Raw genomic sequence first — 72,089 nt, forward strand, 5'->3', positions numbered from 1 at the left:
ACAGCTTAGTTACACTGTAATTACAAAGCTGCTTCACTGCACTTCTATTTATATATCGTAGAATTACTATCTTCTCTGTCTGAAAGCTGAAATCATGATATTATTGTCCGTCATGTTTCATACTGGAATGTACTACACAATACTGTATTTTGAAGGATATCTGTAACAGGAAAGTCAGAGGACAAATACCTAGGGGTAAATTAATTCAATATATTTCTAGCCACTGCACTCATGATCTTTTTTGGTTTTGTTTTGTTTTTTTTTTTTTTAAAAAAAGAGTTTGGCAATGGTTTGCTAACAAAAAGGAAAAGAGAAAAAGATAAACCCAAACATTGAGGCTGTTTTCCAAAACGTTGAGCTTAGTAAGAAGAACACCAGCCTTCTGGATATTTGGGATTTTCTAAGCCAATCCACTGATGGAGGTCTCCAAATGGAGGCTTAGCTTTGGAGAGGTGATGGTTCCTCATTGTAGACCTGTGTTTAAATATCATAATACAGATGACATGTTTGCACTCCATGCAGGAGAAGCCCCATGTGGCTGTAGCCCACCCTTTGAGCAGCAGGGTGGTTTTGCTTCTGGTCTTAATTAATCAGCACAGTCATCTTTATTAACCTCTTGGATGAGACATGAGGACTCATTCATCTTCCCCATATCAACTCACTAGCACTGTTGTCCAACAGACTCTTGGCGGACTTTCTGGAGAACAACATCTCATGAAGGAGCACGTGTGCTCAAAAATCTTTCCACATAAATACCCACAATCTCAGTGTTAAATTGACTTTTGGGAGTAATGCTAATAGATTTCAGAAAAATAAGTCCAAAGGAACAAGAAATATGAATCATCATACATCATGTCCCAGGTCATGACCTGGGAACAAACTTTATTACGTGGATTGTCCTGGTTGGAAGAGCAGAAAGGAGAGTCCAGCTATGGAGAGCCAGTTGTGCTGCCTCCTCACTCCCCAGCTGTGGCCTGGGGTTGGGAGTCAGTGCTGGAAGGAGCTCCCCTCTCGCTTCATGTTGCGACTGGCACCTGGCTAGGACCCACCTGGCACCATCAAAGATGCTTTCAGGATCCCTCTGGCGACCAGATTTGAATGACTCACAGTCTTTTAACACATCAATCCTTACATCACCAGCGAATGCAGCCCCTGCATGCAAGGCTTTAGCTTGTGGATTTTCCCTCCGATCTGTTGGAGCAAGGCTGGGGTGTGGGTGCATGCATGTGCATGCAAGGTAGGGACTATCTCAGAAGTCTGAAGCACATCAGCGAGATTTCCTTCCCCACCCTGCCTCTGCAGGAACAGCCCTGCTGTGGTTTCCATTACACTTGTAGAAGTGCCAAAAAAACCCCGTAGTCTGCTGGGAAAAAATTAGACTGGGCAAGTTTGCTCAACAAGCACTTATTATACATAGTATTAATGGGTGATAGGTAGAGTCTGTGGTTTTTTCACTTAATAATGCATGGATCCTACTGGATATCCTAAAGATCTCTCTCTGGAATTGTGTTTTGTGATCAGACGGCATAACTAATGGCTGGGGCTGATTACATACTGATTAAAAACTACTTAAGAATCTCATCTGTCCAGGAAGGGAATGCCAAGCCCTGCCATACAAGGGAAGTGCTTGTCCCTATTTCATTTCAGTTGTACCAGTTCATCTGTCGCTAGCAGCAGGCACTGAACAACTCTGCTTTGTACATCAAAGGGAATCCAGGATACACAAGGAATCCAATGTGTCTGAGTTTAGTCAGAATTAGACCTTGAAGCTGACGTCTTTGGTGAATGGATATCTTCCCCTCCTCAGCGGCCAATGGATTTGACCAGGAAAGCGTAGAAGCACATTCTTGTTTGGTGCCTACCCGAAACAGCAGTGTTGCCACAGAAGGTGGGAATTTCTTGATGCGACACATTTTGGTAGGACACCTTTGCGCTGAGCAGAGAGAAGTCTAAAAAACTCTGGAGAGCCTATGGGAAGCCTGTGTTTCTCTGTGTTTCTCTTCCCATGTATTTTATCTAATGTGAAAAATGACAAATTCATGGGCTGGGGAGTTGGTAGTGAAAAATGCACCATTCAGAGACGATCATGGTGTGATAATGGGCAGTACCAGATGAGGTGTTTGCACCATTAGGACTAGTTAGTTTGAAGTAGATCCAGACTTCAGCTCCTACAGGCAAAGTACAGGTCTCTGTGCTGTGTGTGCATTGAGGGACACCCCCATCCTTTCCAGCATAAGATACTTCTTAGCTGCCTTTGTAGCAATAGACATGCTTCCTTCTTAGCCCTCCTAAAATCTGCTGGGCACCTATGCCTTAATAGGTGAGACACAAAACAGAGCTGCATTCACCGAAAGGCTTTAAACTATATGCTGGCCTGCTGGGACTGCCTCTAGCCTTTCCCACAGCATTGGCTGGGAAACACTAATTCAGCTAACTGCAAGCTTCTGGTGTGATTTTTTAATAAGCCTTTGCAGAGAAGCAGTTTTTGCAGAGCTGGACATGCAGTCTCTGAAGAGAGGGTTCTTTGCAGTGTTCAGTTTACAAAAGATAGCTGACCGGGACAGCCTTGGACACTTATGGCCAAATATCTGTCACGGAGTTACCTGTGAATTCAGAGAAATCAAAATGTAAATGCATGTTTTGAACACTGGGAGGGACTGTTATATTTAGAGCGTACAACCCTCAGTGCCTGCGCTAGACTCGCCATGAATTGCCCAGTCTCTGCTGCAAGAGGCATGGTGTTGCTCCTCTGAAGCTTTCCCTGTCTGGCTCGTACAGTAACAGGTTTCTTAGGCTGTCCAGCAAAATTGCATCTTGAATTTCTGACTAAAATATGCTCTACAGCTTTTAAATGACTTTGTAGTGTTTAAAAAATGTTGGAATAGGGGAAAACATGCTTTTAAAAAGTACGGAAACAGCACGCTATGACAGCCAAGTTCAGTGTAAAGTTACTGTGTCTGAATAAAGTCGTTTAAAAAGAGAAAAGAAAGGGAAGTCATTAGAGGAAGCATTTTCAGTTCAAATTCATCAGTAATACTAAAGTTGAAGAGATGTAGAGGATATTTCAGAAAGTAGTAACATATAAACAAAACTAAACAAAAATACTAAGAAGAGAAAGATTATTTTTAACTACTGTCCAAATTTATGCCTTTTTGGAGGGAGGGAACATATAATTTTTCCCTTGCATAAATACCCTCTCTAACTGTTTGATGGATGGGCTAAGGGCTTGGGTATCTCTAAGCCATGTAGGAGTGCGTTTGTCAGCCTCTAAACACCTGCGCTGTCAAACGTGGAGATTCACCCTCTGCAGACACACCGAAGTTGCAGGCACAAATGGCATAGCAGGGTCACACCTTGACAGGTGCTTGGCTCTGCAGGACAATGGGTTGTATATTTATTAAAAGGGAATTACATGATGCTGTTACCTGTGATAGCAGGGTCTTGGCCATGGTGACACAGAAGATCCCATTTACCTATATTTGTTCATTTTTTTAGTGTCAGAATGTAAATGAGCCTCTCTTCAAATACAAACAAAAGCATAGCAACACTTTAGTGAGTGCCAAAGCAGATGGCAAACCAAGTCTTCGTTTCTGAGCTGCACTGCCATTATGGGAAGCTTTGCTGACAGTTATGAATGTCACTCATCAAAACACCCTCACACGGTTCTGATAAGTCTAAATAGTACTAGTGTATAGTCAATGTCACTGTCGCTGCAGAGGGCACAGAAGTCGTCTTTTAACTTCATTCTTCAATGTAATCTGAATGCACCTGTATTGTCTACTAGGCGTTTTCCGAACGCAGCCAAATAAATTTGGTGTCAGCTGCCACAGGAACTGTCCCTCTGAATAATCTCTTGTGTTGTCTAAAATGATTACATATTTCAAACATAGAGGCTGGCACTTCATTTTTTTGTTTGTTTGCTTGCTTGCTTGTTTTTAACACAGTTACTACCGAGTTACCTCTACTCATTCGTGGTTCCAGACTTCTCTGGTCTCCTCATGTGTTTTGCACTTTCTGGACATGGTTCATTCTTTTTATTAAAACGAGGCCAATTATATTTTGTTCTATTGCTGCACATATTGCCAGTGAACATCCTTCCCCTTCGCAGCCATGAGCTCCTCTGTGTGCTGACTGCGGAGGACAGCCCAGAGCAGCATAAATACACACTGGTGATGGTTGCAAGACTGAAAACTGCAGCCTCCTGCACTGACTTAACAAGACTGGTTTTACACTCTGTTCCTTAAGTGCTGGGTACTGACATCCTCTTGGCTATCAACTCACTGAAGAAGGTTTTCATTAACAGTATAAAATAAAAAGCGCTAAAGCTCTTCTTTTTGATGAGCTCAAATCTACAGCTGACCTTGCAGAGCTGTGTCCCCTCCCCTTGCTCGTAGCCCTGCTCTCCAGTGGCCCGTGTTGCTCCTTTCCCCGGCCAAGACAATGCTACGTGTGGCAAAGGAGCATCTGGCACAATGTGTGATGGCAGAAAATGTCCCCTTCTACTAGTGTGGCACTCCACCATGTGGCACAGTCACTGCTTTATCATTCTGTTAAAAAGGGAGATTTTTGCCACTTCAGAGTAAGTGTTGAAATATTTGAATTCCTCCTCCATGCCTTTAAATTTGGAAAGCTAGATATAGGGAGGGAAAAAGTGAGGGGAACTATAAATAAGAAATGAGTATGTGGGATAAATCTAAATCCAATCCATGGTACTTGTCACACCACCCCATCAAACTCCACTTGTGCCTCACCAGCAGGATGTGGCTGCAGGGAGTGCTGTGTTGCTGCCTGGACTGTTGGCTTCTTTTGTGGTTGTTGGGAATGATGGTTCAGCATCAAAATCAGGCTCTTGTAGAAGTTCAAGCAACACTGGAAACAATGGGCAATTGCTTCTAATAAGGTCACAAGCTAATGAAATATAAAAGACGTCTAATAATTGCACTCCAATGAAAGTGCTAGCAATCATCCTTGCACATCTGATATCCCAAACATGCCCCATGGGCTTAGTACATACTTTTATGGTACAACACTCACACCTCTTGACTTTCCTACACAGGTGCTTTCCAGACTTAAGCATGCATGTAAATATGAATATTGTGTTCAATTTGCCACACAAATCACTAAATTAGATGCACAGGCAGCTCCTACTCCTTCACAAGAGCTTTTTCTAATGGATATTTCATATTGCAGCAGTCTTTTTTAATAACTGAAAATGTTCTTAGGAAAGTTTTAGCATTTTCCAAGCCTGGATTACAGCTTGAGCCTGCAGTCTTGCATTCAGAGGATTTGATTCAGCAAAGCATTTCTAGGGCTATTCACATGCTTAAAAGTACAGAGTTATTTGGCATGGCTTTGCTCCATTGATTAGTGAGATGTTGTGGTTTGAACTCACAGTGGGGACAGGAGGCTGGGTCATAGGGAAGAGGCAGGCCACCCACCACTGACAACCAGCCATAATCGCCAAAATTGTATTAAAATAGTCTGGCTTCCTACGTGCTAGAAATAGTCCATAATGTTAAAGTATCTGTTTCTATGACAGGAGGCTTGAGTAGGTTAAATGAAGAGCTGCTTAATGTTAGAAGACTTCTGAAGCCATAAAGAACTACTTAGCCAATGTAGCATTTTTTGCCCTTGGGGACAGGTTAACTAAGGTGTAGCCTTTCCAGAGGATTTTCATAGATAGCTGAACAAAAAGCCTTTTTATTGAAAATGTTATCTGTATTAACAAAGTTTTATGATCTAAAAAGCTTGCTTTAGGTTTCTGCTAGACAAAGAGCCTTAGCATCAGCTCCTGCAGTAAGGACAGCTGAGGATCTGGGTCATTGTTCCTAGAATTAATTGATATGACCTGGTGGGAAGGTATGAAAATCATCTTGTCAGATCCTTGCCAGGTCATTCTCAGCTGCTTTCAGACTCATTATGGGCCCACGCAACAGGAGGTGTGAGTCAGGCTGGCCCAGATCATTGAAAATGTCAAAGAAACTGTGTGGCAAGGAGCTCCTGGTGGTGGTCCCGGAATAAGAGGCTACGACCAAGAGTTGTACTACCATGTGCATGGAGCCAGGACTAGAAACCCTATGAGGATAAATTCCTTACTGAATACAAAGGAAGCATTACCCTACAGATCATAACAGGCAAATGTAAACTCATTTCATTTTTTTTAAAAGACTTTTACTAAGTATATTAAAGCTTTCAGAAGGCATATTGGGAAATATTCACGACCTTCTATCAATGCCTTTTTTACTGAAATACCATAGTTACATTTGACAGAAATAAAGAATATTAAAAACACAGCCACGAAAGCCTAAGTATATTGTATAGATTTTGTTTTTCAGAGAAAATGCAAGATACTACATACGGACAAAATTTAAGTCCTGCTGAAGTCAATGGCCAAAGACCATTATTCTTTATTGGAACAAAAGATTTCACAGAAAAGGTTTTGTACAAGAACATATGAGTGATCTAGATTTAAGAGTATAGTGTATTTATGGAAATATTTTTACAAGCCATTCTTCATAGTATGTATACAAGTGATAATTAAATACAGTTCTTCAGTGACAGTGTCATGAAAAAATTTTTATCTGATCACATAAGGGTACCACTGAAGCAAAGAAAGAGGAGACCTAGCCTATGGACTGGTGTTAGCTTTGGATTTGGGTGATCTGCCTCAAAAGTCCTTTTTTTTATCGTCACTTGGAGCTAAATTCACAAAAGGCTGATAATTCAACTACATGATGCCATGGTCAGCATCCACGGCTCTTGGGCAACAGCTGCTTCTTATAAAATACATCAGTGCTTGGTGTCAGAGTCCAGATCTTCCCAGCTCAAAATTATCACCACTGGATGAGAGCCTCCTATGTGGCCTCAGCTCCAGCTCCGCATCAGGCCACCAGGTATTGCAGTGCCAGCAACAGGGAGGTGCCTAACGCAGCCCAACCAAGGCGGGGGGCAGCTGTGTTTGGATTCCCTCCAGGATGGATGCAACTTAACCAGGTTAAAAAAATATGGCACAAGGTCACAGCTCTAAGACAGTGTTTAAAATCATTAATCCTGAGTAGTATGAAGCACAAAGTAAGCAGCCTATACTGCAGAGAGGGCTGTGGTTTAATGCACGACTATCCATGGTATTTCCTATTTTCTAGCAGGGGGATAGCTGTGCTCAGCAGGGCTTTCAGGCACCTAACTCAGGGCAGTGGCTCCCATTTCAGCTATGGCATGTCTAAGCCATGGCATGTCTAAGCTTTATTCACTGAAGCAATGATGCCCATAGCACCCCTGTGCTTCAGTTATTCATTTATACAATTAATAGTAACAACACTTACTGCCTCACCAGGGTGTTGTAAAGAAAAAGCATGCTAAAAACGGTAAGGCACTCAGATATTGTATAACAAGGACTATGTAACCTCCTAGGGAAAATTTTAAAGAATTTGCACTGTTCGAATGTAGATCAAAGTTTAAGCCCTTTAAGACTAAGTTTCTGCCCCGCACAGACAAAGGACCTGGAATAAAGACTCCTGCAGCATGTCGGCCTTGTGCTGCATAACGCCACCTTTCTCAAGGCATTTTGCTAAATGCAGAGGTCCCTGAGAAAGTCCCTGGTCAAGCCATGAGGAGCCACCCCAAGTTAGTTCCTTCCTAGCATGCTCTGGCCGCAAGGACAAGCTGCCTTGCTGCCACTTCACACACAGGCATGTACTGCCCTCATTCTGTTCAAGCAGCTCTCTCGTGTTGTATTTAAGATGAGTGTAAGGTCTATTTTACATTTCCATGAGACAGAGGTGCAAGTCAGTGCAGCTGCCAGTGGAAGGCAGCACCAAATCCCTGGGATAATTCTGACACTGCAGTCAAAGAGAGTCAGAGTTTTGACTACATGGGGAGAAGATCCAGCCACCACAGTACTCAATGCAAAGCCCCTTCAGGCTGCTAGAAGGGCTCTGCGTTGACTCTGATGGCCATTGACCTTTTCACTGAGTAGAGCTGTAGTACACGGAACAAAAGTGGGGTGTCAGTTGCACCCTTACTCAGCCCCTCTGGGAAATGGGAAATATCTGAAGAAAAATGTTGCAGGACCTTTAGTATGGAAATGGATACTGCACTGTGTGTCCCAGCACTTTATAAGAAACTAGACTTATTTCTGTTCTTGTCTTCTCCTACAACAAAGAAGGGGATGCACATGGCACAGCATAGGGCAAAATTTTAAAACCTAGTGTGATTTCACAGCTAGTGTCAACTTAAGCAACCCTGAAGTAATTTCCCATTCAGCCCATGAGAACAAGTTTAAACTTCATTTGTGCCATTCGCTTCCTTCTTTAGTCCTTCTCGTTCCTCTCTCAAAGGTTCCAGCTCAAGCCTATCCTGTACAGTTTCTTTGTTCCAGTTATTTCCTCCTTCATTTTCTGTCCTTACAGATTTAGGGTCCTCTTCTTTTGCCTTTCTTTCCTTCTCCTCCTTGGCAAGCATACGATAATTATAATAATTCATGATGAACAGGAAGGTTCCTGCCAGGACCATCACAGCTCCACATTTAATGAACATATATTTATAGTCCCCAAAGGTATCGATAAGAGTTCCTGTAAAACATATATTAAAAAAAAAAAAGAAACTTAGAGATGAAGGCAAGAATATCATGTTTTCAGATCCTAAATATAAAGGGACACCCTTGCAGCTTTAGGATAAAATAAGACATTCTCTGGACTTCTGATCTCTTCCACAAATATTCTGATCCTGCAAAGACTTCACACGTGTTCCACTATATAGCCTGTGGGTAGTTAACACTGATACAGGTAATACTACCAATAATTTGAACAGTTAAGTAGAAGGGGACAGAGAACCTACATTTCCAAGTCTGGACTTTTCTGGCACACCTATTTTTTGCATGCAGAAACTAAGACCTCTGATCACAGAGTCTGCAGACAGTCTTTCTATTGACTCCAATGATCACCTACAAGGATGTCCATTTGACTTGGTAGTCCTCAGGCTGCCAAAAAAAGCAGCAGCTTTCGGGAAAACCTTCGTGAGATGGCACCTGGCCACTGGGTCTCGTCTCAGACTCTTGACAAAGACTCTCCAATTTATTCCACCACGGGTCATTCACCAGCATTAGAAGGGACTCAGCTTTTGGTCACAGCTGCCCTTTCTGCATTTGTACTTCTGATCTAAAGATGAAAGGGCACTGCGTGGAACTGGAAAACATTAGTTCCAGGGAAAGCAAAGATGATGCTGTCAATGTCAGATAATTTCAATGCCAAGACAAATATGACAGGTTCCTCTCAAAGGTTAATGCCTCTGCTATGGAGTTACAGAGTAATTGAAGGGAGACAGCTTAATTGAAATGTCAGTGTTCTCCATTATGTCAAAATGTAATGCAAATCTTATTGGGATTATGATCCTGAGCATTAATTCCCATTTACTGGCACAACACAGACCATTCTTAACATCCCAAATCCTAATTAAAGTAAGACCCACTCCTAACCTGGCCCAGTACAGATAGTCCTCCTTGAAACTGGCCCATCATCCATTAGCTCTCTGACTTTTTGGAATGTGTTCTCCTCCTTAAAAAGAGGGACCTTTAATTACTTCCTGACTGACCCCTAATGCTGAAAAGCTGATGATTAATCATCCCACCGCATTACACTAACAAGGGATTTTACGGCCACCAAATAGATTTCTTGATCACAAAAATAGTAATTTTTAACTGGGTTTGGTCAACAGTTCTTCCTGAATAGATGTCTTGGTACACCATTTGCAATGCACCGTGTTTTTTGTGTTACTGGTGAAACATCAACCAAATGCTAATTGCAACAATTTTTCCTTTTCTGCTAATCAGGATGACCTAGAGGTCTCCTAAATAGGTTTCAATGAGAGTTTTAATGAGTAGAGTATTGGAAAATTCAACAGTAGGATAGTCTTGCCTCTTTTCCTTTGAGAATAAGATAAAGCCATAAAACACACTGGGAACAATTTACTTAGTTCATTAAAGCAGAACCCTGCAGTAGGTTATTAAAATGCCAAAGAACCAATAAATTTGCTGCTTATTAAAATGGTGGGGAAAACCTTACAAAACTAATATTACTTATTATTACATAGAACTGTTTTAGCCTCATTAGCAGTCTCTAGTCATTAACTTAATCTTCCACACAGAAAATTATATAATTCAGAAAACGGTCATTTTAAAATTGTATTTTCTTTTGTTTGTCATTAATTAAATAATGAATCTCTAAGACAGCAAGAGGATACAGCTGCTTCTGTCACACTGTATGAGCTACATAGTAATATGAAGAATTAAATGGCTCTGCAAGATGTGTCGTACAGAGTATTAGCCAGATCTCAGTTTTGAATCCAGGAAATGGGTTTAAACTGCCTTCTTTCTGTGCATTCTTTAAATTTATTATGATACTGCCATATCAAAAGAATTAGCAGAGCTTAACTTTTATACATCCAAATACAGACAGCATACACAACCTAATTAAACATTTTAGTGTACTTAAAGGTGACCAGTTTCCAAACCAGTTATTCAAGCTTGCATACAGGTGAAATGCAAATTGCAAGACAGGGCACATAGATAGGATGGCATCTATACACTGAGAGGATGTCACCTATAAAGTCATTCAATTCATAGCCAACTCAGATTTGATAAGGGCTGTACTTGAGCCAGAAGCCAGACAGACATGGTGTTTTCCAGACACGGTGTGTTTCTTGTAGAAAAAGAAGTGAGCACATGCTATAGAGGGAAAGAAGTTCAGACTGTTAAAATCACAGGAGATCACTGCTCCCACTTATCTTCAGATGACTGTAAGTCCTGCTGGAGGTTCAATATTGTCAGTATGGACCTTTGAGGGTCTCTGCCTTTTGATATTTCAAACCATGCCATCCAAAATAAACCTTTTTTTATTTTCCAGACAGCCTTAAAACTATCAGACGCACTAAGATGACTGAAATCCATAAGTGGAAGTACTCAGAGCCTTAGAGACAAATAGCAAGGCTTAGATCTGAGTCAACAAGAGGACTTCATAGAACTGTTGTGTTTTACTGTGCTTAAACTGTGGTGGACTCCAGCCTTTTGCAACAGGAGTCTCCAAGAGGAGTTGTCTGAAGTGCAAGGTTCTTGGTGTTGCAGGAAGTCCCACACTGCAAGTTCAGGTCAAGTGTTTGAAGGGAGCAGGGAATAACAGATCACTCTCCAAACTGCTGACTTCAACTGGAGGACTACACAGAAAGGAGCAAAGAGGAAATGCTGGAGGAGATACCTAGGACCTGCCTTCCCTGTCCAATTAGTAGTGGAAAAACTGTGCGTGGGAAGCATAGAAAACACATTTAGAATCACTTCTTACGAACTGTGCTTGCAAGAGTCTAAATATAAGCGACAACCCAGTGGAAGCAGAGGAAGAAAATACACTCACCTCCAATAGGTGGTCCCAGCAATATCGTGCAGCACTCCACAATGGTGACTAGGCCAACAGCACTTGTGAACCGGGTGGCTCCCACGAGGTCCATGAGCGTTTCAAAGAGCATGGCACAAACCATGCCGAAGGCCAAGCCAAAAAAGATGGAGTAGACAACAAGCCCCGTGTAGCCGGAAGCCAGCGGGCACAGAAGGTGGCAGGCGCCATTGAAAGCAATGGCGAAGCTGAAAAAGTACTGAATCCGCGGCCTCACCCACTTGCTGTTTGCAATGATGCCAGTGGTAGGTCGGGCAATCATATCCACAATAGCAAGGATCGAAAGGAGGAAGGCAGCTGAATATTCGTCAATGCCGATGTGCTTTGCATAGGGTGCCAGAAAAACAATGGGGGCAAAAAATCCCAAGAACATGAGCACATTTCCGATCAGGTAAATCAAGAACCCTCTGTGCTTAAAGAGGGAAAAATCAAGGTACTGATTGATTTTTTCACAACAGTCTTTTCCTCCTTCCTCTTCCATTTTGGTCTCCATGGGGACATTCATGGGACTACTCATTTCCATGGCATCCTTAGTGACCTCTTCTTTGAGAGCATCTTTCCCTTCCTCAATCACCTGGGTTTTGACTAATGCTGTGGCTGCCCCGATGGGTCTGAAGAGGGCTCCTGCCACACAGCAGTTTAATAAAATTGCCCCAAGAATTAAAAAGCTGCCCCTCCAGCCAAAATTGTCAAAAAGGAACTGGTTGAGAGGAGCCAGGGTGCAAAGCATCACGGGGCTCCCCGCCATAGCAAGGCCATTCGCAATGGGTCTCCTCTTTAAAAAGTATTTCCCTATGATTATCACTGATGGCTGGAGGTTGAGAGCAAGGCCGAATCCTGGAACAGAGAAAAATAATTGAGATACACAAAGGAAGATTTGAGACCCATTTATCCTCAGCTCATTGTTTTCAGCAAATTCATGGACAATTGGTCCACTGGTGGCTCTTCAACATGGATGCAAACTTTGCTCAAGATATCCCTAAGCTTCTGGCTGCCGCATTTGGGTAACCAGACCCCAGAAAGACTCTTTCTTTCGGTCAGAGAACGCCCCTTCCTTTCACACTGCAAATCTCTTGGGTGGCAAACCTAGCACAAAGAGTTTGCTTCAGAATAAATTGAAACTATAACTGGTTTTGTCCAGACACAGCAGCCTTGTTGGAGGAAAGGATGGATCTATTAAAAAAAAATTACAACTCCCAGTTTGAGGAAGGTTATTCTGGCTTGGACAGTGCTAACCACCAAAGCACATCTTTTTCACATGCAGCTGGGGCTGGCACCCACTTCCATGGGTGGTGGGCGCCCAACACTGCTGCTGGGCAGACAAACCTGCACAGAAAATAACATCACCCATCTCAGCCACTACTAATTTGGTGGTGTGAGCAATTCAGGTCTGATGCAAAAGATTAAGAGGTCTGCAAGTATACAGCAAAACAGCTAGTGAGGATGCTAATTAAACAGGACCCTAGAGTGTTTCTTTTAATTAAAATTTATTTTTATTGCATTTAGATATATAAATGGTATTATAAATCTGCATTGCTAATTCAGTTAGCCAGCTTCTCTTGCACAAGTGAAATCTGAAGGCAGGTACTAAATGCTGTGATGGTCTCAACTTTCTGTGGTTCTGTTTGAGAGCACTAGCATATAATAGTCTCTTCTTTTCAAACATTTCTATGACGTGCAGTATTTCCTTAAAAATTTAAATTTTCAGAACTCTATCAAAATTACATTTAAAAATCATGCCACATATTTTCCACCCTATCATCCAAGAAAGAATGAACCACATTAGAACAAAGCAGAAATGTAATCCTTGAAGTGATGATACCAGAGAACATGAATCCTGAAAATAGGGTCATGCAAATTTTTTCTTGTTCATTAGTCTATATAATTAGTTTGTTTAACTGTGCAGTACATAATTAGGCATATTGCTTTACAGAAGAGAATTCAGAAAGGTCAAGGTCCTCAAAATTATCTAACGAACACTATCATTAGTCGCTGATAGAGTAGAATCCAACTGATGCAGCAGAATTCAACTGATGTTGGATAGCTTCAGTTTGAATGGTTACACAAAATTATGATTTTTGCCAAGTATAAGATTCTTTTTTTTTTAAATTACTTGGAAGCTTACAACATTAAAATAAATTGAAATGGGAACATATTAAAATTACTCTCAATATGAAACACATTCTCAGTATGAACTTTTCTAGATAGTCCACATATTTGGTAGGGCAAGTCTTTGGGAAGTACAGCCTGCTCGTAATGCATAAGGGGCCAAACTCATCCCATGAGAGGGCTGACCTGAGAACTATGGAGGCAAAACACAGCCTTGGTTAGAGAACATCCTTGATGGTGCTCAGACATAGGAATGCATCTTTCTTTGAGAAGATGCAACACAGCGGATTAGAGTTTGCTTTAACTCTGTAGTTCCCAGGCTGGTGGGTAAGGGCAGAAATTGAACCATCATTTCCACAGAATCATTTTTGGTAGGGACCTACCACATGTCATGTGCAGAAGGAAAATCAGACTGGATGCCAGCTACCCACTTAACCAATAATCAACTCAAATTTTTTATTATGTGAACATTAATTTGCCAGTCAGACAAATCTAATTTGATATTACCTCATGCTCTTCCCATTAATTAAATTTGGAGAGTTTCAAATTGACTGACTGGAATTTCAATTTACTTTAAGCTTTTGGCTAGCTTTAGTTGGAAATATTTATATCCATTTTATTTCAGTTTTCAGAAACTACGGCAGTTTTTCCATGGCTGAAATTGTTACTCAAATAACCACATTTTCTCCCCAGGGATATGACAGAGAGGCCTATCGGTGGTGTTGCATCAATAGAAGCAAGCCCATGCCAGAGGGAGCATCCTTCCCCAGATGAAGCACATCTCCCTCATATTAGAAGGAAATAAGTGGTGCTTCAGGAGTGAGCTGTGTAGCTATTGATCTTGTTCTTACTTTATTAGCAAGGGAAGATCCTACCAGGTATTTCAATGCTCAACATTAACAGCTGAGGCAAAGACTCCAGTCTCATTAGTCAACATGCTTCACCCTAGATCCCATTTGATTTCGTGGCGGTCTAATTGGTACCGATTGAACTAAACTCTGACCAGTCGTTATTGCCTTGCATTTAGCTTTGAAATTTGCTGCTACTACCTCAGACTTGAAGAAGAGGGTGCATGCCTAAACACCTGTTTAATGCATCCAAGCTGGCATCTATCCAGGTCGACAGCTTGCAAACCCCATTTCTTTTTCTAAGCACTATAAGGAAAAAAGTGAGGAAGAGAACATGGGTTTTACAGCATATGCGAGGTGCCTCACGCAGCCCACAGCTCGGTGCCATCAAGGACAGAGCTGCTTCAGAGCTGCCTCTGACTGCGGAGCCCAGCCCCTGCTCTGCATGCAAATGGAAGAAGACATAATCAAGAAAGCAATTGAGATTGCCGTGTCTAATCCCTCCACTGTAAACAGATACTTCCCACTCTGCTCCTCTGAAGAGATTTCTATTAATATGCCAGAGGCACAGGACTGTAGCAGGGACCTCCTAGTACCAACTACCTTGTTTTTATCTCCATCCCTGCAAATTACATGAACACGGTCTTTTACGTCAGTCTGTTTCCTTTTCAGGCTAGTAGGAAGGAGGCTAGAAAGAGAGTGATGTTTACAGGTTGCTTTACAGCCATCGCAAATCGCCTTTACAGAAGTCTCTCTCCTCGTACAGTAACGCTGTCTCAGCCGCATGATGAGCAGGCAGCTTCATAATTGCCCTTGAATGCTTCCATGTTAGGCCTGACCAGCGAAAGCACTGCAAGCGTAATTAGAGGCATCAAGCATGTTAGCAGGATTACAAGCATCTTCTCTCCTCTGTCAAATTAATATTCCTTCCCCAGCACACACACACCGTGCCTGGAAATGATGGGTTATTAGCTAAGACCTCATCCATATAGCTGCCCTCATTCAGCAAGCAGGAGGAAAAGATGTACACCACAAAAAATGTGCTTTGCTCTGAGGAAACATCACAACATTAAAGACGAGGAGATAACGGGGGCAGTTTGTCCCTGTACCCTGTTGCTGGCATGAGGGTTACATATGTGCATTGAGCACAGCTCGTACTATCAGCTCTCTGGGGTGGGCAACAGACCAGATTTGCAAAGATACTCAGGGACCAAAAAAGAGCAGGGTCTTCATAAATCCTAGGCCCATTGGGGTTAGGCACAAAATTCCCTCCTGGCAACATTTTTAGACAAGTACCTTTGAAAATAGGAGTTGGTCCCTTCCTACAGCACTGTTCCTTGCCTGAGTCCTTCTGCTCACCAAAATGCATATATTTTTAGCAAAGGATTTATGGTTTCCATGTGCTAATCCAGCGTTAGTCAACTTGCTAGAGGATGTTTGTTGAGCAGGGAATGATGCAAGCTGATGCATCAATAAATATTGAATTTATCCATGGGAGACATTGGTTATTTTTATTTCTCATTGCTTTGTTTCTGGAATCTCTTTCAAAGAATCTGCAAGATTTATTCATTCAGTAGTAACACAGTTTCATCTAACTACAGTGACTCTCCTTAGAAAGAGTAAGGTTTAAGAGAAGGAGTCCTACATGGGGATTTATTCACTACTGTACAGATTTAATAAAGCAATATTGGTGTAGGAGAACAGGGTGACAAACTTTCTGCCCAATTTACTTTGCTAGTGGCTGGTTTTATTGATTTTAAATGTTGAGCTCGCACTTCTCATGTTCAGAAAGCAGCAACACTTAATGCGGCTGCAGAGAGTTAGGGAACATTCATTAAAACATACACCTTGCAACCTCAAAAGCCGATTTTGAACTCATAGTGTCATGTTTTCAGGCAGATGTCCTAGCTGCACTGGAAGAAACATTGGCTGTACCTTAGCCAAAATAATCAAACTAAAATGCTTACAATTAAGCATCTATACTCACACAGGTAGAGAACTCCAATCCATCTACCTTTAAAAGCAATAACCCAGCACCTGCAGGCTTTAAAGATGCTGGACCAAGCCTATGCCTTCTCCTTTTGAGTTTCCAATATGGAAATTCATATTTCAATACAGAAAATTCAAATTGTAACTTCAATAAGGAAATACAGTGGTTTTTTTTCTCAATAGGGAGAATATTGCATATTTTCAATCAACTCCAGTAGTTATTATTTTCAGATAAAGGACCTCCTAACCTCACAAGCAGGCAAAGGGCAAGTAAACTAAAGCAAACCCTTGAAATCTGATTTCATATATCTCATAGAGAGAAGATAACGCACAGTAATATAGGAACACAGGTGCTTTCTTCATAGTCGCACTTGTATCTCGAAGGGCTTGCCTTGCCCAGGGCAGAGCACAGTCAACCTGCGTTCGCTTCAGTGGGAGCTGAGGGCACTGATGGCCATCCTCACCATCGCCTCTGGCCGAGAGCACTCATCTGCAAAGAGCACATCCCTTGCTAAGATCCCGCACGCGATGTTCAGCCAGGAACACAGCGCTTAGCAGGGGATATGCTCTTTGCTAAAGTTCATCGGGTGCAGTTAAGCGAGGGCCGCTGTCCCACCAGCTTTTTATCTCACCAGCTTCCCATTGCGTTTGGCTGAGGCGCCCCAGTGTGGATGCCCCAAGCCATCAGAAGTGAACCTCAAGTGCGGGTGGAAAGGGGATGTTTTCTTCTTACCTGTAATGAAGCCCACGCAGATGTAGAGCTGCAGGATGCTGGTGCAGAAGGCGGCTGAGACCATCCCAATGCCACACAGCAGGCCTCCGAATATAACCACAGGTCGGCTGCCATAGCGGTTTACTAAAATACTGCTAATGGGACCTGGGGAAAGAGTGCAAAATGGTCCTTGAGGTACGTATCTTCTGACAGAAGGGCATGTTTGACACAAAGCAGGTAAAACTCTGCAATATCAGTGCCCCTGAGGTGCTGCTGACAGCTTCTACGGTGACTTCAGGAGGAAAATGGAAAAAGAGAGGAAGATAATCCACACTGTGTGGAGATGGCAGCATGTCCCATGCCACACAGTGGCTGTGTAGTCAGTGACAGCTCCTGTCCCCAGGAGTTTAACATGTCATCAGAGAAGGCAAATGGCAATAACAAGTCAGGTGAACACATGACCCCAACATAGGAGCTTCCTGATTCATTATGATGCTAAACCATACACACAAAGCAGTGGTTCATATTACGAGGCTGATATCATGCATACTGTTGCATTTTTAATGCCTCTATTTAATACAATTCTGATACTACTGACTAGGACTGAAGCTTCAGCAGAACAGTTGTTAATTAAATCTTAATAGCAGTCTATGTAGGTAGAAACAGTTTGGGATGATGGATTAGCCAGAGCTCAAAAGAACCAGTTTTGTCTTGCATTTATGTAAGGAGGTGGTTCAGGAAAGTGCAAAATTATGAAAGAGGGAAATGCCTTAACAAAGACTGTGCACGCTAAAAGGAAGCACTGAAATCTGAGGAAATGAAACATGCCAGCAGCTTTGGGTGGAGAAGGAAAGAAAGGAGGTCTTTTGTATAGTACTTTCAACTAGCTGGAGGACCAATAAAAAATCAGAATCACCGAATAATATATGTTGGAGGGACTTTGAAGGTCTCAGGACCAACCTCTTGCTCAAAGCAAAGCCAACTCTGAAGTTAGATCAGGCTGAGAAGTCAGAACTGCAAGTGAGAAGTGAGAAAGCAAACTGAGCAGGAAAGAGCAGTCCAGAAGTCAAGCTATGAGATGTAAGAAAAAGATTCTGTATTACTCAAAAAACCCTGAAGCAAAATGCTGCAAAAATGATGCTGGAAATAAGGCAGGGGGATACAGGCAGCATTTGGTATCTTATCTTATCTGACTATTTCTGGTGCTACTCAACACACAGCAATGGTGTTTCGGAGCCCAGCGTGCCTGTGTGCCTTCATTCCCGCTGTTACGAACAGCCCACGCCATCCGCACAGAGATTACTGGAAATGGGTATTTTAAGCTTACAGGCATCTCTAAAGAGTTTGACTGTGGGATCTCCCTCACCGCAGAGCCATTTGGTAGGATATTTACCTTTGCTTAACTAATCTCAGCCAGAAATAGTGCCAGAGCTCTTTCCAGACCCTGCAAACCATGGCACACTTGAGCACAGGAGCCGGACCCAAAAAACCCAATATCCCCTCAGCATGGCTGACAGCATCCAAACAAGTTCTCAGCTGTTATAATGCGCAAGAATAAAAACCAGTAGGTATGACTGGTTTAATCTAGGGAATGACACCCAGTGTTACATCTGTAACATGTAAAATACTTTCCACTAGATGTCTAAGATCAAAACACTCATAAATGAAATACACACAAGCACAGTCTTAACAGCGTCCCTGTAATTGCGTGATCTGTGAGCTGGTCCCATTGAATGCACCATTCAATTAAAATTTCTGTGAGTGTATAATTACTTGAAGAGTTTTTTCTCCTAATCCTGCAACTGGATTCACATACACGCATCCTTTTGCTGCACAGAGCACTACAAAATTCAATGAGAAGTTCTGGGGAAAGAGATAGGTATGTCAGATCAGCACAGCAGGAGAGGGACCCCTTTCTCACTGAGTTTCCCCTGGTCAGGGCTTGGACTTGCATCACGCTTGATCTGGTCCCAGCGTGTCCTGTAATTCAATAGATCCTGTAATTCAATAGTTCCTTGGAAAGGCACCAACACATTCCTCTGCAGCCTAAGGGTACACAACTCTTCCATTTTTCAATTTTCCACATGTCCGCATTTCTCCAGAATCAATCTAATTACTCAACTAAGAAAATGCAGTTTCAATTACCTCTCCTGCTGGAAGGGGGCTTTCATGTTAGCCCTAAAACTACAGGATGTTGTACCATGGAGCACAGCATTTAAAGCCCACAAGATTTCTGCTAAGGCCCCTCTCCTGCTCTGATTCAGGGCAATTCATGGGGAGAGAAGCCCCTCCTATGAGAAGTAAAACAAAATGCTTACTTAGGTCCCACTCTTGCAGCATCCACCTCAGGAGAAGGGGAATATGGATCCACGTCGCCCTCACTCCAGTCCATAAGCCGTTGTATTGGCTTCACCCACCAGTAAGGATGGGTTTGGACCATGACAGCAGATGTTGAACTGGAAGGGGCTGAAGGTGGGACACATTCTGCTCTGCTTCCCAGCTACGGGGACAACCTGGGCTAGAGGCTGGAGCAGATGAAAGCAAAAGTTTGTATCCCAACCACTGGCTTTACAAATGAGAGCACCCTTCCTGTGCCCCTGGGGCACCCTCCATGAATGTGCAGCGTCCTCAACCACATCCCAACTTCCCAGCCATCACTTATTAAGCCATGAGACCACAATTGCTCCCTGTTCTTGTCTTGTGTGATCCCACAGCAATGCTTTATAGAAGGTCTGTGTGACCTTCAACAAACAGCCTTCATCTGCTATAACCAGCGTTATCAGTTTTACAGGGGGATAATCAGTCCCACTTGTTTGCCAGTCCAGGTAGGAGAGCTGTGGTCTCAAAGTTGTTATCTGCCTGGGCTGGACCGAGCTCACAGAGAACTGTGACGAACTTCAGAAGCAACGTAAGCCTTTCTCCTTCGCAGCCTGAAATCTTAAGCCCGGGCCCTGTGAGCCTGCTTTGCTAAAGCAGCATGGCGTACAGGATCACAGCACACACTTGCGAGTGACAGCATTTGATCTCCCTGACCAGCCTCACCCACATAGGACGACTGAGTGTCGGAGACCTCTAAGATACTAAGTGCAGCCAGTTAGAGCAGAAAACAGGAGCAAAGCATCTGGACTAAACTTTTCCAGCCACTGGAGAATCCACAGTGAAGGCCATGATGAGCACTCAACCTGCAGGGAAAGCATCAGCTTTACGAGACAACAGAGAATCCAACCCAAGGCCTCAAACAGTTAGGAAACCAAACTTCCCTGATAGGGCAAAGGTTTTGTAATAGTCCTGAGCAGACCTTTCAAATGCACTGAAGCAAATGCAAAATCACATCCCCAAAATTACTTCCACTTAAGTCACCTGGACCTACAGAAACGTCCATAGGCTTTAACGGAGCAGCCTTTCAAAACCTGTCCCATCTCCTGGCAGAACCAGCGCATGCAATATGTCACATAGCTGTGCACACTTCAGCACGCAAACCCTGCCAATTTGGGCAGGCGTACAAAGCACAGACATGTACACCTTCAGCCTGCCCAGATGTCTTCAGTGATCAGCATCGCACCCAACAGATCTAAATGCACCTCTCCTGCCCAGCTCTGCCACATGCCACCCGTACTGTATTTCTCACAGGGGGCTGATTAGCCATCACGGATTTGATAACTTTAAAAGCAGTGTTCTGGGGAGCTTCGAAAAACATTGAATAGCTCAAGTCAGAGCAGAGGAATTAAGAAGAGGGAACAACAAAGCCAGCACCACAGTTGTGGGAAATAGGAAACACGATTACTGCTTTGCTTGCAGCTATTGCAAAAATTAAAAGTGTGACAGCCCCTGGAGACATGGTGGAATTGAAAAGCGGGACCTGTCATTTACCAGTTATTCAGCCTGCATGAAAAGAATAAAGATACTATATATTACCACACAGAAACCAATTATGGTAACGTGTGCAGCTGAGATCCCAAGGCACCTTTACTTGCTAATACCTGCCTGGTCAAACGTGCAGGAACCACAGGCTCCCTGTCCTGGCATCCAAACTAAATTATCCTTCCTTCCTGTGAGCTGACAGCAGGAGAAGCTAACAGGAGTTGGGGTGGTTTTTGCCTCTCAGTTTACAGAGTCAGGTGAGGACAGGGCAAGAGAAACAGCTGGCAAAACTCTAAGCAAGCTGCCATTTACGTGGCTTGACCTTGCAGAAGCAGCCACGTGAATGCTGCCAGAGTCCCTTAAAAGTCATGGCGAGGAGCAAAACCCATCTCAGCTGCTGAGTGTGTCCCCAGTGCATGGCTTCTCAGGGACCAGAGCAGCCAGGGCTAGTGTCACCCAGCCAGTGCTGTCCCCACACCCCCACCACCATGGCAGCATCGCAACTTCTAATGAGGAAATTAGAAGTAAAATTTAATCACTCCCTTCCACTCCAATACATTACAAGGACGAGGCTGACAACACAGGAGTGCTGATGCTTCGCTGCGGGAAGGGATGGCATTTCCACCCACCCAGCCTTGGGAAACAAGGCAGCCCCTTCCACAACCCAGCAAGTGTCTTCCTCCCTGCCGATGAACTTCCAGCCATGGTGATCATTTATCATCCATCTCAAGGGGATGACACAGACAGCGGAGGGCACAGGGGGATGCTGAGCCTCGTCCTGCTGCTGGCTTCGCTCAGAGCTGTGCCTGGGGCTCTGCACCTCCCTGGCTCCCAGGGCACTGCTGGGGGACACAGTCTCCAGTGGAGCTACTATCATCCCCTGGGTAAAAGCAAGGAAAGCCTGCTCAGAAATGCCTTGTTTTACACCCCAAGCCCTTGCAGAGCAGGGTGTATATAAAGAGGGTTCTGCATGCAGTAAAACTCTGCAGCCTAGAGAGCAAAGGTTCACACCAAATATCCCCTAAAGATGCTGCTGGGATCATGGTGCTCCTGGAAGACTGATGTAATGTAAAGCACTGTCCTCAGCCCATATAAATCATGCTGGTTTAGTGCCTGTCCTGTATAAAGCCTCTCTTTTCTCTTACCTGTGGCAGATTTCCATTCGTTGTTAGCTGGTACATGAAAGGCCATGTCAAAGAAGCTGATCTTGGTGGCAAGCAAAACACAGGAACTCGCCGGTGGGAAATAAAGCAAGCCCTAACTCATTTGTTAGCTTGTCCAATTACTTTTCACCTTGAGTTTTGTGTTTGCAGAAGTGAAAAGGACCCTGAAGAGGAGATTGTAAAACCATAAAGAAAATGCAAAATACCCTGGACTCTCCTCTCTTCTTCTCCACAAAGCCAGGCCATCTTGTCATTTATTTTTTTTGAGCCGCTGAACTATGATCCAGACAGGATCATAACACAGAGTTGGCATTTAACAAGAAATATCAATCCAGACTGGCTTAAACTCTTGCAAGTATGACAGTGCTCAAGAAATAGACACCTGAATTGCCTTTCTGTTTTCCTCAATAAACCGTATGAATTCTTTATGAGCTGCAAAACTTCTACTGTTGGTGCAAAACACCAAAGTATTTTTAAAAAAGACTAAAAAATTCTTCTCTCCCATACCTCTGACCATATATATATCCTGTATTTGTAAAGTTTGCATTGTCTTTTTTTTTAACTTAACCTAATACTAACAGAAACAGTTTTCCCTCTTTTCAGTGGAACCTGGCTTGGATTAATTTCTGCTGAAATATTTCTGTGCAGGGCTCTCAGAGAAGCAGCGAAGAGCTGAGACCCTGAAAGACAGACCCCATAACCCAGAGGCCTCCATGCAACGTGGGTTTTTTCCAGGTTTCACAAGACTGACCTTCTGACAGTGTAAAGTGGCACAGAGCCATTGCAAACATCATTATGCCTGCTGGTAAGACCATTTGATGGCCATGCCGATGATAAAATAGCAACACTTTAAAATAGTCCACTGCATGGGCCCCAGTGCTGGCAGATTTGGGACCACCAGTGCCCCCGTCGCTGGGGCTGCAACATGCAGCTCAGCTTTTCCCACTTTTCTGCAGTGACAAGCAGCTCTAAAGAGCCGTTACCGTACAGGGACATTGGTCAGCACCAAAAGAACTGCCCAGATAGTTAATATTTTCCAAACTGCTGTGAAAACACAGATAATACTAAGGAACTCAGCATGACATGACTGGCGTTGACTATGTGGAGTCACTGGGGATGTAAGAAGGAGCAGAGAGTACTCAGCTGGGAGGAAAGGGGGGGAAATAATTTATACTAATAAAACAAAGTCTATTATTACACTAGTAGTAAAACAACGACAAGAGCAGGCCTGCAATTTCCTCAGTAATAATCTCACTCCCTCAGTGGAATAACGACGCTGCCTTTGGCCTCGTAATTTATCCACCAGGGTACCAGCCCATTGTAACAAAGCAACCTCCTCAATACCCCGCAAATGAAAGCAAGTGCCCCTGCGTTATTAACACGCTGCCAGAATCCACCAGCCTCCCGAGGTGGAGGGGATCAGCATCAGCAATCAGCACCCAGTGACGATACACAGCCCAAAAGGGAGGTGGCCTCAGAAAACACGGGGCACAGTCGCAAAGGCAGGGGGAAAGGGTTGAGAGGGTTAAAACCTGCAGCTTTTGAGTCTTCTGCCTTGCTAGAAGAAAGTCCAAGGTCCAGGCCTGGGTGGCTCATGCTCTTAAGTGTTTGTCACCAGGGCTTGGAGAACTGCTGCTCACCAGCTGAGCCATGTTAAATGAGCCCTGCACATGCCTGCTCCAGATCACCAGAGAAGAATTGCTGGTAGCTGGTAATAATACAGCATATTAATAGTCTCAGCTGCTTGGTTCAGATGGTTTGGTTTGCACCCGCAGTGGCTGAGGAGCCCACACACAACTGGTTCTTCCTCAGGCAGTGCTGCTGGAGGCAGGTGAGCCATGCACACCAGTGCTGGAGGACAAGCGGCAGCAAGCAAATGCCCCAGGTGACAGCCATGGTATCAAATACCCCTCTGCCAGACCCCAAAGGGCAGCTTCCAAAGGCCCGTCCATCCCTAAACTTCTCTGATGCCTTCTGTTAGTATTACTTTGCACTGCACGTAATCATTTTTAAATAAGGAGGCTGAAGTCCAGCATAAGCAATAGCAGCTCCAACAGCTCACCAGTCACCAGAAGCTGCCTCTCTTTCTTTCTCGTAGGTGAGGAAAATGTTCTGTACATTAAAGGGGGCAATGGCTGCAGTTTCAGCACAACCCCTGTGAGATGCATAAGCGAAGCATGGGAGAGACTGCCTGGACACGTGGTGCTCGGTCATCAAACTGGTCAGTCCAGGCTCTGTGGTTCTGGGTCTCCTGGGCAGGACTGGCACTGTATCCAGCTGAGAAGGCAGTGGTTGTAATGATCTGGTGCAGAAACCAAGCCCCAGCAGCCCTCTCTCCCTTGCACCCACCGGGCATGTCCTTGGGAAGCCAGGGACCCTGACCTCCCATCAGAAATGCATGCATTTGCCATAGCAGCATCCTGATGTTAAAAAAAAGAAGAAAAACAAAGCAGACAAGGTCCAAGCTTCAGAAAGACAAAGCGTCCTCTTCCTTATCCAGCAATCTTATCTGATCAGTGCTTCGGCACTTCAATTTCCAGATTACACAGCTGACATGCGCTGCTCCTGCGGCGCACGGAGAAGCCACAGGCCAACAGATCCAAAACTGGGGCTGGAGCCAAGGTCCCTCGTGTCACTTCATATTTAAGCAATTAAATAACCGCTCTTGCAAGGGGATGGTGTCGCAGGTGCCGAGCACGCAGCTGCCTGCACTCAGTGGTTTCCCCGGGCTGCTGGTTTGGATCTCACCCACACAGCAGATCACAGCCGCTGACCTTCAGAAGGTCACAACTTCATGTTTTTTGAATTTCTTTCCCATGATTTTTTTAGCTAACCTTTTGCTTTGGCAGGACCACAGACTTTTATCCCTTCCATCATTTGAAGCCCAGCTGCAGAACATGAGTTCCGAACGCAGCTGAAACACCTATTCCCTGAGATCAGCAGCTCTGCATTACCGGTCTTAACACACTGCTCTACAAGCAAATTGGCCCCTACCTGGCCATGCTCTCCAAAGGGCTTTGACCACCTCCTGGAAGGAGGACTGGGGGAAGAAGCTTTCACATGTTTGAACTTCACTTGGGGGAGTAGATTATAGCTTACTCCTGGGCTTAACACCTGCCTGCAAAGCATTAACAACCCCCCAACCAAAACTCTCTGCTTTCTTCTTCCTAGTTCTTATTAATCTCAGTTTTTATTAAGTCTATCACATCTCTACTACTGCTGCCTGGTGCCCTTGCTAGCTCCAATGAAGGGCGAAATGATAAAGCTTTGTGACCAAGTCCACGAACACAGAAATATTTCACCTAAACCTATAGTGCTATTATTGCTCTTAAGTAGAACAGGGCTATTTAAAAAAATAAAAAATATAAGCACATACATGGTGACCTTGCAGGGCTTGAGTGCTCTCTGAGAGTCAGGAGAAGTACATGAATCTCCAGCACCATCCATTACAGAAATCAAATCATTCCTCGCCTGTCTTTCTTAACAAAATCCACGATCGTAATGGTGCTGCCACCTCAGGGATTGCCCCAACATGGGAAGACTTCATGTTTCAATGACACAGGGAGGCTGGTTGACCCTTGGTGGGACTCCAAGAGGTGGTGACAATAAGCAAAAGGATGAAGTCCAGCACTGGGCAGCTGAGCTGTGGGTACGCAGGGAGCACCTGCCTGGGTTTGGGCCACGATGGCAGGATGCCGGATATCCATCAGGGATAAACAGAGATATTCCTTTTGTTTCAGCCTACGCAAAAGATCCAGGTGGAAAAGCACATACCCAGGGAAATCCTAGCTTGAGAATTTTTGTTGAACCAACGCTGTAAGCACATAAGTCTGGGGACAGACTTTTTAGTAGGGCCTGTTGTGATAAGACAAGGGGTAATGGTTTTAAACTAAAAGACAGTAGATTTAGACTAGATATAAGGAAGAAATTTTTTACAATGAGGGTGGTGAAACACTGGAACAGGTTGCCCAGAGAGGTGGTAGATGCCCCATCCCTGGAAACATCCAAGGCCAGGTTGGACGGGGCTTTGAGCAACCTGATCCAGTGGAAGATGTCCCTGCGCATTGCAGGGGGGTTGGACTAGATGACCTTTAAAGGTCCCTTCCAACCCAAACTATTCTATGACTCTATGATTCTATGAAGTAGAGAGAGCTGATGCATGCTACCTTACTGCAAATATCACCTGTCCTCCCCTCCTCTCCCTCTCCCCTCTCATAACCCTTGCTCAGTACTAGGGGCTGATGAAGGAGGTGCTCATGTCATTTCAGACACCCTTGGGTAACTGAGGCATCCCACGGGGTGGTCAGACACAACACAGGACCCAGAGGACACAGGTGCTGGATTTCCTGGAAAGACCAGCGAGCAGCCGGCTGCGCACCGCAGATCCGTACTGCCTCCGTATGGGCTGAGCATCTCCAAATGCAAACCGTGCCCAGGTACTGACCCTTTTATTTCTCTGCTAAGCCCAAGTCACAGAAAATGATGGGAAGCCCCTAGTGCAACGACCCAAGCATAACGCACAAGGATAATCCCTTTGGTTTTTAGGATTGAAGCCACTCGTGTGGGAACTGGCAGGCTTAGGGCTCTGGGTTTCTTAATGAACAAGAAAAAGCCCCAGCACATGCTGCAGCAGCTCATTTCTCAGCAGCAGGGGATGAAAACAGTAGCAACAGCATGTGAGCTCAGTATCTGCAAAAGGACATGTGCCTTGCAGAGATTATTTCTTAAACCGGACAACAGCCCCGTAGAACGCTCCACACAGGCCACCTCCTCTCATGCAAACAGCTCTCTTCCCTTGCCCAGCTGTTTGGGACTCCACACACAGAACATCTACTGCAAAATGCTGGGCAATGCACAATTTTGCCAGGCACCCTCATCACCGAGCTTTTAGCAGGTAAAGCCTCCACCAGTCAGGGCACGTCCTGCCCTGGCGCTTGTGGTCCATCAGGCAATATCTGAGCCAAAACTGGCTTGCAGAGAGCTTGCACCTCCTGGCATGGACTCTGTTGGCATGGACTCCATGCCTCCTGGCATGGACTTACCTGGCCTGGACTCTGTTACCCACTTGCTGCTTGTCCTTGGAAAAAACCCACGTTTCCCTTTCTGTGCCTCAGTTTCCCATTTTAGTGCTGTGGTACTTCATAACTATTTGCAAGCAGTTGGGACAGGTGGAGAATCCCTGGGTGAGGTCTTCTGGAGGCAGAGAAGGTTTTGATGAAGTTTGGACCAGACCAGAAAAGAACATTGGCAGTTTTGATTAAGTTAAAAACTGCAGAATCAAACTCATTATTAATATAGCTTTACGCCACTGCATGTTGTAAGGTGCTTTCTAAACCTGTCACTGCAATTTATCATGCTAGCAGTGTAATAAAATACAGCTATAAAATTTTGGATTAAACGTTCAAGGTCAATGGTCGACTTTCAACTTCCCAATCTCTTCCTTGCTGCTTTAGCAGATGCTCTATTAAGCAGTGACAAGCGCTGGGAGAAAGTTTCTTTGGAGAATAGACTCAGTTGTGGAGCATCTCCAGAATTAAATCTTCAGACATTTCATCCAATTACAAAACAATAAATAATAAATAACAAGAGTAATAAACACTGGCTGGCTTCAGGATAAGGCTTTTACTTCAGAAACGCTCTCATTTTTCTTGTGTTTGCAAAAGGTGGGTCTCTGCTCCTGTCTTTGCAAAACAGGCGGAAGGTGATTCCCTCATTTTAATAGAAATTTGGATCTGTAAGAACAGCACCCTGGAGATTTTGCAGGGAGTATTACAGCAGCGTATAGCGAGACTGAGACCAGACTCCACTGCACTACGTACTGAATAAAAACAATGTATGGTCCTGATGCAACTTAGCTTTTTATGTATTAAGGGGCAACACAAGCAGCACATATTTACATCTACAAACTGTACACAAACATGTGCAAGGCTCAGCTGCACAGCAACTGCAAAAGAAAGAGTGAGATTCTTCAAAATGAGGGAGAACAAAAGGTCAGATGTCTCCTGCTCTAGCCCCAGCTATTCAAGCTTATCAGCTGAAATGACTGTGTCAGGATGTGGTCTCTGAGTTTCACTCAGGTGACTTCTGTTATTTCATTACAATGATGAACGGAGCATTTTGGCCACACAGTGACCATAAAAAAACCTGAAAATGCAGATACTGTCCTAGGTATTCAATTATTCTCTCTATTTTGGCCCACGTGCCAGAAAGCCAGCTCATTGTTCAAACTCTAACAGTTGGCTATAATAAAAGACATTACTTCTTGCCATGATCCTTACCTCTCTTATAGCCCTAGAGGAGACCGTAACAGCTACAAGAACATTGTTGCTATTAAATTAGCAGCATCAGTATTTCTTATTTTTAGAATGTTTGGCTGCTTCCCCCGATGCTGAATAGGGCAACTAAATTACTAGCAAATTAATACTGCTTATCTTTTCTTTCCTGGGAGCTCAACTGCCTCCTGCTTTCCCTGGGTAATGGTTATCCCTGGGGACTCATTGGTGGCCTAGCTTGAAACGTGTCACCCTTAAAAATGGGAAAAGGGCAGCTCAGTTTGGTATCGTGAATGCGATGCAGGCACACGGCCCAAGTCAGGAGGCGTGAAGGCCAAAGGCTTTTGGTTTTGCAATTATATTATTTAAGATTGTCTCCTTGAACAAAACCCATCCCTACCCGTGAGGCAAGACCTTGGGAGCCTTGGTCTTGTGTTGGCATGGCAAAGTCCAAGGAGGCAGTTTGCAAAAGGAAACCCTGCCAAGGACATGCAGCAGCACGATGGGTGCTGCACACAACGATGCCCCACATTTTGACAATGTTGGTGTGTCCTTGTCACCCCCAGAGCCTGATACCTGGGAACTGAGCTGCAGCTGAAGAAACCTTTAGGGAAGGATGGTGGCATCTCCCCTGCTGCCTCATGGACAGATCCTGGTTCCTTTTCTTTACAACTGGCAAAGGCTCTCCTCCATAATACTTTTCTCATTTGGGGTAAGGAATGAGCTCTTCACCCATGACCAGAAAAAAAGTAGAAACATTGCAAAACAGAAATCCTTCTTTATCAGATTGACAGGGTTTCACCCTGCAGGATTTGGTCAGAGAAAAGCAATGTTCCCTTGTGCTCCTCACTCACTAACCTCCCGGTTTGCGCTCCGCAACTGGAAACATGGAATTGTTGAACATGAGCACTGCCAAGAACTACAAGTACCCTATCATAAAAGTCCAAGCTATCCACTTTACTGCACACTAATCTGTTTTACTACTTGTATTACAGTGACAGAATTGTTTTCTGCAACCTAGTTCAGATTAAGAAACTGGGGATAAGACACATTAAAACTTCTACAATATATATTGCCAGAGCCTCGGCTGGTATAAAACAGCTTCCTAGGGGAATTAAGCAAAAAGTGAAGGGCAGAAACAGTCTTGGCTGCTGATTTTTCAGTCTTAGTCTGAAAAACTGCTCTGGTGCTACTAGCCAAAGCCTCAGGTGGTCACTGTAAATCTGCATCCATGCTGTCAAAGTCAACAGAGCTACTCCAGTGAAGATTTGGGTTAGTTCATGCAAGCATTTTCAGAAAATACGCTTCATTTGCATTATTTACGAAATGCAAACATAAGCTCTGTTACACAGTAAGCAGCACAGCCTAAAAACAAGTCCCCACACCAACAAGCATGCCAAGGAAACAAGGGACTGTCTCCTGAGGATGTCTGCAAACAAAAGCTGTCATCAGTGAGAGCATCAGACCCTCCGCGCCCTGCCGAGGTGCCGGGCGGCACAGCTGCCCTGAGCTCCCGGGGACGGAGGAAGCCGAGCAGGGCGGCCGGTCAGTCCTTGCGTGGGACATCCCCGTGCTCGGCTGCCAGCCTCGCTGCCCTCAGTCCTGGCTCCGAGAGCCACGGCACAGCCTGGAGACGTGGCAGAGCACCGGGGAGGGGACAGCAACGCTACAGCCTTTCCCTGAAGCCGACTGAGCAGACAGCAGAGCCTGTGCACTCTTGAGGAAAGCTTTTGATCTACGTGGCCACCTTCCAAATCACAGCCATTTACTGCTGCTGGAGCAGGGAGAAGGGGTGGAGGTGAGATAAGTTTGGGGCTTTCCTTTTGTGGCTGTGATGCCCACACCTGACACCAGCAAACGCGCCACTGGGCCCCTCCAGCCCCCCAGGACACAGGGCCTGACACCTCACGTAGGAGATGCTCAGTGCACCCAGCGTTGTTCCTGCATGGTTGTAGCCCATCCACCCCTGCACCTCCATGCAGGCTGTGGCAGTTCTGCCTCTCCACTGATTTGGGAAAGGAAGGGAAGGAGTGGACAAGCCATGGCAATAATTACCTGGATAAGTAACTCCACTAGTTACTCGGGACTATGTTGAAAGCTTACTTTGGCATTTTTAGAATTTCTTCTTTTCAGAAAAGATTAGCAAAAATCCAATGCTAAACTATTTTCTAGTTTTTCAGCAAAGTAAATCAAACTTTGCCGCACAGGCATCCTAACAGGCACCGCAGCAGAGCAAGGATTCGGCAGCTCACAGGAACCGGCACCCCATTCCTTTAATGAGAATTTCCAAATCACTGAAGTCATTCATAAGTCAAACCAGTTCTGGCATTAAATGCCCAGTCAATCAAATTAGATGCATTAAATACGCTCTTGGGCACGTGTGTTTCATTTGTTCCATGTTCTGCAAACTCCCACCGCAGCCCCGTCTGCAGCCACTGAGCCAGTCTCAGCCTGGATCGCTGCAGAGACAGGGATGATCAAACAAGCACATAGATCTTATTCAAGAGCAGAGCAGAGGAAGGGAGAACTATTAAATGGACATAACTCTGAGAAACTGCAAGGCAAGTGGGAAGGTACAAAGGTACAATCGCCTGCAATTAAGTCTAACAGTGCCCAGTTGTATCATCCCCCATATTACTGTATAATAGCATAAGGGAGGGTAAAGTTAAAGCTCCTTGCAAAAAGGCAGGAGATGCTCAGTTAATTGGGATGAAAGTCCAGTACAACATCCCAGGTACAGAGCACACAGCACTGGCTTGAACACTTGGAGAGAAAGAGAAGAAAGTGGGTTGGAAGGTCTGCAGATGAGAGAAGGCAGAGGAGATCGGAGCAGCATTTCACCTGCTCCAGCGCCAGCTCGTCGGCCGTGACCTGCAGCCCAAGAGGCTCAAGCCCCCCATCTACACCCCTGTGAGCAACTTCAAGTGCTGCCAGGTGCAGGGTTAATCTGCAGAGCGTGTTTCTTGCTCGGTCATGGTCAGGCACGAAGCACCTCTTCCATACCAGAGGGTGGTGGGACACGTTTTTATTGGAAGACAAAGCAGAGCTGGCAACAACCCACAGAGGCAGCCAGGGAGCCCCCAGCCTACAGCACATTTTATTGCAGCGCATTTATTGCAGCTTTACAGGACAGGCAATGGGATATCGCTTCAGCACATGGCAGTCTGCAGAAGGGACATGATTTTTGGGGCCGCTTCATCAAGGTTTCCCCCCACCCCATGGCAGAGCAGGGTTTCCCACTGCTTCACTGTGGATGATGGTGGTTGAAATCATAAGAACATCATCATGGTGCCTTGAGCCCCAGCTAACATCTACCCAGGACTGAGTGCAATGGAAGAAACAGCATTTCCCCAGGAAGAAGGCTTGCACTGTATGATGCCCTGAGCTACCAGGAAGACAGAGAGAAGTGTGTTATGGACTCAGCCATCAGGGAAAGCAGCAGTCCCTGCTCTCCATGGGACACATTTAGCACACTCGCCTATACTAAAACCCCAACCACAGCCTTCCCAACAAGTGATGTCCTAATTTTAGTACCAGACCACGAAATTTACAGCAGCCTCCACTCATTCACATTATTTTGGTACCAAATATTAGCCATCTCTCTTTGACTTCCAAATCATGCAGCTTCCTAGACACTCATCTGTAGACAACTGAACACACCAAAGGCACGGGCTGCCTACTTTTCCTTTTTTTCCCACCCGCTTGCTTCAGAGACATTCCACATAATTTACCCTAGCCCTTTAAAATAGCATTTAAGCAGCATCTAAATGACAAGCGGTCCTTTCGCCTGCCTCCCCAGGGCAGTGTTTCCCTGCCCCACTGCAACCCATTCGCTCCTGTTCAGCCTACACAGAGCCCAACTGTTTCCTTTTCACTGCAGACTGCTTATTTATATTGCTGGGGCTGAGGCAACAGTGCTTTTCTCTGCATTTAATAACAAGCCCAGTGAAAATCTACCCAAAGCTGCAGCACCCCCCAGGGCTCGGGCTCAGGATCCCATCAGGGAGGCCAAGGGGGTGGCCTGGGACAACGGCACTGGCTTAAGTGGAGGATTTCTCTTTCTAAATCGCTGCTTGTGTTTTGCCCTCAAAGTGCTCCATTTGTGGGTTCTCAAATAGGAACTCAGCCCTTGCAGAGCTACTCTCCATGGGACCAAGCCTTTGCAGTGGGTTACAACAGAGTGGATTACAATAGGCTCTGATTCAAGCATCACTTCCACTTTACAAACCTTTACAAAGCATCTTTACTTTCATTACCAACTGCGCTCTCCAAAAAGCACTACAGTGCATTATTAAGGAAAAAAAATCCCTTTTTAAAAACAAAGAATATTTTCAGAATTGCTTTAATAGCCAGGATAAATATTGATGAAGTTTCCTGCAATTACAGAATGTGGTTCCTGTCTACCTCCCATCGCAGATTTAATCAAAGGCAGCCCAAGTTTTTCATTGAGTCATGAAAGAGGTATCAAAATCATAAAAAAAGAACAAAGTTATATGCACTGCTTTGCAACTGATAAGAACGATTGACTGTGGCGATTTCATTGCTGTAATTATAAGCTGCCACAATAAACAAGCAGCTACTTCGTTTATTGCTCTACTCCATGCTCACCTTTGGCTGAAACCCAGACCCAGCTATTTCACATCAGCCTGTTCTCAGGGCTTTTTCACTGATGCCACGGAAAGCTTTCATAGGTAGTCTTCTGATTTCTGGATAGGGCACCACCACTGCTACCCTCAGCAACATGCCAGCTCCAGCCCATCCTGGTACTTCCCAGACCCTTGGGTGCAAAGTTACCGACTTGTGTCAAAGCAAGGCAGGAGGATGCCAGTGTCTCTTCAAAACAGCTCGCCCATCCCCTCGCCACTCAGATACAAGGAGCAGGGCTGGCGCTGCCTGCCTTTGGGGGACAGAGGTGCTGTGTGACAGGGCCAAGGCCACGTTTTGTTTGTTTTGTCAGAGAAATCCCCCAATGCAGCCTGCAGCTGGCAGCGTGGCCAGGGAAGGGGATGCAGCAATGGGACACACCATGCAGCTCAGCCTCTGGTGCGCAGAGGATACTGCACCCCTTTATAAAGGCTTCCGTGTAACACAGCGCCCATATCAGTGAAATGAGCCCTACTTTGAAAAACAGCAAAGGTGCTGCAAACCCATCTGGAAATAAAGGGGATGTCAGCACCAAACTGGTCACAGACCACATTTTAAAAAACATTTGGAGTCCCCCATATGCACAAAGGCACCCAGAGGGGTCAAAAGACGCCTGCTGAACCCAGTGACAAATTCGGAAGGCACCAGACCTGTTTGAAAATCCCACCCAACACCAATTCACCTCCGAAAAACTGCCCCTTCACTCCTTCAGGCTCCACATATGACTTCTTTCCCTAAACGACATTGGGAACACCATCAGAAAATAAACCTGTTGATAGTGCCTGTGCAGATGGACACTGCTGCTTTCCCTGTACGCTAGCCCGGAGCGGAGATTTCTGGCTCATGTCTGCTTTTACAACACACCGCACCACAGGGGCTGGTGCAGGTTTACTCACCTGCACCATACGTCGTGGCCAACATGATCGAGGACACCCACGCGATCTCGCTATAGGACGTGCCAAAGAAATCCTGGATTTCTTTGAAGAAGATGGCTATGCCTTTGGGGAAGGCGTACGCGAAGCCGATAGAAACGAAAGCGCCGAAGACCACCACCCAGCCCCAGCCGCCGTCCGGCGGGCCAGGGGCTCGCCCCACATTGGCCGGGGGTGGCATGGCCGGGCTGTGCGAGCGGCCGCCCCGCTCTCCTCGGGAAGCCCTGAAAAACAAAGTGCAAAGGCACAGGGTCAGTCCCGGAGATGCTGCTCCCCCAGACTCCCGGTCCGCAGCGACAGCATCGCCCCAACGCAGCTTCGATCTAGGTATCCATTTCCGATGCCGCACCCCACCCCCGCTGTTCCGTGTTGCCAGTTAACGCAGAGTATCAGCTATATGTAACGGTGCCTCCCGGCACCCGCGCGGGGCCGGGGGAGAGCGGCACGGCGCCAGCAATGCCCCGTGGACGTGGGTAGGATGAGAAACGGCGGCTGCGACCCGCTGCACCGCCCCACTGGCGTGTGCCCAGCCCCCCCGCAGCCCCTCCGCAAGGCAGGCTGGGCCGCAGCCCCCGGACACGCGTGGGACCCCGCGCCCCCCCCGCGGCAGCACCCACCTGCGGGAGCGCGGCGCCGGCGCGGCCACTGAGCCCCCCCGCGGCGGCCGCGACGGGACGGGACGGGACGGGGCGGGGGAGCCGCCCGCACCGCCCCACGCGGGACCGGCCCGCCTCGGCCCGGCTCCCACCCCGCCCCGGCAGACGGGGACCAGGCCGAACCTGCTCCGCGTTGCACACGCCTTTCTGCTTTTCCCTTTCCCCCCGTGTTTCTCCTCGCCCCCCCAAGCCGAGGCGCTGCGGGAGGCGGCAGCAGCACCCAGCCACCCTCTGGGCGTTAATTAAACCATCCGCAGTTATTTAAGTGGAAATTATTTTGTTCTCCCTGTGTTTCCACCAGCATCCCAGCTCTTCTCTCCTCCTTACGAGGTCGCAGGCTGCTCTCCTGGCCCCGTACCACTGCATCGTTGCAGACGTGGGCAGTTGTCCGCCCGCTGTTGATGTTCACCGATTCGCTGGTTATTCGAGTTTTTCCATTGAAGTCCGTTTGGGGAAACGTTAGCGGGGTTTGCTCTTGCTGGAAAGTTGCCGTTTCGCTACCAGACATGCATCTTGCTCAACCTTGCCTCCCCCTGGCTTAAGTAGGAGCCCCGCGGGTCTCGGAGGGATTCAGCCACATGCCCTCCCGGCCCCAATTTTGGGGAAACGCACATGGAGCTGGCAGGGGGGTGTCCGCGCCCTGTCGCCTCCCGCTCTGCCTCCAGCCTCCCGGGAGAGGGAGACCTTCTTCCCTCCACGTGTGACCATGAAGGTTGGGGTATGATTTGGGCAGATTTTACGAATCATTTTTGCTAAAGACATTTTGCCTGCAAATCAGTTACACTACCTGCATTGCAAATATGGCCCTTTCTTCCCAGGTCCCCTAAGAAGAGCTTCCATTCCCCCTTGGCTTCTCTGTATTTTAAGGCTCAGACCAACTCTTCCCTCATCTCCCATAAAGCTGTATTTAGTCCGTTTTCAAAAAAGGCAACCTAACGCTCAAAAAAGTCACACTCATTAGGTGTGTGGAAACCAGCTGTTTTTAAAATCTGAATTTAAACACTGCTGCTGTTCACATTTTTATTTCCTCCTCTTCTTTTTGAGCCGAATGCCACCCACGTGGCAATGTCGCAGGGGGCAGTGGGCTTTCCCCATCCCACTCTGCCTGAGACGGGAGGTCCCTGCCTGCCCACACCCTCTGCATGGGGGTGCTGGGAGCCCTTCCCAGATAGTCCAGCAAAAAGCAAATCACTGCGCTTGCGAGGGGCTCTGTAAGGCTTTGCGGCTGTCCCGTCTCACACCCTTCTGGGCCTGTACGCAGCTCTTCTCTCCCCAAGGACATGGGGAGACAAAGCTTGCTGGTCCGGGATGGTGTTTCTTCTCTAATGTTGAATTAACAACACGATTTTAACAGCGGTACCACTTTTGGTTCAGGTACAAATACGTCAATCTCCAATGAAATGAGAAGGAGCTCCCCTCCTCCCTATTTCCACCCTCCCTCCAATGCTCCCAAAACAGACCCTGTGTTACTGTAAATCCCATTTTTCTACATACGCAATTAAGCAATAATGGAGAGGGGGAAAAAAATCAGTGCCTTGCCCAGTAATTTTCCTGGCACAGTTAATCTAGAGCTTTAAAGAGCTCCTTACAACACGCCTGTAAGATGTTTTATTACTACTATTTCTTTCTTCCTATAAAACTGAGTAAACTTAAAACGACCAGAAGACCTTTACTCTCAGGTGCAGGGTCACAGCGCGATGACCTAGAGAGTTTTGTTTTGGTACAGCCCAGACCCACTTTATGGGCCGTAAGGATACCTGCTTTTACTGCATCGCTCGTACCACGTACAGTCCTGCATGCACGACGGTTCAGCGTGCAGTGGCAGGCAATCTGCCATCGCAGGAGACAATTAAGGTCTCTCCATTATGAAAACGCTGTCTGCAGCTGAACAAGGGGATGCCCAAGGGGACAGAGCTGTTTTCTTCTGTTTTGCTACAGAGGGATGAGGGTTTGGATTATTGGAGGTTTTTTAATAAATAGGAATTAAGTCTGTTTCAGCAGCTGGTTTCTGTGTTTTGCCAAAAATAAAAAATTGGACCAAATCTAAATAAACACACCTGAAATTGAACTTGGGCACATCCTTAGCATCAGTGCAGAGGGTGGGGAGGGCAGATGGAAACCCCTGGGAGCAGAGGGATGAAGAAGCAGCTACAAATCCAGCCATGACCTCAGCTGGAAGATGGGACAGTTTCCTTTTGTGGAAATGCTAAATTTGGTGTAATGTTGAAGAATTTCCTCTGCAACAAACCCTGGCATGACACCTTCTGGGTAAATGTTCACACAAACTGTGGCAAACTCAAAACTAAAGCAGGAAACCAGTTGCAGCAGGAAATACTAGGGGGGAACCAATTATTTCTAAAGATGCCTGAAATCGATTAGTCTTTGCCCTTGCATCGCTGCTCTGAAGAGATGCTCACAAACAAAGCAACCCAGCCTGAGGGCAGAGGGAGGAACTGATAGCAGAAATCCTGGGCTCACGAGGTCAAAAAGGACTTCCTAGCAATCTGGGGAGACTTCTCATCTCACAGTAGCTGCCTGTGTGAGTGCTCCCCCTCCATTTCGGGAGCACAGCCCCCCCAGAGCCGGGCTCCGCTTACTCATCCACAGACAGCAGACGCTTCCTGGAGGGCAGGTTTTTTAATTTGTTGGCAAGCGGCAACAAAATTGATTAAAATTGCAAAATACCTTTTCAAATGACTCATTTCCCTGTCGCAGTCCTCCATGTAAATAAGTGACTGCTATTGTATTCCCAGCGCTCCACTCCAGAGCTGTTGAAAGAAGAGGGGCAAGGGGGGAAAAGGGGCCGGGAGCAAGGCAGAATCTGAAACTCTTCCTCCCTCCCCAAAAGGGCCCATTTTCCAATCTTTGCAAAGCTTTCCGTGACAGTTCCCATAGGAATTTTAAGTCATGATTTTTAAATCAAATGAACTAACGTCCTTCACTTATTGAAGTCCAAGGTTGGATAAACAGTATTGAAAATATAAGGTCACCAAAAAAAAGTGACTAGTGTTGACCACTTGAGTGGTTTTCTTTTCCTGAAAAAAAAAGGAAAAAAAAATCTGGGTCCCCTGAGAATGGAAAGCATTTATATTTATTCTCAGTGGACCACTTTGGTATTTGGAAATAATTTTGTTCAAAGCCTTTTATGCAAGGCATTTTATTGCAGCCAAAGGTAGGAGCTACAACTCTATAACCCCAACAGTGTTTTTCCTTCATTGAGTCTTTGAAAGTCAATTAAAGGCTTTAGAAATTGCTTCCATGTTAAAGAAAAAAATCCATTCCTAGCTCTGCTGCATCAAAACAGCATCGGGTAAGTGAGCATCTAAAGAGGTAACTCTGCACTTCTTTAAAGCGTCTGTGATTCTCACTTCCACGGCATACCCGCATTTCTCAAAACTATTCCATTGTCATTTTCCATTTGCTCATAAAATGCATCAGCACTGAAATCCAACCCATAACCACGGTTAAAATGGAGCTTCTGAATTTATAAATGAGATTATAAGCAGCAATTGTCCACAAAACCGAAGGGCTGGCCCCCGTGGCCCAGGATGCGATACCATTACTTTCCTCAGTGCAATCTGTTTTAGGAGAGAGATATCCCAGTCCTCCAACAATGGGCCCACACATTTACGTTCCTAATAATATTCTTAACTTTTTCCAAGGGATCAATCCATGCTAATATAGATTATTAGAGAATCATAGAATGGTTTGGGTTGGAAGGGACCTTAAAGATCATCTAGTTCCAACCCTCCTGCCATGGGCAGGGACACCTTCCACTAGACCAGGTTGCTCAAAGCCCCATCCAACCTGGCCTTGAACATTTCCAGGGATGGGGCACCCACCACTTCTCTGGGCAACCTGGTCCAGTGCCTCACCACCCTCATCGTGAAGAACCCGGGAAAAGGTTTGAATTCAGCAAAATTCTTGGCTCTGGACCTCAACCAGATGCAATCACGAAATGCAAGCCTGGGGACAGATCAATAGTTCCCTCCACGGTGAGTGCAGAGTTACCCTTATCCCACCGTGCGCTCCTCACCGCTGAGCGTGACTGGGTTGATACAACACATTCCTCAGCGTTTAGCCACAAGACCTCCAGCGTTCAGGGATTTACCACTGATATTTTCATGCTCAAGGCTTTAATTAAAGGGAACCTAACTCTGCCCGGCAGCTCCCGGGGCCGAGAGCAGGGGGAGGGGCGATGCCAGCACCCCACCAACACAGCACCCATGCATGCTCCGAATAGGACACGTGGGTCAAACGCAGTCAATCTGCATCCCCTGACATGCCTATGGCTATTTTAGGGAGACCTTTAATTTCCACACAGCCTCTCCACAGCTGTGTGAGATGCTCTGCTGCAGGCAGAGCCACAAGCCCCACGCATCCCTCCGCTTGGCGGTGGGGTGACACTGCATGGAGCCAAGAGATGTCAGTGCTGGTGCTGCTGGGAACCAGCCGGGATGCTGGCAGAGCCTCATGGCTCTGCTTTCCACCGAGTGAAGTTTTACAAGGGGGTCAAGGAGAAGTCAAAACAGAAAGTTATGAAATGTCAAACTTGCTTTTTGCTAAGCCCCAGTATTAATAGCGCAGAGGCCGGGCAGGTGGAGGGATTCATATGACATGAAATAACTGTCTCCAGAGCCAGCAAACTTCTTAGATGGCTCCAGCCCTGGGTCCGTGCCGTCAAACCAGCCAGGTGCATGAAGCATCACTGCTGCATCTGCTGATTTCCTGAAGATCATAAAATAAACCAAGCAGTGACATCACTTCTTCTGTTTTTCCCCTGTTGCAGGATTTTAATCAGCAGCCCAAACCAAAACATTTGTGTTGGTAAAAAGATGGCTACAATTAATCTAAATCTAATAACTGGAATGTTTTCATTGGGGAATTAAAACAAATTATTCCTTTGCTATTGCATCTTCTTCTCATTTACATTTTAATCCCGGTAGGATCTTGCTCTCTTATATTTGGAAAATTACTGTATAGAAAGGAAGAAACAACATGGTTGAAGTACTCAAAGATGGATTGACAATTCAGCTATTAACTTTAATGGCAGAAGTCTGGCAATGCCAAGCCTTGAATGACTGAAAATTAATGCAAATACTGTGGGTTTTTTTCCAAACATCGCTGAATGCAGAGCCTGGTGGCATTTCAGATTGTGCACACAAACACAGGCAAGCAAACAGCTGGGGCAGAAGGTTGTGTTGAAGGTGTAATTACACATTAGCCAGAGCAGAGCAGGTCACTCTTTATTTGTACCAAAAGTAAAGGGGACTCTTTACTGCAGGACATGGTGTGCAGAGAGAAACATCTGTGTTCCCACCCTGTGGTTCTCCACTCCCAGACTCAAGCCCTGTTTTCCTTGCTGTGGGGTTTTACCACAGGATAACGAGTTCATACCTTTTTGCTCAAGGTAAACACATAGTGAAGAAAGGCACTTTAGTGTTGTCAATGTAAAATTAGTACTGTATCCCATCTTATTCCAATTTGCCTTACCTACTTTGTCTACCTGTTCTTATTTTGAAGCAAAAAAAATAAAGCACTTACGTTTCTGCCCTGTTAAGGATGGGAAGTCCTGGTAAACACGAACTGTGTCACACAGGTACCACCCTGCGGATCCCCAATGCCTGTCATGGACTACCTGATTCCACTGGGGACACCTGGTTACACCAGCAACAGAGGCAGCGGCTTCCTCCACCCCAGAGCATCTTCTGACACTTTCAGCCAACTTACTTAGAGTCACTGCAAAATCCCAGTTTTACTTAAAATAATTATCTTCATGTGATCCTGTGTATCACTTCACTTACAAAAGTGTGAAATGATGGTAACATACTAGAAAGGCAGCAGCAAAGGATTTATCCTTGGAGTTGTTTCCAAGTGCACTGTTTGCCCCTGCCTTGAGTTACCCCAACACATATTCCACACGATGCCTGCTAAGTATCTTAGACCTGTTTGCTTATGATGCTACTTTACTACATTTTTCACCCTGAATGAATTTACCTGATCTCCACAAGGTCACAGCTTGCAAACATGGAGAGAGTTTCTGGGTGGTGGATGCACCCTCTGTGTACTGCAGCCCAAGCATGTGGGCTTGGGCTTGCCTCCACTGAGCCCACGGGTCCCCTGTGGCTTCTGATGGAAATATTCTTGTGAGAGCTGCCTTATTCATTTCAGTGACAAGGAACCAGGTTAGCAAAGATCTGCAGTTTAGACTGTGAAAATGAATCCAACAAATTGTGGCTGCAGGGTCCAAACACATCCAGCCCCTCCACAAGCACCTTCTCCAAGGCATGGCCCCATGCAGCTGTGGCACAGCTGGGTCCAGAAGACCACTGCTGTTTCCAGCCCATCTCCAAAGCTGTCCTGACACAAATAAACTCTCAAGTAGTTATCAACAGGACAGAAAGAGGATCACTTGCCTCAGGGCTGCCTGAATAACACTTCAAGGTGGAGAGCTTTAGATCTCATTAAACCCTCCCGATGTTTGAGAGAGGAGAGATTTTACAGGGATGCCATGAAGAGCAAGTCCCACTCCAGAACAGCGGAAACCTGGCACTGCACAGTGTGGTCTGAGTCTGAATTTAGGGTCAGCAGCTCCTTGGCTTGGGGACAAGGGAATGTCGCACTGATTTGCAAGGAGTCTTTGGGACACTGTTGTTTGCAGATCATAGTACTCTGAGCTATTACATAATGCAGGTATTTTCCCCAAAAATTAACCCCATGTCACCCAAGTTTTCAAGCCATTAGCAGGATAGTCAATTAAAGCTACAGAAAACTATCATAAAGAGGCAACTGGGACTTTTTGGGGTTTTTTTTCCCCATCAGGTAAAACCGTTGTGACAGGTGATTATAACTCCATTAAGGGCTTTTGCTCTTGCTGTGAGTTCCCCCAAGAAACCTTCCTCTAAGACCATAGCATTCTGGGAGCAGTTATTGATGTTTGCTGCATATATGTAGGGCACCTTTGATTTGCTCCAAGTACAAGAATGCACCAAGCAGAAGCCAATTTTGGCTGATACGGCACAGGTCTCATCACCAGTGAGGCTGGCAGACACTGCAAGAGGGCAGGTGGGAAGCAGGACTGCAGGATAAAGTCTGCAGCCGCTCTGCACATAACCAGCTTCTCTTCCCGGGATGGAGAAAACCCAGCAAGCTCTTTCATTACCTTTCAAATGTAGTTAAATGCTGGGGTACGGAAACAAGAAACAGAATCAAACATGGGAAGAGATTAGTTCATGAATCACGCAATGTGGCTAGCTGTGTATAACCTTCTGTGCCCTTAACACAAGGTGATGCAATACACAATATTACTGTAGGTAAATTCAGCCGGGCTCCTGTGCCTGCATTTTCTGTGTTGCTTTGCCCTTTTGGCTGACCGTTGTCCAGCAGATCAAGCACGATGCTTTAGTATTAACTTTCAAGGTCTTACACAGATTGTTCTTTAGGAGCTTGTTGAACTTTTGACACTGTACATCCATGTTACCCCATAAGATCAAAAAGATGAGACTTTTGGTCCAAGTGTAGTATTTGCTCAAGCTTGCTGTAATCCCGGGTTTACAGACTGACCTTCCCCAGAGCCCCCTAAGTGCCACAGAAATGACTCCTCGTAAGACAGGCTTCAAAGACGCACCTATTATCTAGGTCGCAGGGCACTCCATCACTCAACGTTCCTGGAGACCTTTGTGAAAGCGAGTGTTTACAGCCACAGAATTAATTTCTAAAATTCCATTCAGTTCTCAGCCCCCTTTCCTAAATACCACGCTTGGGGCTGAAATTTTCCAGGCTTCTAGCACTATAGATCAGCAGATCAAACTTTGCAGCTGAAAGATGAAATCCTGGCTCCACTAAAGGTGATGGCAAGGTGCCTGCTGACTTCAGTGCAGCCAAAGTTTCACCCAGAAACAATATTCAATGTTAATGTTTGTTGAAGCTTTTTTTTTAATTACGCTAGTGCAAAGAAACACACGCTGTCCTAAAAGATGACTTTGTAAACAGTTAGCTGCAGCATTTCTGAATATTGTAAAACTCAAGTTAGTGTTTCAAGGCATAATTCTCCCTGAAGGGATCCCCTGCATGCCCTCAACCACTCTGGGCAGGCTTTGCTGGTGCTTTCTTCCTCTCTCGAACAGAGCATGCAGCTTCACTGGGTGCTACAGAATTGTTCTAGATTTATGCTGGTGTAGCTGAAAGGAAGATCAAACTGAGTATTCAATTACTTATGCACTGAAGTATATTTATTCCCCGAGATGAAACTCCTAAATCTGTTATTATTGCCATTCCCTCTTATATTACTATTAGCATGCTGCTGCTTTCAGATCTATGGAGATGCCAACACTATTTACTGGAAACAACTGAAAGATGAGAACATGACAGGGAAATGTTTAGAATTATTAATCATTCGCAAGAACAGAGGAGATAATTGATCTTCCTTAATTCTAGAAGAGTCTATAATTGTTACACAGTGATTCTTCCTAAGACTTTTTTTTCAAGATCTATTTCTTTCATAGTTGTTTTTCTTTTTTTTTTTAACCCAGATGCTACAGTGATTTAAAAATGGAGTGAGGTGAAGAGCAACAGCTACCACACCACGGGACAGACCCCCAGAGAGGAAAGGTGTTCGTGCAACAATAAACACCAGTGTTTGTGAAAATGCCAGGAAAGGTGGGACAGGCAAGAAGCCCCTGCCAGCACTGAGTTCTTAGCCCAAAGTCTGTGTATAGGTAAATGCAATGCTGAAAAGGAAAAGTCATCTTGCTTCACCGCATCTCATATTCCCCTGCTTATGCGGACACCCTCCTGTTGTTACCTGCGACATCTGGGAAAGTCAGGTGCTTGCACACTCGGCTGTAGCTTGTAATGATAGCTCAGTAGCAATAAGATTGCATAAAAGTCCATATTTAAAGACGGGAAGATCAATGATGAAAACCACAAGTTTTATATTGTAACAGCTTCTTCCCCCATCAAGATCACTGACAGCAGCTCCCTTGCTGTACTCTCCTCTGTATCTTCGTCCGGGTGTCGAGGGCTCTAGCTCAGGGAATGTGGAAAACAAAAAGCCAGAAATCTCAACCAATCTGAGACATCTCTAATGTTCGGTGATCAGTTTCAGGCATCCAATTTTCAGAGGGCCTGAACAGCCACCCTGAGGAAACGAGCCCGCTAGCAACCCCACACAGCCTGAACGGCTTCTCAGTCTCTCGCTCAGACTCCGTTAGCCCTTCTCAGCTCCTGACATGAGACCGCCGGAGCCAAACAGCGGCCACAGGGTACACATTCATTGTTTCAAGGGGAGATGGGTGCTCAGTAGAGCTGATGATTTAATAACCCTGGAAGTGAACCTTTCTGTCCATCTGCAGCAGAGACCGTAGCCCAAAGAGCTCAATGAAGCCTCCTCGCTGCCTGACTGATCAACTCCAGCCAGACCTGAAAAGGCTCTTTCTGCAAGCAGGGAAGCAACTCATCCCTCACACGTCTCTGGGCATGTACATCCCGCACCCCGAGCGTGCCAGTCAGCCGCGGTGGGTTAGCAACGTCGGTGACTGCCCACTGGGAACGGGCTGAGACCAGCTGCTGGCTTGGTGGCAGCAGGGGCCTTCAGTCTCCCTTGACAAGGGCTGGATTTGAGTTGGCGAGTAAGAAGTTGCTTGCTCCCCTGCCAGCTTTCCAAGGCACGCAGCCACCTTGGGACTCGCATGCTCAATAACACTAGGCATGGGCTGCCAGAAGAGTAAAGACACAGGCTGTCCACGGAGTCACAGGTATTGCTCAGGGCACTGACAGGGCGACCATGTATCACTGTCCTGAGTGCCAGGTGAGCCTTACAGAAATTTTCTCCTTTCACCTTAATCCATCCCATATTGGATGAAAAAACAGCTCTTTTTTTATTGCCATGTAAAACCAGTTCCTAAAGTACATGAGATGAGTATGCGTGACTTCTGTACGCAGGGCGTACCCTGACGCTTGTAGTAGGGTAGATGTGAGTCGGTGTGGCTATTCTTGTGTTCTTAAGCGTTAATCCTTTTACGTTTCACCCTTGCAAAACAAGCTAAGAAGGACCAAGAGTCTGCTAAGAGCCCAGCAATAACCTCCCGCAGCCGCACCTCACAGGCACCAGCAACCTGAAAGCAAGACGGTCCTCTACTAACCATTAACAGCAAGACACACACCAGCTACTCAGATCAAAGTGGCAGGCTGATACCTGGCATCAGTATCTGAGGCAAACATCCCTCTGAGAATATCCACTTGGTTATTTCATTATGAGGACAAGCAACAGGTTCCCCCAACCTTTGCACAAAGGCAACTTTTGCAGCTGAGGTGCAAGTACTCAGTGAACGTTTTAACTCAAAGTAACCAGTGGACACATTTGTCCTTTCAGAAAGATTGCGCAGAGAGAAATCTGACATATCATCCTTTAATAAACGACTTGCAGCAAGATTTTAGCAACAGAATTAGGGAATATTTAAAAACATATTTACATACTATCTCAAGATTTACATGCATGTATGCCATGCCTGTTCATCAGCAAAACTTCAGGTTTTGAGTTTCCAGCATCTTCTCTACAATCATGAGTGCAAGAAATACATTTTTTGTTTCAAAAAGAAAGCCAAGAACATGAACAGAACAAAACATGCAATACTAAATATGCCGAAATTACCGTCCAAGATTCAAATAATTCCACCATGGCCAAGCTTCCACTCACACATAACAAGATTTCTGATGAAATAACAAGAATTGGTGACATCATATATGTTGTCAATAAAATACTCAGCAGTACTGGTTTTCTCTGTTTTGCCAATGTACATCATCAGAAAACAGAGCACCAAACTTGCAGTTAGAACTTTCCAAGAACTTCCTTAATGTAATATATTATCTCCTCCCCTTTTGGTGTAGAGATCCAACCTCCTCTTTTCCAAAGAAAGATACAGTCTTGCTTCACTTACCTCCTCCGTAGGTGGCAGCACACATGATGGATGTTATCCAGGCAATCTGGCTGTAGGAGATGCTGTAAACAGCCTGGAGCTCTTTAAAGTAGATTGTGAAAGCTTTAGGAAAGGTATATGCAAACCCAACTGAGATGGAGGCTCCGAACACCACTGCCCACCCCCATCCGCCGTCAGGGGGTACGTGGCCCAGGTCTGAGGGGACTGGAGGAGACATGGTCAATCCAGATTTCAGAGCAAAAACCACTTCCCGGTGTCCTGCAGAGCAAAGGATATGTGTGGTTTACAGAGTATGCATATCGTGTAATCAGGCATCATTTTAAAGTCTAGTAAAATAATTTAGAGGTACAGAGGGGATCACCCACTCTTGAAGCCTTGATCTTTTGCTGGCTATTAACAGTTTTATTGTTCAATTCTAACACAACCAAAATCACCCTTCCCTTTCCAATAACACTGCCCAGCCCTTCCACCTGTATTTTAAATACACACCCTCAAAACACTCCCATGGCTTCCGTGTTCAGGGATGGACCTCATTCAGAACTGAAGTTAATGCCTCCATTTTCTCTTCTACATCCAGCTGGTAGCTCGGTGTCTCACCTCGGGAGATGGCTTCTATAGGTTGGCCTGTCACAGTTGCTCAGCCTGGCCCTCTGGAGAGAAGCAGATGCCACAGTTGTGCTGGTTTTAGGGTAAACACTTCATTGTGTGTTTTTCAGATGTGGGTGGAAAACCTTATGATTTCAGGTTATCCCTGCTTAAAAGAATAATTCCCATTACATGAGCAGCAGGCGATCGGCCCCACAGTGCGTCCAGCTCCCCTGGGGGGTTCTACAGGGGGACAAGGCTCCCTTGGCTGCTCACTTTCCCCAAGCCAACAAGCAAACTGCGAGCAGCTGCTTGCAAAAAGAGGCTGAAGTTTCTTCCTACTTAGGGGCAGCAATTCCTCTTGTGCCTGGCGCCTGTCAGCTTAGCAGATTATGCTCGGGAGCAACACAGATCAAAGAGGGCATTCACTCATTTGCATTCTTCCCATTTTCCCTGGCCATTAAAATAAAATGAGGGTAAAAAGAAAAAAAGTAAAACCTACATGCCTCTCAGGAATTAATCCACAAGCCTCCTCTCAAGGTCAAGACATTAAATCAGAGAGGAGAGGAGAAGGTCCCACAGCAAAGGGTGCCAGGTAGGTACATCTGCATCTTTGCGGATAAAAGGTGGTTTATTGCCTTTATATATTGGAAACTCAGAAGCAAGGGAAGCTGATAGGAAAAGGCATCATCAGAGCTAATGGGAAGGACCAGACCCAGATATCAGCTGGACACATTTTGCTGAACCTCAGAGGCAGTAGTCAGCTAACTAGGCAGAGAGGAACCTTTGCTTATCTTGCAAAAAAAAAGGAAAGAAACACCGTAGGCAAAGTACAGTGTAATTTGCAGCTATTGGAGAGTCCACTGCCTCTTCAGAGGTGCAGTTTGGATTCGAACTGTAAGTAGGAGGACACTACTGGAACAGCAGAGAAAAAACTATTATTTTAAGCTAGTGATGTGCCTACAGATATACTCCTGAATTCATGCTTTCTTTCATCTACATTTACAGCTGTTAAGTGATAACATTAATATGGGGCCCTTATGCTACAGGCTTCAAGCTCCCCCTATGTCTGGACAACTGTTGCATGACGCAGTAGACAGAGACACATTATCTCCTCTCCAACCTCAGCAGCATGCTGGGGCACCCCCAGATTGTGAACTGAACATACAGCATTAAAAAAAGGAGCTGAAAGCCAGTTTAAGAACACTGTATAAATATAATGAGATCTGCTTTGTAAACTCTCAAACTGCCGTAAGCATTTATTCCCCACTCCTGTCATGAAGACGTTGTCCCAGAGCCTCCCACTTCTCGTTGTTAATAACATACCATCTAACTCAAATTTATCTACTTCTTTTTTATAAAGTTGGCATATAATGTTGTATTTTATAATGTTCTATTTTATAATGATGGCATTATACAGCTCAAAGGCTTTCTCCTGTTCCCTGGTGTTATCCTCTGATGGTTTTACTGAGAGTAATCATATCCCTTTGAGCCTTTACTTCACCTACATAAAGAAGCTGTATTTTTCCCCTCTCCTTAACAAGGACCATGGGAACAGAGAACCTACCTTCCCCTGGTTACCTCTTGTTGTGGTTTAATGCCAGCTGGCAACTAAGCCCCACACAGCCACTCGCTCACTCCCCCCCAGTGGGAGGGGGGAGAGAATGGTCCCACACTATCCAATACATTCTCGTTACCCACCACCCCTCTCCCATCCTTTGATATAATACACAGATATCATTCCCCTAGTCTATGGACTACCCTTCTAAAATGTCTGTAAAATGTCCAGAAATGTCCACAAAATATCCACAAAATGTCCACGGAGTCAATTTAGTCCATGATTTTGGGCTCCATCTGTTGCGCTGGTCACTCAGGACAGGAGAGGTGGTGTGTTGTGTGTAGTTACTGGGCACCAAAGCCAGCTCAGGTCAGGTCACTGCTGCACTTGCACTGCTTTTTGTAAGGCTTGTCCTCCATTGGTTCAGGTGGTTCCTGCTATAGTAATTCCTATAACATGCAACTCAAATCATGGGTTACAACAATTTAAAGGTATTCCCATTACAATCTCCACCCCTGGTCCCTTTGGGCCAGGTTAGAGGGTTTAACATTGCAATGAACTCCTCCCCTTGCCCCTGCTCTGGCTGGGACTTATCCAGAGACTGCAGTCCCTTAAGGTTGTACCTGCTCCAAGCGGAGCCTTATCTATGAGCCACAGTCTCTCCAGGGGTATACCTGCTGCAGCATAGACTTATCCACAGCCACGGTTGCTTTGAGGTGCGCCTGTTCCAGCATGGCCTTCTCCATGGGCCACGATGCCTTGAGAGATATACCTGCTCCGGTGTGGCCTTACCCACAGCCACAGTCCCTTCAGAAGTAAACTTGCTCCAACATGGCCTTACCCATGGCTGCAGCCCCTCCAGGGGAGTACCTGCTCTGTTGTGGGCTTATCCATGGCCACATGCTTTGAGGTGATCCAGCATGACCTCATGCACAACCACTGATGCTTCAAGGTGTACCTGCTGCAGCATGGACTTATCCACAGCCACAGATGCTTTGAGGTGTACCTTCTCCAGCGTGGACTAATCCTTGGGCCACAATCCCTCCGGAGGTATACCTGCTGTGGCACAGACATAACCACAGCCACAGACACCTCGAGATGTACCTGCTCTGCCACGGACTTATCCACAGCCACAGACGCTTGGGGGTGTCCTGCTGCCACGCAGACTCATCCACAGGTCACAGTCCCTTTGACTTGAGTTCACACCGGAGTTCCAGCCCGTCCAGTGCAGCAGCACAGCAACAGCAGCGATGCCCTGGCCATCTGCCAGCCCAGGCGCATCGCCATTGCTGTTATCAAAATGTTCCCAGGCACAGCAGAGTAAGGTGATCAGCAGGACAGCAGCACAGCAAGCAGTGAAAGCAAAAAGCAGCCTCTAACGAGCACTGGACTCTGATATACAGCAAGGCAAGCAAGCCCCATGGCAAGCACAGGAGCCTGCCGATTAATAGCTAAACAGTAATAACAGCTACAAATTCAATCTAGCACATTCCAATCAAACCTCTCATTATCTCAAACCCTTCGAGCCCCACATTGGGCGCCAAAAAGGATTGTTGTGGTTTAACCCCAGCTGGCAACTAAGCCCCACACAGCCGCTCGCTCACTCCCCCCCGGCAGGATGAGGGAGAGAATCAGAAGGGTAAAAGTGAGAACACTCGTGGGCTGAGATAAAGACAGTTTAATAGGGAAAGCAAAAGCCATGTGCGCAAGCAAAGCAAAACAAGGAATTCCTTCACTCCTTCCCATGGGCAGGCAGGTGTTCAGCCACCTCCAGGAAAGCAGGGCTCCATCATGCGTAACGGTTCCTTGGGAAGACAAACGCCATCACTCGGAACATCCCCCCTTCCTTCTTCTTCCCCAGCTTTATATGCTGAGCATGACACCATATGGTATGGAATGTCCCTTTGGTCAGCTGGGGTCAGCTGTCCCAGCTGTGTCCCCTCCCAGCTGCTTGTGCCCCCCCAAAGCCTCCTCGCTGGTGGGGTGGGGTGGGGTGAGGAGCAGAAAAGGCCTTGACTCTGTGTCAGCAGTAACTAAAACATCTATATTATTAACACTGTTTTCAGCACAAATCCAAAACATAGCCCCATACTAGCTACTATGAAGAAAGTTAACTCTATCCCAGCCAAAACCGGCACACCCATGTCCACGCTGCCCATCATTTTAGTGGCAACTAAAGGTGGTGAAAGGGAAAACAGCCCCAACCAAGGAGAATACCACATCGCTTTTGGACAAGATTTCCAGATACATCAGGAAATATAGGGATGAGTTTAGGAAGCCCTTTGCAAAATACTCATCAGACGTCCACTGAAAGTTTTCAGTTCCCCCCAGAGATAATTGTTGCTTTTTTTCCTATCATAACCTTTCTTTACTGTCTTTTTTATCAGAGACTGAGACTGTTCACCTCCTTTTACATTTTATTTAAGGGAATTTATGTAAGCCCATGCCCAGTGTTGCAAACGCATCACCGCTGGTTCTGGAGGCCCTCAAAGGTTACGCTAGAGAAAGATCACCACACGTGAGCCTCATTCTCATCCTCCTCCCTCAGCATCCACTACCAGCCACTGTGGGCGAGAAGGACTTGTAGTCAGATCCAGTTTAACAGCACATAGCGATTGCATTGCACATGTGGCTGCAAGCCTTGCTCCACTGAGACCCACGTGAGGATTCATTACCATTTATAGCCCAGCATCCTCACTGGAAGATGAGAGGAAGGTGTGGTGGAAGAAGTCTTTTTGCCTAATCGCCCTCCAAATTAAAATCAGTTTATTCCACTGCTTGGCCAGGATTATCACAGGTACATCTGCACAGGCACGTCCAAGCAGACACAACTACTGCTCACATTTTGAGGTGGCCATGTGCCTGCAAGTCTGGGGCAGGAGCTGTGCAGCCACACGAGAGCCGTGCTGTGCTCTGGATAGCAAGCCAGTCTGGTGTGCATGGAAATGGGCAGGTAGAGAAACCCATGTCAGTGTGTACCCTCACTCAAAAGCACTCTTTAAATGGGCCAAGAACTGCTGCACTCTTCACTTAGTTGCTCCAAGGGCCACCTGGCAAATGTACATGTAAGAACTACTCAACTCTTAACATAAAAGAAAACCCCTATGGCCCTTTAGACCTGTCCAAAGCAGATGAGCAAAACCCAATTATAACTGGAGGAAGCATTACTCAAAAATACTAATATTTAATAAATCCAGTCTTGAAGAACTCCAATTTCTACCTGGATAACATCCAGGGTGGCAAGTTGTTGGGTTTTCTGAGATTTTATTGCTATATGTCGTGGTTTAGCCCCAGACGGCAACTAAGCACCATGCAGACGCTCGCTCACTTCCCCCCCCACGCAGTGGGATGGGGAAGAGAATTGAAGAGTAAAAGTGAGAACACTTGTGGGTTGAGATAAGGACAGTTTAATAGGGAAAGCAAAAGCTGCGCGCACGAGCAAAGCGAAGCAAGGGATTCATTCACTCCTTCCCATGGGCAGGCAGGTGTTCAGCCATCTCCAGGAAAGCAGGGCTCCATCACGCGTAACGGTGACTTGGGAAGACAAACGCCATCACTCCGAATGTCCCCCCCCTTCCTCCTTCTTCCCCAGCTTTATATACTGAGCATGATGCCATATGGTATGGAAGAGCCCTTTGGTCAGTTTGGATCAACAATCCTGGCTGTGTCCCCTCCCAGCTTCTTGGGCACCTGGCAGAGCATGGGGAGCTGAAAAAAGTCCTTGACCAGTGTAAATACCGCTTAGCAACAGCCAAAACATCAGCGTGTTATCAATATTATTCTCATACTAAAACCCAAAACACAGCACTACACCGGCCACTAGGAAGGAAATCAACTCTATCCCAGCTGAAACCAGGACACTATATCAAGAGAAGACCAACTAAGAAGTTTTTTACAACAACAAAATAATAAATAATAACGAAAATTTCCTGTTACACTATGAGTGATGCTATGTTATCATTTCAGCAGCAAGGAAGATTGCACTTGCAAAGTTTCTCCTGTTCTGACATTAAGTAATAAAATGGTCTTATAGAAATTTGTGGAACATTATTTTTCCATTACAGGCATCCAGAATATATGGAACAAGTTATTCTGATGCAGAATCTATTATTCCCCATCATCTAAGTTTTTTACATAGAAAAAAATAATTGTCTTTTAGAATATTAGCTATACTTCATTATTGTAAGGTGGGATTTTAAAAGAAAACCCAAGTTAAAGAGTAATAATGGTGATGATGGAATGACTGTCCATTGACAAGATGTTTAAGACCTTTTATTACTTATTAAATATGCATTTCATTGTACTGTTCCCACTTATGGTAACTCTACCCAATTTAGGCCATTCAAATGTTACAGAGAATACCAAGCTCCCAAAAATATTGACATATCCTAGAGGTTCTGAAATTAGACAAAATAAAATTGATTAAGGGGTGAGCATAGTGAGGACACATTTCCTTATTTAACATTATGTTTGGTATTCGCAATCTACCAAAGTTTAGGATATGCAAAAATTCTCAGGCCCCTCAACTTAAAATCTCTTTTGGCAGTCCTTTAAAAAGGTTGAGACTGAACTTTAAATATATTTTCAGGGATTAACAAGAAAGGTTATTTTTTATTACTACCAATTCATTCTCCTTGTAAAACTGTGACTAATTGTACACCACCTTTAAAAGTCTCACATTATGAATATATTTGTTCATTTAATTTCATTTTCTGTTTAATGGGAGATTTATTGAGAAGACATTAGCATAAAATCAGATTATGGTATCAGCTTCATTGTCCAGCTTTTCTATATCAAGGCTAGTTCTTACATAATACAGAAAACCAAAAAGAGGAACTGAAGCTAAATGAAAATGTCGCATACACTAAAAAATAAAAATCTCATCAGTTGACTCTTACTTTACTGACTGTAAAACAAGGCTTCTGGAGGCTAACTTGGAGGAACCAAACTTTAGGGATTATTTTAACAGAGTTTAATAGCCTGAGCAATGAACAGACAGCAATGTGATACATTCACATTCTCCCCTCATTTCTCCTGTGACACCCCCCATGGTTTGTCGGGACATCAGTACTAAGGAGGGCCCAGGACTGTTCTCTCATGGGGTATTACTCCTTCCATTACCACCCTCTTAGCCATGTCCTTGTCGCCTTAAAGTTTCTCTGCACCAGCCCCCCATCTTCTACAGGTTTGCTCTTAATTTCCATGTGGCACCATAGCAGCTCCTTCTCCAATATCCACTTCAAGGAAATCTTTTACGTTTTGATTTTCCTTTTTAATAACTGTTCTCTAAACTGTTTGATGTCCTCTGGGAAGCCCTTGCTTTCTTATTTCAATGCCCATTTGCCTCCAGGACCACGCTTGGTTTTTCCCCTCAATATTCTTCAGGCCCTGCCACACTACTGAAGTAGAATTACATACCTATAATTTTCCAGGTCATATTTAAATGAATGGAGACATTACATTTAATTCGATGTTCTCCAGTTGCATTGTGGAGATTCATTTGCATGGAATATTATTTGTCAGCTTTTTGAGATCATCCCATCTCACCCCATCCTTGACAGGTTTCATCTGTGCTTTACCCAGAGAGTGTTGAAACCCCTACCTCCTTATTCCCATTTTATTATAGCAGAGGAAAATCCTGAGAGTTGCCTTTGTATAGCCATGGTCTGACTCAAATTCACTTGTAGGCTCTCTCATTTTACCCCTATTTCCTTTTTGTGAAGTTATACATGTCTGGACTTCCCACTTCTCCATCCCACCATTCCCTGTTTTATTCCTGTTACTTTTTTAGAGTTAGTTATTCATTGGTCACATCTCGATCTTCTTTACCCACTATTCTTCCCTTCTGTTTAGGAAACTGGCTGAGGCTACTATCAACAACTTCAAAATAAAGAAATTCCAGGTCTCTTGCACAATCAAGGCCCTTACATCTCAATCCAGTTGATATTACCAGCTTCTTTCCTTAATTTATTGAACTTTTGTCTTTTGGAACCAACGTATACAATCACAGTCCGCCATTCTGTAAGCCAAATCAACTGGGGACTATTCTTGGACTATACAATTATTTTCTACAATATTTGTTTTATTTGGTTGGGGGGTTTTTGTTGTTAAATGAGAGGACCATGACAAATCAAAACCAAGTCTAACGCAGCTTCACCTGTTGATCCAGGGACTCCCTGGTGCCAAGCTGCCCTCAAACCAAGCAAGCCACCAGGCACCAGACATAAAACCTCACTAGCTGCCACAGAGTGGGACTGCTCTCTTTGGCAGAGGTGGGTACTACTTGGACTCCCCTCCCTGTAGCACTCTGGTTGCTGGCTCCCCTGGCAGTGACCTGCTCAGTTTTTAAAGCCATCTGCTGAACTCTTCGCCCACCCCAGATGCAGCTGAGATCAAGTGTTGAGATTAGAGGCTGTATCTTCAGATGCAAGACCTTTCTGTAACTTGCGACACCCTCTGCCACCCAACCCCTCAAGTTACATCCAAAGGCAATGGCATCACACATTAACTAACCTTTCATGAACAGGGATGGCCCTTTGCCCACCAGGGACAAATTCAGGTCAAACTCCCTATTTGCAGTGCTCGGAGTGCTGGCCTCTCTCAGATCTCTGTGGATGTTAAATAAATTATTTGTCAGATATCCCTTTTCCTTCCTCCATCTCTTTCCTGTACATATTAACTTATTCTTTCTTCACAACACGTTTCTGCAGGCTCTGCTCCCACCCTCCTCCGGGGCAATTTGCATACGGAGAGCCCCTATCTTTGCCCATCCTGGTATAGCAATTTAACCTTCTGGCTGAAATTCTCTTGCATGACCTCTGGACCACCTAAATTCCTGCATCAGACTTACTTTCATCACTCAAGAACAAATTAAGGGATTCACAGGCCACAGCAACACTTAGGAAGGGGTAAATCTCACCCTGGAGTGAGGGGAGGGGGTACAGAAAGTTCCTGAATTTCTTGCCAGTAACTGAGTAGTTGACTTGGACTAGTGAGCGAGTGACGTCCACAACGTGAGTCCATGCTTTGCAGAGATTTATATAACCCAGTTTCAGTAGGAATGTTTCCACAAGACTTACGTTGCAAATCCCCATTTGGGGGATTTAAAACATTCCCCTGCTGTGTTTATAATCCAGACGCTGCAACACACTACTTAAGCACAAGAAAAAACAGGAAAAAAGCTGACTGTAGGCAGGCCAGGGTAATGTTATCATCCAATCCAAGTAGAAAACTCAGCAGAAAGGTAAACAGGGACAAAGAGAAGAATGAGTCATCCAAGCTAACTTTGCAAGTCAGCATCTACTGTAGTCCATATTTCCTGCCTTGTAGCCACATGCAGTCATCCATGCTATTTCGTATTGCCCCAGCAAAAATATCTTCCTTGCAGGGACACAACAAATGCTTAAAACCATGCACTAGCTCCCAGTTTCCTTTAATAAGAAAGGCTGCTACTAGTGCTATCGCAGCCAGCTCAGATGTTCTTCTCACAAACACAGGACACACAACACACACTCCCATTTAAAAGGGATTTTCTACCAGCCAATAGTAACAGCATGCTAAAAAAGTCTCCAATGGTCAAAAGACAGCAAGATAAATTCTTGGGAGAAATCCATTGAGAGCTATTAAATACAGAGATGCCACCTCTGGCATTGCAGATTGCAAATTGCTGGAGACTGGGGAGTACTGACAGCTAGCTCCATTCTTGTCTCCCCAGGCATCCACCATTAATTCACTGTCAGGGAGAGAATACCAATTGGACATACCTTGGTCTGATCGATCTCATGGCCCAGCCCTTTCTACCTCACTGGTCATGGCTTCTACTAGTTATTCTTTCTAAAAATGTTTTACAACCAGAAATATAACAAGTATATCTGGTGTTTTTCTGTCTTCTAAAAGGAATAAATCCTTAAATGCAGTAATAGGTACTATGACAATTCATTACAAATTGTTCGAGATGCATGTTGTCCTCTGTGCTCTGTCCCAGAGGAGGTCATCAGAAGCTGCCTATTGAAGAGGCCGCAATCACACCAGACCTAGAGTTCACAGGAGTCATTTCTTTCAATACTACACCTTTAGGAATAATGTTATTGTAAAAACTTAATGGCATTGCAAAAGGTGGAATTCCTTTAGACTTTTAGAATTAAGTAGCTTCTACACTGCTGGTCTTTTCTTCCAAAAATGTGCTTTCTCCTTTGCTTGCAGACACTTGATAGTTCCATTGGCTCTGAGCCATTTTAGACTGGTGCTTTACCAAATCAAAACATGAATTTGCCTTTGTTAAATTATATTGTCCCTCCTTCCACCTCTCTGTTAATAGCAATTGCCTAAATTATAAAGGTTTTCTGCTGATAGTTATTGGGCTGTGACCATTGGTATGTGCTTCAGAGGCAATAGCAATTCAAACTATTGAAACTGCTTTTCAAAATCACTTTGGAAAACCTTGGTCACCTCCATCGGTGGTCGAGATGGTCAAAAGCAGCAGAAACTCTCCTTTACTATTTCATTGGCCTATGAAAAATTGAAAGTTGAATGACTAATCAGATGGCTCTTTCTTCTTAACACTTGCTCTCCATATACTAGTTTTGATGTAAAATGTGGTACATCTTTTATTTCTTTTGTTTAAGAAAAACAACATGCAAATTTGAAGAGTAAATACAATTTAAGCACTTCATTTATTGGCTGTGGGAGAAGGTTAATTTGATAGTCACCAAATATTTCTGCCCCTGAACTTTTCAGAACATTTGAAGAAATCTGTTACTGAAGGAATATGAACAGAATCAAACTGGAAGGTAATAAAGTAATTCAAAATTTATCTGCAAATATTTTTCTGCAGCTGATGTATCACATACTATCTTGATTTCAAATTAATTAATCTAATGAAATTTAGAATTGAGTTTACAGATAATCATTAAAAAAGAGAAATCAAAAGTTGGCACAAACCGAGCATACAGTTCATACTTCTTACATTTGGACTGGACGTTGCCAGCTTTCTGTGACGGTAAGAGCTGCAGAACAGAGGTTACGTGCAGGTCTAAGGAGATGGGAACACAGAGAGCATTCCTTTAAATGGATTTATTTAGTACTATTTTGGCTGATGCTTTACAGGTATGTTATCATTGCTAATATTCAGCAACACTTGAAGATCTAAATAAGCACATACTGTCTTTTAACAGGTCAGGCTCCACACTTAAAAGATGGTAACTGAGGCTGTCAGGCACACAGTCTCCTGTCCTGTTAACCTGTTGTGGCTGTGGGGCCAGGCTATGTCCTGATCCACAGCCGCAGAAAGCAGTAGGATGGAGGAGAAACCTGTGACCCCCTTCTATAGAGTTGCATACAGCAATCATCCTTCCACACTGGGAAGGCCTCACCATCACTCAGATACTATAAAGAGTAGGACATCATGCTTTATCTGTTTCCTTTTGGTTCCTCTTCAGGTAGATCTATGCCTTCTTTACTCAAAGCTTATGACATGCCAGAAGCTGCCTAGCCCTTCAAAAACGGTCAAACCCAGCCAAATGTTCTCCAAGTGGAGATCTTTAGCATTTTTTCCATAAGGAAACACAGTATTTAAGGTTTTGTACATATGCTCGATCACTCTCACTATCTGCTACCACACACACCTCAACTTCCGAGATGGTGTCTGGTTTAAATTACATTTTGTGGAGCACCAAAGCTTTCAAAGATGTAAAGAGTCTGTACAAGTTTTGTGTGCAATTAGTTGGCTAAAAAGGAAAGATCCCACTGCTACGTCCCATAAGGGAAAGCTGACAAACACAACCTTTGCTGTTGTCATGGTTTAACCCCAGCCAGCAACCAAGCACCACACAGCCACTCGCTCCCCCCCCCACCCCCCGCAATGGAATGGAGGAAAGAATCAGAAGAGTAAAAGTGATAAAACTCATGGGCCGAGACAAAGACAGTCCAATAGGAAAAGCAAAAGCCACGCACACAAGCAAAGCAAAGCAAGGAATTCACCCCCCACCAGCAGGCAGGTGCCCAGCCATCTCCAGGAAAGCAGGGCTCCACCACGCACAACAGCCACCCAGGAAGACAAAAGCTATCACTCTGAACGTCTCCCCCTTCCTTCTTCTTCCCCAGCTTTATATACTGAGCATGACGCCATATGGTATGGAATAGCCCTTGGGCCAGTTTGGATCAACTGTCTTGGCTGTGCCCCCTCCCAGCTTCTTGGGCACCTGGCAGAGCATAGGAAGCTGAAAAGTCCTTGACTAGTGCAAACATTACTTAGCAACAACTAAAACATCCCTGCGTTATCAACACTGTTTTCAGCACAAATCCAAATCACAGGCCCATACTAGCTGCTATAAAGAAAATTAACTCTATCCCAGCCAAAACCAGCACAGTTGTGCTTCAGAAAATCCACTATGGAGAAATACGTTAGAAATCAGTTAGTTTTGCTGCTCCTGAAAGAACTTGTTAAACCATAGCTTGATCACGTAAACGTAGCTAAAGTTAATAAATACCTGCCTCTTACAGTGGATATCTGCATTATTATTTGGGTAAAGTACAAAAACACGTAAATCAGCTGAGGCACATGGGACCTTAACTAGGTGTTAAGAAAGTGGGGAGGTTCAAGCTTTGTTGGTCTAACTCTTCCCCCTTCAAGAGGCAGAGAGGGGAGTACTTGTTGCAAAGAGATAAAGAGAAAGCAATGACTGGGTGGTTATTTCTCCATCTATTGACTGCACATGAGTGCCCAACTGTGAAATATTCCCTTGCAGGCAGCATACATGAGTGTACTTCTAGAGACTGAACAGAACGCTTTGGGGCTATGAAGAACTAGAGCATGGATTCATGAAAGTGGACTGCTGGAACAAAGTTATGCATGCCATAATGCAAGTTAACATGCAAAGTTACCTCATCCGTTGCTGTGCATTATTTCACATTATAATGCATGCCAAGCGTTAACAGGATTTCACAAGAACTACTACGATATTTGGGACACAGAGGGCCAATTCATTTATCTATTTTCGCCATGAGAGCAGAAGAGAAATTAGAGAATCAAAGAACATGGTTGAACTACTCCTGTCCCAGTTTTGGCTCTGGTCCCTCTCTGTGGCCATTACAAACCCGGAGTGCCTTCCAGATATGACTTCTATGACTTAGCTGAAAGTTTGCAGACATCTCCATAAGCATCTTTTATAAACCAGATAACAGCTACTACTTAACTCATAGATACACTGACATCTTTTTGAAGGAGCCATTGGCACTACAGCAAAGTACAAGAACCATATTCAGATGTATCTGAAGAGTGAGGCACTCACTGAGGCTTCTGAACTGAGCAGTTGTAGCAGTTTCTTTTCCCCTCCAGTTAAAAAAAAACCTTATAAGGAGATAATTCCAATTAGCTTCTGAAGCTTTAGCTTTGTCCAAACCGTGGACCCTGAGTAAATTTGTTTTGTCCCCAGGAAGCCGATGCAGTGTGGTTATCTTTTTCTTGCAGTCTTGTTATTTTGCTTTGAAATAACTTTTTCCCTTGGGGATCACAGAGGGAGGTCTCTCTTTTTTGTTCTTCTCAGCTTCAGCTCTTTCTTGATTTCTTTAAGTCCCAACAGCTGATTACATTCTAGCATGCTGCAAAACTGTAACACGGCACTAGAGGATCTTCCATTATAAGTTCTTAGAGTTTTGGACAGAGCAAAGGTGCTCCAAACAAAGGAGACAGCAGACAGGGAGACTCAGGTTAGGATGCTTTTATCATTCAAGTATTTGGTGACAACAACTGCAAACTCTGTGCTGGGGGCAGATGATTTGGACTCTCAGTCACTATTTTATTAGCAAACTCCATAGACAGCATGAAAGTACAGACAAATCTAGTTAGACCTGTCTGCCTAACAGCAGCCATTAGTATTCCATGGCCCCAGCTGAGTCCTCAGATGTGGAAGCAAGTAGAGAATGCATATAGTTTAGTGTGTGTTGATTTATTCAGCCCACTAAAATAAGTTAAACACCAAGCCTACCTCCTCTGTGCTGGCTTCATCACTTTTTCTGCTAGGTCTTCAAGAGGACGCATCCCTGTTTTTTAACAGAGCAATTGCAGATCTGAACAGGAACACAGGAAGGCAAGCAGTGCTTTTACTCTGCTGGCTAATTTCTCCAGAGAAGTCTTTCCAGCAATGGAAGGCTGCAAACAGAAAAGATATCAAGATTGTCCAGTACTTGTTGTCATAGGTTGGAGGAAAGGAGCTCAACTATATGAGGAACAATGCCGTGATCACACAAAATAAACCAGTGATTATACAGAGAGGCTGGGACCCTTGAGGACTGTAACTGGAGAGCTGCAGACTGCTATTCAGTCTGACTAGAGGTAGTGTACCATTCTGAACCAGTGACCAGGAGTGTGGATCTATCAGCACAAACTCACCCAAGGTTAGGATCATCATGCAGCAGTCTCCAGAAAGGTGGGTCCCACAGTGCATAGCTCACAAGCAGTCTGCCACATCAGCCTGCTGCACGGACAGCCTGGGTAGCCAACCCAATCTGACTTACTGATCACACATGGCAAGAGTTCATCTGAACATACACAGCCACCACTAGCCTGGACTCCTGAATCATTTCTGCTGTGACCAAACTGCCAGGTGATCAGCCTTCAAATCACACCCAGACAAGTTTACAGACTGGGGGTGAGGGGCTGAGGGGGTGGAAATAATGCCTGCAAGAACCTGACAACAGGAATGCCTTCCCAAACAAGAGAACTTCATGTTGTTTTCCTAGGCTGTGATGACTTAGCATCACCACTAAAGTCATTAGACAGTCTCTGAAAGGGAACGAAGGTTCTCGAATAAAAAGTATAGTTTACAAGCACATGTGCTGAGCACCATCACAACATCAGAAGCCACATACAATGCTGGAGTTTTGCTTAAACAGCTAGGGGAGAGGAGGCCTCTCGTTCTCAGCTCTGCACCAGGCTCCTTTGCAACCAACATCACTGTGTTCTCTCCATCCCTTTTACCACCTGGGAAGTAACTTCCCTACTAAGTAAGGACGCTGGGAAATTCAGTACAAAGTGTTTCAGGGTTTTCCAATATACAGTATTATCAGACTGGAAAGCCCTACTTGACGTTCCTGCTGGGACATCAGCTCCAGCCAAAGGCAGGGAGGAAGGGAAGGGGAAAGATGATGTTGCCTGTGTGTAAGCAAATGAGAAGTTAGACCTAAAGAGCCACAAGGAATGAGACAAAGAAGCAGAACAAAGCACCTTCTACCTCAAGCAACAGCGTAGTGCTGCCTTAAAAAAAAAAAAACAACACATGACATTACATTCAGCTGAAATACACAAGTGCAGAAATAGAAAAACTGAACAAGCATCAACAAGTTATATAATTGGGTTAATTTTCAGAAATTTCCTAAAATGCATGCAAGAGCTTTATCACAAAACCAGTTGAACTCCATTGTATTTCAACAATAGGTTTATTTTAAGAAACATAACATGACATTAAGTAAAAATGCAAAATTGTGCAATTATGGCAAAATGTTTAAAAATCCACACATTTGCCCTCAGAGGACTACAGTACTTCTTACTAACATACCTGAGCACTGAATGTTGGATGCCATTTCTAAACAGCCTTACGAACAGGGAGCTCTTCGATTTCTTGTAGAACATACATACACTGCATGTTTGGTGCACCAAAACTGCTTTCAGTTATTCTAAATTTTACTGATGGAATCAAATGGAAATTACAAAATGTTTCCTTCTAAAGTAACTAATAATTTTGGAAAAGAGATTTACACTCATGTAAGTCCTTACAATGCTAGAAATTCATTTAATAAAGGGAAATAAATGAATGCAGAAAAAATACCAAGTGGGGAAAATGTACAGATTACTGTTTAAATATTATCAGTACCTTTGGTGCAATTATTTCTTTTTTTGTGCTGTGCAAGTTTACTTAAGCCTGACTAAAGCAAAACTTTACCAGGAATCTGACTTTCAGCAAAACGTAGAAGCATTTAAGAATTGGCAAAATGTCACAGCTACATTACTGTCTCAACAAACTCCTCATGCACAAGATTTAGTATATTCTACTCCCACGGCAAGTTCCAGGATTTAGCTTTTGAACACATTACAGACTTGGATCACACCCTCAGTTTGAATGGTTAAACAGAATGGAGATCTTCGTACTTTAGTGCAGATAAACAAAATTAACAAACCTACTGCAGAATTAACCACAGCATATTGTACTTCTATACATCACATGACCAGTCAATTGCTAACTCAATTCTATTTCATAGTTTCAAGTAATATATTGAAATTTGTTCTACTAAATAAATATAGAAGATTGTCAAAAAGCAGCAAGAAGTCTTGTAAATATTCAACCAAGCTTAAAAAAAAAAAACAAAAAACAAAAAACAAGGGAAAAGTTACATAACACTTCGCAAAAAAAAAGTTTTACACACAAATGCAACACTGTTAGGGAGGGTGCTTCAGAAAGCTTGCAGCTAGAGGCCTACAACAGCACAAAGAGAGCTAGCCAAGGACTAAGGATAATTTTTAAAATGAAATTAGTTGTACTTTTAAAAAAACCTCTTATTCTTGGCTATGGATATATATATATAAAACAGTATCCAGAAGAAAACTAAACAAAGAAACAACACACCTCAACACTGTTGGAAAATGTAGTCTTAGAAAGAATTGTCAACTTCAACTTCAGAAAAAAAATTCAGGCGCTCGCATTTGAAAGAAGCAGTTTGGTGAATCTCTGGAAGATGAGGTATGTAATGCAAAGAGGCATTTTTTTATCCTTTCATTTCACAGTTTTTTGTTTGTTTTTGCCTTTTAAACATTTTGTGCAAGAATTAAGAAATAGAACCAGGTGAGTATTTTCGTGTATTAGAAAGATTCCATTTGGGAACAGTAAGACCACATAGTAAACAAACATTATCCAAATCCTCAGCCATGCCGGGGGATAAACAGTGAGCTAAATATTTGGCTTACTGAAATATCAGCTGTTAAGCCAGATAATGGTAAGCACTTACAGCCAGTGATGGCCACTGCCATTTCAAGTTAACTGGTTTACTTAGGTCAATTTGAGAAAATAGGGAAGAGTAAGATAACATACTCACAGCTCTGCAAAAATTAGAGCTGTAACAAATTAAACCTGGCAAATTACAGCTGATACGAGTTTTAGGATTCATCTTTTCCCTTTTAAATCTAGTTTTCATTACTGAAGTAGAGGCTGAACTTTGAACTCATTTACTTCTTAAAAATAAGCTAGATGTTAAATACATAGAGAAAAGTGTTGCAATATATCGGATCCCTATTCTATATTTGCATCTAAGATTATTTAAGCCATGGACACTTATTGTCAATTTTGCTTTAATACACTGGATAGTGAAGACAGCTCAGTAGTGCAAATTTTCACATTATAGATCAGAATGAAATAGAAGGTATTTGAGGGCATGATTGCGGGGAGAAAAGAAAAACAACTTGTAAAGTTAAGCCACACTTTTCCAAATTACTGGAGCACATGCCAACTCTGCACATAGCACTGCACTTTAGTGGAGACAGAATGAACACTCCACACAAAGAAAAAAAAGAAAATCAATATTATTAAGGCCATATCCTGTCACCATTCTGTGCAAGAATACCACTGAAGTAAAAATGTTATGTTAAAAAAGACAATATGATGACAGGACAGGGCCTGAAGACAGACACACACTCCATGAAAAAATAACAGGCTGTCTTAAACAGTAGCATAAGGCTAGCCCATTTCAGACAAACAAGTATTAAAAACGTACTAGCACCATCAACTTTTGGGTTAAAGCCCTTTATGGGATGAAAAAAAAGGTTTTAAGCAGTGTTAAAAAAAATGTTTTTACAGCACTACATCTATGTGGCAGAAAATAGGTGTTGGGATTTTTTCCCCCTATCATTAAGCTCAATTTTAACAAAAGTCCACAGACAGGAAGTGGTACAGTAATTTGAACAGGCCTCTGTCCGGGGCAAAGGTACTCCGTGTTCCAAATCTGACTTGAGTTTTTCTCCCAAATTGTAGTGCACAAATAACATCACAAACATCTTAACAGACTTCAAAAACAGTACAGAAAAAAAGATAATCATGAATCAGGATCTACCATTCCTCTATGTACTTTCAATCTAAAATAAAACTAAAAAAAACCCAACCTTAGTGATATTGCCTCAAATTTTACCCGTATTTAAAAAAAAAGAGAAAAAAAGAAAAGTCACTTCAAAACATCTTGGACATGCTTAGCTATTAATGCTAGATTTTCTTTCACTGTAGTGCATAGTTATCCTGGCTCTTCCACTTAATTTGCTCTTACCACAAAAACACCCCTCTAGTATGACATGATTAAGTGTTTACCAGAAAAAAAATGCTGATAATTGCACTTTGTAACCTCCTTCTCATTTCCCAGGAAAATATCAGTAAATATGAAACTGAACCAGCAATTCCCTCCCCAGACTGCAACCTTTAAAGAGCACCCATCCCCATATACAAAAAAACTGTCGGTTTCAGCTTACAATAAATACTGACAGAATTTCTTTGTTTTCTTTTAAGACATGTTTTCTCTAGCATCAGATTACCACTGAAATCACTAAGGCCTGTTACTGAAAAAAAAAGTTTAAATAACTTTCTGAAGACACTGCGGATACAATTTAGCAACAACACATTCAAAATGCCGGCCTAAATCCCAGAGCCTATCTGGAGTCTCGTATACTTTTTGCCATTGGTCAGTAACCTCATCATACTGGTAGAGTGAATTCTTCCTGCTGGTTCTGAAAACATGTTCTTCAACAGTGACTTGAGTAGCTCTGACAAACAGATGGAGTTTATTTTTGAGGAGTACGAGTTTTATATACGGATTAATGGACTGATCACATGGAAAGTCTTTTTTTCGAGTCCACTTATTTTGTTCAATGTCATAGGCCTCTACGGTAAACATACGTTGATGGTTTCCACAGGTTCCAGCTATGTAGTAGATGGAGTCATTGTATACAGTTGCCAAGCCTTGGATTCTAGGCACAGTCATTGGGGTCAAAAATCCCCAGTAATCCTTCTGAGGATCATAGCAGAGAAAAAATTCCCCTGAAAAGAGAGAGGAAAAATAAAACATAACTTATGCTTCATTTCCAGAATAGCCATTCTGCAGCTACTAAGCTTTCAGGCATGTTCTTCCACAGACAGAAACAGTCTACCAATTTTTAAAAGCCTTGATCCCGTAACAAAAAACCTAGCACCATCCCCTGCTTTCTTCCAAGTGCATTACAAAAATATTAATAGCATGAATAAAAACATTTCTATTTTTTGTTTCTATTTGTTTCTATTTTGAGTTTCTATTTCTTTTTCAGCTGAAGAAGAGACAGTTTGAAGCATATCAGAAATACAGTGTTTTACAGATTTCCTAGCTATCCTTCACTACTTCTAAACCATGCTTAATAATTTGGGACAAAACCTTTCAAGAGTCCAGTCTTGAAATGTCTGAAGTATTTGTTTCATTCTTTAACATCTTCACGTGTCATCTACAGACTGTGGAGTCTCAGAATTCAGTGCTTGAAATTTGTTAAATCTGAGCAAATAATTGTGTGTTGTACTACACACAGATTTTGAAGCTACTTGTATCAGGTGGCTAGGTTACACATTTAGGTTGATGTGCTTAAAAGGATGCCAGGTGAATACTTGATTCAGCATTAGTTTTGCAATTAGATTTTAAAACACCTCTTCTGTTGACTGCACAGAGTAGCATCTACAGGCTGTAGATAACGGAAGTTCAGATGACTGAAAGCTCACGCTCTGCAAACTTGATAAAAAGAACACGGATAAAGACCACCTTGTCTTTTGTAAAGCCCGGGGGAAGAAAGGCCTAACATTTGCCAAATATTAGCATAATTCAAATCATATATAATTTCACATGACTATTTGAATAATTTTAACCAAGCTGTTGTGTAACCGAGCACCTCAAGTATAACAAAGAATACAAAAATAATACAGTAAAACAGGTGGAACATAGTTTAAGAGATTAAGTCTTACAGATAATACATTTTTTGATTATTCACTTTTGTTCCACAGGGTAATCTCCTATGGCTGACCCTTGCATTCCATTGGCATGTCAACACTCTCATCAATCCGTATTGACTACTTCAAACTTTTGAGCTTTCTCTAGAAACATTATTGAAAGTTAATTTTTTTATACTACTTCAGTGCAACTCAATCAAGGTTTTATCTACCACACTCAAATAGGTAAGTTGCCCATTTTCCATAGCACGAATCTTTACAATTGCTGGTCAGCACAGTGAAGTAGCTTGCTTATTTATGCAAGCATTGAGTTGTCATTTAAACCACTGAAGCACAGAATTAGCGCAACTAAAATTTGTAAACAAAATGCACTCTTATTCTACAGGTTATAATAATATCCACTTTTTAGCAGTTCTAAGAAACATTTAAAGCATAAACAAATAGTCTACCAAGTTAAATATTCTTCAGCATTCCTTTTTAACCATCTAAAGCAGATGTCTGACTCAACAGAAGAGACAGATTGAGAGAACTTGCTAGTGTAACAGAATTATTTAAAGCCACAACCAACAAGAGTCAAACCTGATACAGAAATGAAAGAAGAAAACTATCTGCAAATCATGCAGAAACCCACCAACCTTACCAAGTGGCAGGAATGCAAAGTCAACAAATCAGGTTGACTCCTTCCAGTAAGTGACAATGAACTTACAGTATTCTCTATCCTGTTTCTTTCCTGTGGTCCAGCTTTGTATGGAGAGTGACCCAAGGAGGGAGCTGGTATGGATCTAAGACCCCAACTTCTGCAGATGTTTACAGAGGTTGCCCTCGGCAAAACATAACCAAGACCCCCCCTCCTCCTTTCTTTCCGCTTCTTGGGACTCTTGTTACTACAGCCTCATAGACCAGTCTCAGCACTTTTAAGTGTAAACTGCTATATGGCTCATGCATACATACAAATACATGCTTTATATAAGATCTCCATAAATAAAATAAAGGTAAGAATAAATTATTTGATCCATTCCCATAATGATCCTTTTTATTCATTCAAGAATCAATATCTAATACACCAGTAAGTCTGATCATTTACCGGAAGAAAGGATGTAAAGGCACTACTATAATTACTCACCAAAGAAACAGAACTAACTAGAAAGAGATAAATAATCTTTCTTAGTTACCAGGAAGACTTCAAAAAGCAGGGTAGGGCAGGAAATGAAGGCCTACAGCAGTTAATTGACTTTTACAAGTCACCAAGAATACAAACATCATTAATTTTCACAGGTTTAGCTAAATAAAATGCAAAGTGCTTTTTCATAGGACAATAACTTTTCTTCAACATCAGTGCACTTCACCCAGATAAAGAAGATATAATAAAGAATTTTCACAGTAAAATTTAATACTATACTGTTGACTCAGAACACCACCAAAACTGCCATTTGTGCAATAACTCAATACTACAGCTTAGTGACACATTCCCAGGGCATGAGAACTCAAGCAGCAACCTCACTCTTCCTCCCCCACTGCTCTCCCTAGCTTTCCTCCCACCCCATTGTCCCAGGGCATTCTTTAAATGTCCAGGAAACTTGGGTTTTCTAAGGTGCTTAAGAGAGCGCAGTCAGATTGAACAATCCCCACTTCCAATAAAACACCATATAGTCAGTCAAACCACCTTACCCTGTAAAACATAGATGTTATCCTTATATTCCACAGCACTATGAAACTCCATTGCTACCGGCATTGGACAGACAGCTGTCCAACAGTTCTCTCGGCTGTCATAACACTCCACAGACTTGAGTGAGTTTCGCCCATCTCCTTCATAAACGCGACCACCTATTGCATACAGTTTACCACAGCAATGAACCAACTTGCAGCCTATTCTGGCTCGCAACAAAGGAGCTTTCGGAATCCACCTATTGCCAGAATGATCATACATCCAAAAATCACTCTCTGCTCTGTGGTCAATGGAGACCTCGCTGCTGCTTGGTCTGTAACCACCCGCAATATAAATATCATTATCAGGAGATACAAGAATTCCAACCTCCCTCAAGTCATTTGGTGGCTTGCATAGTTTAAACACTCTCCCTGTGACCGAATCTAAACAAGGCACTGTTTGCTTCTTTCCTGAGTGTTTGTGGGCAGCATCGAAGCATATGATCATTTCAGAAGCGGTCATTCCAAGCCGTTGTGTGTAGCCATTGGCACTATGTTGTCCCTTTTGTACACAGCTTTTGGCCATAGCCTGTGCAAACATGGGAGGGATTTTCTCTAAAAATGTCTCTTCCAACAGAGGCATACGGATGCATTTGGCAAATATTTCTGGAAGGTGCACTTCTCTCTTATTTTGTTCATGCTCAAACCACCTTATAATGCTGTCATAAACATGTTCTTCTTTGTCTACATTTAAGTCATCACTGTTGAGTATACTTATCAGTTGGTCTTTTCTCAACTGAAGAAATTCTTGCTCTTTGGTGACACTCAGAAACTTTTTACGAATGTAGTCCTGTGATCTGTCTTTGAGTTCCTGATGACCATAGTGATCAGCAAAGATAAACACCCCAATGGAGTTCTGTGGGTCCAAATGACTGATCATATATTTAGCACACTGGTCTTGTATGGAAGGGATCTGGAAGATACTAGCTGCAGTGAACAAAGCTTGAACGTTGGCCTCTGTCAGCATTACTCTGGAGGTATATGCATAGTTCAATACTAAATGCATTGACTCTGCTTCAACACCAACTATACGAACTTCTTTCTGGGTACTCTCTGTAAGGCCGCTAGTGAACATAGATCTATAAAAGAAAAATATTTCGAAGTTTATTTGTAATTACCTTCTAACTACAGGTATAAGAAATGAAATTATATTGCACAGCTAATCCCAACGTGTTTGCCCTTATATCAGCACAAATACATTTATCACTGATGTTACACTGTCCTGTTTGGGTACCTAAATTTAAGATCAGTTCTAGACTTACGGAAACAAAAGTGGCAAGCTGGAAATTCTTGCTTCATTATCTCACTAATTATAGTGAGATAATTTATAATTTATAATATCTCCCATATTAAAATTCACTCAGTTTACAAGCAAAGCTCTTGATATATCTAAGTCTTTGCACTCAACTTTCAACATGTTATTTCATATGCATATCCTAGCATGCTAGAATATATAACTTTAAAAGGAAACAAGTAGTTTAACTATGTTGTTACTGTATCCAAGATACCATCAATACTGGAGACATTTTTGTTTGTTTTTTTTAAATCATGTGACATTTTCTCCAATGAAACTCTCCTTTGATAAACAGACACTGATAATTCATTGACGTTAAGAAAACAATAATCTTTACTTACTGGGTGCACTATATTATCGGTAGTTACGTGGAATATTAGTATAGGTGTGATTTTTTTCTAACTTTCATTTCATGAAAATAAGTTATAATTCTGCTTTTGATCACCACTAGAACAATGGACTATTGTACCTGAAATAAGGACTGATTGCAGCAAGAACATTCCTATGACAGGAGAATGTTTTCCCATGATCCACTTCCACTACGATATCTGTCAGCTGTCCTTCATCATACATGGTTTTAAGCTGTTGAAGAATACTACAAGCATGGAAGGGGTCCATTCCACTGCTGACTGTGTTTGAAGAAGGAATTCCATTCAGTGTTTGTGAAAACTTACTTGGTTCTACAAAGCAAAATTGAAACTGTTTAACAACAAACAAACAAAAAAACAACCCCCCAAAACCCACACATACCAAAACCACCCATGCATGAACAAGAATTAGCATAAATTAATATTCCATACTTCCTCACTGTCACCATCCATCAACAAAAGTCTAAAATTTTCAAGGGTGAATAAAGATATAAAGATACCTCAATAATTTTTTCCTTTTCCCAATGTACATGTAGGTTACCGTTAACCTATAAAATTATATCCATTAAGAAAAAAATAATATAAATAGTTCATATTTATTACATATCACTGGGGAGGAAGGAAATTAAGTCAAGAATCACAATGCTTACTGACTTATAAAATGGGAAAAACAAAGAATGCAGAAGAATAAAATAAGCCCCCAACCTACACCACCATTACGCAAGTCTATATGTACGTACTTTACTTCACACTGAAACAGGAACTGGCTACTAACTTACACAAGTGATGGTTAATAGCATAGACTCATGAAGAAACAGCCCTACAGTAAATATGTTGGGCAAACTTAAACTCACATAAATTTGATATATGGTTACATGTTTTTCTTTACAAATAAAATACAATTACCATTTAAAATTACTCAGGTATGAAGGAGTTTGCATATCATTGTGAAAACATATGAAATGGAGCATATGCTTCTAAGCAACATGTGATATGCCTAATGAAGTAAATCTAAAAAATTAAAATTGAGCAATGTCTCAAGCACAAAAATCTGTTTCGTAATAGCAACAAAATTTTTACGCAACAACAACAACAAAGGAGAGCTCAAAAGAAAAACATTAGGTGGTAAGAGCTGCAAATCAGGTAAAGCTGCTGACTGCAACAGAGAATGCTTCCGCAAATTTTGGGCAACACAAAGGGGCAAAGAGGATAGTGAACAACAATTGTTAATGATGAATAGGAGATTTAAATTCTAACTCGTGGTAATATACAGCAGACAATTTCTCTTACTCAGAATTCAGCACAGTCACAATTAAATCAGTAGGGATCTGCTGTTGGGCACGCATTTCCCATGGCAGGCTTGGGGACAAATATTGTCTGTGTCTCTTCAAAGTACTGTTAGGAAAAGTCTTCAAAGCATTTTTTTTCTCCCAAATACAATAGTAAATACTTAAAGGTAAGATCTACAACAGGGGCGTTTACTTTATCACAGTAACTGAGCTCCAACATTCAAGACTAATTAGGGAAGGGGAGAATTTGTACTTATTTGTTCAGAAACGTTAATCACGAGCAAGCAAATTCTACGTAAATAATACATTGCTGTATCAGTTCCAAGGCTTCCTACCTAGCAAAGCTTTGATGTACAAGAAAACTTTGATGTAGCTACCGTTGCAGAAGAGTTTCATTTACTCTCTAACAGTGAAAAAGATGCAAAATAGTTCTTCTCTGACCCTGCCAGTCACTCGGGCAATGAGCACATGTGATCAAGGCAGCTTCCAGCGCTGGTGGACTCAGCCAGGAACAGATACTCATGCCCGTATTCCAGTTTTTCTATTTAACCCTTGACACTATCCACATTACAGCTTTCACCCTGTAAAACCTTCCCAGTCACTTTCATCACCTCCATTTTCTCCCTCCCACCCCAAGCATCTTCTTCCTCTATTGATATTCTTCTCACTTGCACCTCAAAAATTTTAACTCTGTTCCTCCCAGACATCATCCCAAAATACTCTCCACATTAATTTCTCAGACACTCCTCCCTTCTCCACTCCCCATATATCCACCTTCATAGAAGCTTTTCATCATGGACAACCCCGCTTCTCCCTCTCGGCTCAGCTCCCCTCACACAGACCACAGCGTGGGGGTGTCCCTCACAGGAGACCCTCCTTCTACCCTAACAAAGCACAGTACCACCGCACACCGCCGCTCACGCACCTACTGCTCTCTCCACATATACAGGCCCTCACTCCGGCGTCCTCTTACCCCATACCCCTGGCCCCATCCCCCAGGGACACCTTCCAGGCACCCCTCTCTACTACCACCTTCCCCAGCCGGAAGCGACACCCCACACCGCAGGCCCCTCATCCAAGCACCCCGGCCCCACAGGGCCTCCTAGGGCCCACCCACCCCCCACAGCCACCCCTCAGCCCAGGAGCCCCAAGCACCCCTCCCTCACACGGTGCTCCCCACGGACACCCCCCACGGAGCACCCTCGCCGACACCGCTCAGCAGAGAGTGTCGCCCAACGCCCCTCCTCCGTGCGCCCCCCACGGAGACACCCCTCAGCAGCGACCTCTCCCCGGCCGCCCCACCGCACAGGCCGCTCCCCCCCTTCAGCCCGTTCCCCCACCCCCGTGGCCCGGCCGCACCGACCTCCTAACGCTGCCATTCTCGGGGCCCCGCTCCGGCAGCGGGAGAGGGGGGCGGCCCGAAAGGAAATGTCACCGGCGCTGCTTCCCCTGCGCCGCTTCCTCTCCGCGGCCCGCTTACTCCCGCGGAAGCCAACCCCGCTCCTCGCACCGACCAACCTGGGGCGCGCGGATTGGCCGCCGCTCCCGCCGCCTGCCGGGAAATGTAGTGCGAGAGCCCGGAGGCGCGCCGCCCCTGGCGCGCGTGGCATGCTGGGAGCCGTAGTTCCTCCGCGACGGGCTGCCTGGGAGTTGTAGTTTCCAGGAGGCGGCCGGGGAGGGGAGGGCTCTGCCCGTCGCGTAGCAACGAGGAGGCGGGCGCCTCAGGGCAGAGCGGCC

The 72,089-nt window shown here is 44.2% G+C and overlaps 2 protein-coding genes across 2 annotated transcripts in view; both read right to left on the reverse strand.

The window, feature by feature from the left end:
• Positions 1–6,442: 6,442 nt before the first annotated feature.
• LOC140658026 (monocarboxylate transporter 2-like) lies at positions 6,443–34,641 on the reverse strand. Its single transcript, XM_072875896.1, has 5 exons — positions 34,586–34,641; positions 33,933–34,192; positions 17,118–17,261; positions 11,400–12,275; positions 6,443–8,570 (listed from the first exon to the last, which is right to left on the reverse strand). The coding sequence occupies exons 2-5, from the start codon at positions 34,147–34,149 to the stop codon at positions 8,278–8,280; spliced, it is 1,530 nt and encodes a 509-aa protein (XP_072731997.1). The 5' UTR covers positions 34,150–34,192; positions 34,586–34,641; the 3' UTR covers positions 6,443–8,277.
• A 26,484-nt stretch (positions 34,642–61,125) lies between these two features.
• KBTBD8 (kelch repeat and BTB domain containing 8) overlaps positions 61,126–72,089 on the reverse strand; it is a 10,966-nt gene continuing 2 nt past the window's right edge. Inside the window, 4 exon segments of the mRNA XM_072876134.1 lie at positions 61,126–64,770; positions 67,366–68,480; positions 69,165–69,375; positions 71,716–72,089. The exon segment at positions 71,716–72,089 is cut by the window's right edge and continues 2 nt beyond it. Coding sequence (XP_072732235.1) covers positions 64,307–64,770; positions 67,366–68,480; positions 69,165–69,375; positions 71,716–72,089 — 2,164 coding nt within the window. The 3' untranslated portion in view covers positions 61,126–64,306.

This window comes from Ciconia boyciana, chromosome 11 (assembly GCF_034638445.1).
Source record: "Ciconia boyciana chromosome 11, ASM3463844v1, whole genome shotgun sequence".
Lineage (NCBI taxonomy): Eukaryota > Metazoa > Chordata > Aves > Ciconiiformes > Ciconiidae > Ciconia > Ciconia boyciana.

Bases quoted from the DNA above. Each gene is read 5' to 3' on its own strand.
- LOC140658026 (XM_072875896.1), bottom strand. From the start codon at position 34,149: ATGCCACCCCCGGCCAATGTGGGGCGAGCCCCTGGCCCGCCGGACGGC. The intron at 17,262-33,932 runs GTGAGTAAACCT...CTCTTTCCCCAG, and splicing joins GGCCACGACGTATGGTGCAG to GTCCCATTAGCAGTATTTTA. The intron at 8,571-11,399 runs GTGAGTGTATTT...TATGTTTTACAG, and splicing joins GCTGGGACCACCTATTGGAG to GAACTCTTATCGATACCTTT.